General features: G+C 40.1%; 2 protein-coding genes across 4 annotated transcripts in view; one reads left to right on the forward strand and one right to left on the reverse strand.

The window, feature by feature from the left end:
- Nucleotides 1-1,596, forward strand: part of elf1 (E74-like ETS transcription factor 1) — a 37,214-nt gene extending 35,618 nt beyond the window's left edge. For all 3 annotated transcript variants that reach the window (XM_079269097.1, XM_079269096.1, XM_079269098.1), the window contains exon 10: nucleotides 1-1,596. This exon is cut by the window's left edge and continues 1,358 nt beyond it. The gene's annotated coding sequence lies outside the window, so the exon portion shown is untranslated.
- Nucleotides 1,597-5,138: 3,542 nt separating this feature from the next.
- Nucleotides 5,139-47,767, reverse strand: tnmd (tenomodulin). The gene is made up of 7 exons (XM_079269168.1): nucleotides 47,636-47,767; nucleotides 44,420-44,554; nucleotides 24,701-24,841; nucleotides 19,567-19,674; nucleotides 13,164-13,323; nucleotides 10,427-10,521; nucleotides 5,139-6,467 (listed from the first exon to the last, which is right to left on the reverse strand). Exons 1-7 carry the CDS (start codon nucleotides 47,681-47,683, stop codon nucleotides 6,258-6,260), a joined length of 897 nt encoding a protein of 298 aa, XP_079125294.1. The 5' UTR covers nucleotides 47,684-47,767; the 3' UTR covers nucleotides 5,139-6,257.
- Nucleotides 47,768-72,089: the final 24,322 nt, after the last annotated feature.

Raw genomic sequence — 72,089 nt, forward strand, 5'->3', positions numbered from 1 at the left:
AAAGAAAAACAACGCATCTCAGACTTTAATTGAAGAGTGCCTTACAGGAAGTTCAAACAGCTCAAGACTCTTTCGTGGAAACGTCTGGGGGGGGGGAAAAGATGAAAAACGGACGAAATGGCTTTTAAGAACATTACTCATTTATTTTCATAAAAACAAAAACGGTATGCATTCACCCTCTATTACTCCTGGCCATAGAGCACTGTGCTACTACGGAAATGGGCATTTTTCTGTCCACCAAGGACAGTCCAACATCAAAACTGTTTGTATAGAGCTGCAGACTGGAGGCACAAAAGGAGAGAAAGAATACGCAGGATAAAACAGATTTTATCAGCCTCAACTTCAGGGGCTCCAAGATTGATATAAAATGTAATATATATGGAGCTATATATATATATATATATATATATACACACATATATATACATACATATAATATACAATTGAGATTCAATTTTAAGGCCATAGTGAATTTATTTATTTTGTGAATTTCTAAATTCTGTATAAAAAAATGTACATGTAAACATGAGGGAAAATACAAAAGAATATGAACGTTAATACCAGGAAGCTTATTTGGTATTTTTTTAAGACCAACATTTTTCATTTGTATAGCATTCCATATAATCAGCTTTGGTATTTTTCTTGAGTTTTGGACTCGAGTGCTCAGTGCAGCATCATTATTCCCCTGTTATATTCTCTTATTGTAGATATCCTCTGTTGTGTGTCTGATTTAAACATGTACTGAATGTGCTTTGGTTCCTTCTTGTCAGCAGACATACCTCTTTACCTTTGTCAACAGTTAAGCAGTAGGGACGACACATTCCAAAATATTATGTTCTGTGTAGTGCATAAAGTATCAAATGTATCAATCAGTATGTCTTTGAAATCATATTTTCTTTAATGATTTGGTACAAAGACGTACCATTGCTGTTTAAAAGCTCCTCTCCTTTCTTCTCTTCTCTTCCTGCTCTCTCTTCTCGCCTCTTCCTCCTCCTCTCCTGCTCTCGGGTCAGTCCAGTCTGTGCCTTCTTTATTTGCTGTCCCACTTCGTAAAGGACCTCTCGGGCCAGCCATCCGATTGGCCCCCTGGTCCTGCCGGGGATGAAGCCATATTGATCCTGAGTGGTATCGCAGCTAAATTGGTTGTGTTTTCCACCCGGACTGTAGCTGCAGACTGAGGACATTTATACATACTGACCTCCATCTGCACTGGCACCTAAGTACAGGAGTTAAACGCTGCTTTACAACCTCACATCAGCCAAAGGGCTCTGGGTCTGCAGAGACACTCTGAATGTATACTTATTGTTGAAGTACATGCAAATTCTTGACAATCAATAATTACACTGGGTTACTTTTGCATAGAAATCTTTCAGTGGGGATTTGCTGCTTCTTGTTTTTTTCCCGTTGTGTATATATTTCCGTATCTGCCCTGCCTTTTCCCAAAAGCACTGTTGTCTGTGAGATGTTGAGGTATGTCTACTGCTTATGTTTTGTTGCTTCTATTGTCTTGGGGTTGTCAGTTGCCTCAGTCGTGCTGAATATAGAGTAGATTTTTAAGAAAAAGTCAATGTACTAATTAAAATCTTCAACACTGTATATCCTCTTTATTTCTTGTTTTTGTTGGAGGCAAAGTGATGTCACATGAGCAGTCACATTTTTTGAGAAATTAAACGGAAAACCAAATTAAACTTGGGAAACAAATAGCTTGCAAGGGGTTACTATGACAATTAATTGTTAAATAATGAAAATGAAGCATTTCTGCCTCAAAACAGTATTGCTGGGTTGGCTGCAGCTTTGAGGGACATTCGACCACATGGCATTTGAAGAGAAAGCGTGGGGAACTGGATTGGAGCCATTAGCAGGCCAGAGACTGATTGGACTGTACTTAAGAGCACTGCCTCTCCAGTTGCTGTGGGTGGATGAATACATTAGCATGTGACATGCCCAGAACTGAAGACAGCCTAGTCTGTCACCACAGCTTGCAGAGTGAAGAGTGAGTGTGTGCGTGTGTGTGTGTGTGTATGCGTGGCTGGCGAGTGGAGGGGTTACACTGACTTGGATTGATTCTGTTAGAGCATGTGTTATGTTGATGTGTTTGTGAGGAGCGGTGTGTGTGTGTGTGTGTGTGTGTGTGTGTTGGGGTGGGGGGTGCATTGGCATGGATTGAATCCATGCCGTGTGTGTGTTCAGGGTCGGGGAGGAGAGGGTGGGTGGTGGTGTTGAGGAAGCTGTTTGGCAGCAGGGCTTGCCTACTGTGCCTGGCTCTGTCTACACCCACATGCACAGCTGTGTACCACACAATCCAATCTTGCCATAGGGTTAACACACACACACACACACACACACACACACACACACACACACACACACACACACACACACACACATTAACTCACAGCCAGAAGTTCAGTCTCAGCCACCACTAAAACCTGCTTCTCTCCAGCAAACATCTTCCTGAGCCTCTTGCAGGTGGGAATGTAGTTTGAAAGGAGTCTGATGAAAGCAACCAATAACCCTGGATCACATCTAAACAGGCGGTTCATCGATCGGCTGCCATATGGTAAGCGGGAGTTGTTATGGATGACTGAAATATTGAATGAATGCAGCCGTTGCGTCCGTGCTATTCCTTTGGTGAGTAAGTCAGAGCGGATGGAGCGAGAGCCGCGTCCTGGGAGAGGACTATTTCTGCAGCCACTGACACAGCGCGAGTGTGTACTGCTGTGCCATGCTGCCTCTCACAGTGGGAGCAGTTGAAGGATGACGGCTGATTTGTTGTGCCTCCAGCCTGTAGCAGGAACAGTACAGGGAGAGCTTATTTAACCATCAGGTCACCAGACCGACTGCAACATTACAGAGAAAAGGAGTTGATGACTGCAGTCTCATGGCCATTGCAGCCATATGCAGTCTGTTCAACTTGCGGCCAAGGTTCGATTTAAATAGACCGCTTTTAAAATGTGTGGTTTCTAAGAGAAGAGTAAATGTATTGAAGGACAGCAGGTGTGGCATGGTTTTAAAATGTGTGTGTTTTTTTTTTTAAACGCTGCGAACCAGCGCCTGGTTTGATATTGCAGCAGTACACTTCTCTCGACACAAGGTGGCACTGGTAACACACGTGTCCTCAGCGGAGCCTGAGCCTCAGTCTGGATTGGAGAGAGCTATTCCTTCAGGTTACTAATCTAAATACAGACACTCCTCATGCATTGCTTTTCACTCTCCTCGGCCCCGGAATAGCAACTCATTGATCTAAATGAACGAGAGATTATTTGAAATGAAAATAAGCAGCTGTGAGTGAAGTTTCACTGCATTTTTGAGAAGTAACAAAAGGAATTAATTCACTTGTGAGTCTCAATGATAGCGGCCAATCCTCAGGCCAGGTCGGAAAAATCCTTTGAACTGTGCCAACCCGGGAGACGCCTGGCATCTCTGTTTATCCTGCAGAGTAGTCAATCTTGTTTCCTCTCCCCATCAAAACAGTGATAAACAAGTGCTAGAGGGGGGTATTCCTAGACAGTGGATAAAACGCATGAGAAAAATTGTGCATGGCTTCATTTGAAATGATATATTCTCTCATTCTGGTCTACAAGCAAGGTGTTCACTGTCATATACTCACAGATTTGCCTTGTATCTAAAGTAGACTGTTTTGAGCTGCATTAAACACACTAGGAATGCAAACTAACCTTCATTTATAAAGATGTAGGGCTACTAAAAAGCCCTATGCTGATAATCAAAGATCATTTGATTTGGAGTAGCATTTTCAGGGGAAAAACATCCTTTTTCAAGCTGAACTTCACCGACTTTGTTTTCCTTTCCTCCCTCTATATTTGAAGTGGTTTATAAAAGCAATCGCAAAATATCTCGTTAACTGAACCCATTCAATTTACTTACATTGTTTCCATTTTATTTGAAAAGGAAACCATGAACACTGAATGCAAACAGCTTCAAAAGCTGTAGATTTTTGCTGTTTACAACATTCAACTGGCTTCCTCAAGATGCTTTTAATGACCGCCTGAGATTTGTGTATCGCATACCAAGACGTGGATGCACGTTTGGGCATTCAACTGGACCGTGATCTATTTTTTTGTTCTCATAAGTGCAACTGCAGTGTCACCACGATCCAATATTTTCTGGGTCTCATCCATGATTTTTAATTGTGAGACGTTTGTACTTTAAAGTTTGACTTTCATGGTTAATATTGGACTTTTGTCCCATCAGGCACGAGGAGCTCTCAGGGAGCCAGCTGTAATATCTGTATCATCCTCTCCAGTCAGGGCGAGCCGTCCCTTTCAGATCAACTCTCAGGGCTTCCTTGGCAATTTACTCTCACGACTACACAAACGAGTCCTCAAAGTCCGCAGAGACCTCGGCAGATAGACAACTAACAGCATCTTACAAAAAAATAACTTTACACTGTTTCCCAACCTTGTGAAAGCCAAAGCTCTACAACAACAGCAGCAGCAACCAGCATGCTGTATGCATCCGTTTTACACTCGACTATTTGTTGGGATAACGGGGACGTAGCAAGAAATGAATAATATAAACACTGATTTTATGAACTTTTCAGAAATGCCTCGGGGGCTTTGCTGTACACTTGTCAGTTTATTTGAAGTATGTTTGCAATTATTGCATTTGTTAACTCATGCCACAATTTTTTACTTGACACGTTGCTTAGGGCTATTGCCATTATTGATTTAAAAATAACAATACGGTTGCAGTCTTAACTCATTTATGAGCATATCTATAAAACATTTACAAACCGTAATATGTTTCGCCCCCTTTTTCACAAAATCCATTTCGCTGCCAAATATTATTGATATCACTGACATTATTATCACACTGAGCCAACATGAGTCAACATCTAGTTTTACTTAGCAGGCGAGGTGCTTCTTTTATATTACTGTAAACGATGCATTATTATGCATCAGATACACAAGCGAGACTATGGTTGTGAAAGAAACAATAAAAGCATGCACATCTATTTTTTTTCCTGTCAATTTGACGCTAAATGTTTTTGCTAATGAGCAATGGGACTAATGGAGAAGGTCTGCCTTTTGTATGGATTGTGTGACTCACATTCAAACCCACACTGCATCAGCTTTCAAATCATATTGTTTCATATCATAGGACAACTCGGATTATTCATACATACAAATTTTAATTGGAAATAAATCCGTCAAGAGACTGAAACATACAGAAGGCTTCAAAGCAAACAATGACAACATGAGCGCTCCATTTTTGTCTCTGTTCAACTTTTAATATCTCACATCGCTTGAATACTCTTGGGCATTTATGCACCTTGTTATTCTGATGACAGAACATCAATTGCAAATGCCTATCTCGCTTGCTTATCCGTTACTTGCAGAAGAGTTATTTCAGCTCGGCAGATTGAGATGTGGTGTTGCAGATTAAAATCGCCTCAGCAAAGAAGAAACTGTTTGAACAGAAGCACCGTTTAAAGCATTTTGTGGATTGCAACAAGATGGAAAACAATGGAGCATGAGACAACAGTAACTACATCACAAAAGACAGCTGAGGTCTGTGCATCTTCAATTATACTGTACCTCCTTAGTTTAACATGATCTTAAAAACACATAAAGCCAGCAAGGAAAGCTTCCTCTAGTTCTGTTGTAGCTACTTTATATTGTCCCCTAAATGTGTCCTAATTTGAATATGATGCATGTCGTGTTCTGATTGTATGTGAATTTCGGGAATGTTTTTAATCTACTGAAGCAAGAACAACAATCATCACAAACAACTGAGACAAAACATTTATACTTAATCAGCACTCATAGATTGTTGCACATATTGATCTATCGTAAGAAAGCAACATGTTCATACATTGCAGTAGAACAAGTCTTTTAACCTATGAAGTAAAAAATGAATGCATGACAAGGTCAAGACAGACAGTGCTGAAGCAAGCCCCCCCCCCCCCTTTTTTTGGAGCAGATTAGTTTATGGTGACATCCTCCAAACTAAATGGCACCAATTCAACAGAATCAGATAGCAAGGATAATACATGCTTAGATAAGCAAAGAAAATGAGACAGCTGTAAACGAGCAATGCCTTTTAAGAACGCTTCAAATACCATTTGGACTGTTTAAACAGACTAATACTCAGTGGGCCAACCTACAGATTGGATAATAATTGTGTGCAATGGACTGCTGTGGTCTCTTAAGTGGTCTGGGGTATAAAAGCAGAATTTGCACCTACAACTACATAAACAGTTTAAATCCCACATGTACAGACAGCACGCGCCCTCCTCAGATCCTGCCCAGCATGCGGGCGATCCACCAGTTGCACGGCATGACAATCTGGCAGATGACCCGGCCTCCTTGGTAGTAGTAAGGCCACGGGTTGAAGCCACCCAAGGGCTCGTGGTAGCGGCGGCAGTAGCGGTAACCACGGCGACAGTGCTGGCAGCAGTATCCGTGGTCATCCAGGCGGTTATCCAGCTCGATCCCGACGTCTCTCTGCAGAGGACACAGCAGTGGGCAGGGTTACAATCACACACACATGTCAAATGCCAGTCCTCCCGAGGCCAGAGCAGGAAGAGGACGAAGGCAAAGAATAATAAGAATAATAATAGAATAAGAAGAAGAAGAAGACTTTGCAGCAATGCAACATAACGGATGCCAGCTGCCGTTAAACCCCAAAGACGAAAAAAAAAGATGGCGGGAATTGATGAGCCTGCTTTCCTTGTATGTCAGTAGAATATATGTAAACACCAAACCAGTGAAAAGATTAGAATTAATGTCTGTGGAAATCCAAAGTTGTGCCATGCTTGATGACTGACAAAGAGATCAAGATAGCGGGGAGAGGGAGCGAGCTTGATTTAAGCTGCAGGAGCATAAAACGTGATATAACACCCTTGACCTTTCTATTATACCGGAGGTAGCACGACTTGACAACGCCCCATCTCTGGATCCAGCATTCACAGCCTCTCTACCGACGGCATCTTCAATCAAAGGGACTCGTTGGTAGGTACCGGCATAATTACACTATTTCTTTCATCTCTGACCTCTTAACTCCCTCGACCGAAGCCCACTCTCTGCACCAAAATGGCAGCCCCTCCTCCAATAGAGCATTCAAATTACAGCTCCCCACGTCTTGGCGCCCTCCCCCTGACCTTGACTGTAAGTGCACGGCACATTCCTAAAGCAATTAGCAGCGTAATGATCGCCTAACAAGGATTCTTTCATTTGCTCTTGCTGGCTGCCTCTGAATTTATAGAGGGGCCAAATGAAACCCAAACGAAAGGTAAATTGGGTAGAATTAATGGCCCTTGGATTTTTCCATTGTGCCGGTTGGTTCATGCCCCCATAGACTCGTGGGGGGCTGACTGCCATGCCTTTGATCAAGAGCAACTCCAAATGGGGTTCGGAGAAGTGCCACTTAACTCACCTCGCAAGTTGAGGCAGCAACTGCCCTCAGTACGCATTTGACCACATTTCAATGGCTTTCAGTAAATGAATCCTCAGAGACAATCCGGCGCTGTCTCATTAAACTGCTCCGATCCAGGAGTCGATGACTTCACATTCAGAACAAACTGGCATAATTCTTTGCAAGCGCTTCCAGTGACTCAGTATACATGCAGCAGTGCAGAAATAAACACATCCTGTTGGGAATAAAAGGACAGGACCCGCAGGAGCACATGTCCCTTCAGTCCCCTGCTACATTAAGTGTGGGAATCAGGGTGTTTCTTGCATCTACTTTTTAAATCAGTGGGCAGTCAGTCAGAGTGGTTTTACACAATTATTTGTTTTCTTCAGTGTAGTTACGTAACAAGAAATTCACCATGAGCATGATTCATAAGAATCTACACCCTGCTACACTCGTGAGACATACTTAAAACACATAGACGGGGTGCTGCAGATGACGCCTAGGATAGCTGGGTTTGATTTATTACTATGACAAGCGCAGCTAGGCTTTTAATGATTTATTGTTTCAGTCAAGTTTCGGGTCATCGGCTTCCAGGCAACAATCTGTTATGGAAACAACACGAAAGCTGTCAATGGACCAATGATAATCTTATCTGCTGCGCGCAGACCAAACGGGGATTTTGTGAAAATCTGGAGCTCCACGAAGAAAATGAAGAATCTTATTCAAATGATGCAGCGATTAGCAAAACAAACAGCCAATAGGCAGCATTGTACCTTAAAGACAATTAATCAGAGCTATCCTTTTAAAACGGAGGGAACATATTAATCGTTCTGGCTCTGAGTCGCCGTCTCTAGTGGGATGCTCCGGTGATCACAATGGTTCACCTTGGGAAATCTGAGGCAGTCACTCAAAAACAAGCAGCATTAATGAAGAGTAAAAGCCATTACCCCCTTGCTGCATCTGATTTCATCACACACTCCGGTATACACATGCAAACACACACACACACACACGGAGGCACCTCTGTGCATAATATGAGGCGCTGGATATGAATGAGTCTGCGGAGTAGAAAACTGCGTCAGTCATTCAATAAGATGTAATGAATCAAAGCACGGCTCCCCTAATCTCCACACTTGTTGGTGTTATTTCACACACACTGATCACCGCTCTTCATGAGCTTGAAGCACGTGTGGTATTAGATCTCGTAGCAGAGCTCCTCACATTCATTCTGGGATGAAAACAACAGAGATAACATCTGCTTCATACCCTGCTTTGTATTCCAAAAGGATTTTTTTATGTCGAGGCACAGGACAGTCACAACATATAAAACCGCCTCAGCCGCTTGTCCCCGATCTCAGATTCTCATCTCAGTGTGCTCTACAGTGAGGTGGAATCACAATAATATTGGATGTAATTGAATACAGAGATAGTCATGGATTTGAGTAAACACACTGAACCAGAGTGATAATGGGCTTTAGCTTCAGTGTAAAGATTTCTCCGGAGGCACAAACAGCTCCTGCATTCGCGGATCTAAATTCCTTCAGCTTTTTGCACCTCTGTTTTATACATGAACAGCCATGTAGCCTCACACACACACACACACACACACTGCAGGCAGAAACCCACACCAAGCATGTTTACACGTGTGTGTGTTTGAGGTCAATTCATATTGGAAGCCGGTCTTTGCTTTATAGGTCAAGGACAGTGGTACTTGTCAGATGGTAATTATTCAGTTTGAAATTTTCAGGGCCACCTCTGATACACGCCGCACTGTGACATGGCGGCCGCGGCAAAGGTCAGTTTCATATTTCCGTCAACGTCTGTCACAAGGGGTCAAACGATGATTTTACTTTCCAAACGTGAACTGTGAGGAGACGCGCCGCCTCAAATTCAGACTTATGAAACGCAGATGAAGTGAATGCATGTTATCATGTGTCTGCGTGTGCGAGTATGATGAAAGGATCTACATAGAGTGTGAGCAGCAGCCTATGTGTGTGTGTCTGTGTGTGCTTGGTTGTTTTCTGACTGTGTGCACATTTACATGAGTTCTGAACGAAGCAACAAAAGAGAAAAGAAATGAGCGAGAGTTCAGACTCCCGATTACAGACTGCTGCCTGGCCTTTGCTGGGCCACACAGACCCTTTGTTATCACCGGACCCACAAACAGCGCGTGGATGTTGCCGCTGGAATGGAGTGCAGTGGTATACATTACTGCCAGAATGTTTCAAAAGGAGAGCAGAGTTTTTCATCCCCCGGTATGTTTTAATTGCATAGCACTGCATCTCCTGCTGCAGACGGGCTGGGGGGGGGGGGGGGGGGGGGGTATTTCTGTGACGTTCCTGATAAATGTCAACATTATAGGATGTCTCATTTCTCACCATTTCTCACAGCTCTGAGGAGACAGAAACCGACTCATTATCCTTGAATTTAGCTTCATTTCACCATTAAGTGCTGAATGTGTGAGTCGGATGTCTCTGCACCCATTATCTTTAGTGTGCAACGGCTATTTTTTTGTGTCAGTTAGAGTGCATCGTTTCTGTGTAATATCCTGCTTTATTTGGTTTTCCCTCAGAGCCAGGGATGATGAACCGTACAGTACTGAGCGGTTTGCATGCAGTCCACCAAAATATGCCACTTGGCCTTTCCAGTCATTTGATACGCTTCGATAATTAAAGCATTATTAATAAATGTAACTTATCTGTGAAGCTATGAGTGACCTGGAGAGTGCTGCTTTGCAGTGCCTCAGAAAAGAGGAAGTGAGAGAAGGAAGTAACGGGCGCTGTAAGGCACAAGTTTCTGCCTTTGAACGGCTGGATATTCCCCCCAATTAATGGAGAGACATTAAGGGAGTCTTCAATGAACTGGCCTTACTTAAACAGATATATCGAGCAATTGCTATGCCCTCTGGTGCACAAAGTCAGTTTTAACATCAATTAGTGAGCGATTTATATGCAGAAAGAGTCGAGGCAGAGCTGGAGCTGATTGAAGTGGCTCTGCTGCGTCTCGCGGCGTGGTCCCTGGTTGACGCGGTGCAGACGGGCCCACTTACATAGTCGTTTACAGGAGGGTGGTCCAGGACGTCGCGGGCGAAACGCTGACCTGTGACCTCTGCGTCGGGCGCGTCCACATTTCCCACTTCAGCATCTGAGAGAACAGCAAAGAGAAGAGATGTTTTTGTGCTTGTTTGAAGTAAAGCTCAGACGCTGTACTTTCCCAGTGGCTTGACATTCAAGAAAAAAAAATATGCTGGAATTCATTCCAAGCTTTTTCATGCTTCCGTCAAAAACAATGGTGTTGTTGCTGTTGTGATACTGGCACTCAGATGACTTTCCACAGATCCTAATGAGCAAAGCCTAAACATCCTTTTGAGGAAATCCCTGAAAAGCAAATCTGCAGATGACTATCATCAGTGATGGAATGCAACTAAGTACATTTACTTAAGTACAGTTTTGAGATATTTGCACTTTGGAGTATTTCCATTTTTTGCTACTTTATATTTCTATTCCAATACATTTCAGAGGGAATGTGTTTACTAAATCTGTCTAAATGCAGAAGGTACTTTGCAGATTTTATATACTGCATACACTGCATTTAAAAAAATATTGTATTGAGTCCTAAGAATCTAACTGAATTATACTTTGCCATTGTTTTGACTTCAATCTGTTGAATATAATTCAACTGGTTTGTGGAATAAGGTGATTTACTTTTAGAGCAGCAATCCTTTATTGTGCCTTCTTTTGAGATTCATTCATTATTTAGCAATTCTTTTTCATATATTGTACATGCTACAATATATAACAACATAATGGGAATTCAATGATCTATGAGTAGCAAGGAGAAGAAAAATCGTATATAACCTGCCCCCTTCTCAACACAAGTAACATAAATGGTCTACCGTAGATAATACTTTCAGCAACCTTTTATAAGACACAGAGCGCACACATCAAAACACACACATACACAACCAAAAACAGAATATTGTACATCTTTTGGTTCAATTATTTGGTGTCTGTTCATTTTCTTTGGTTAAATGAACAACATCTGATGATATTTAAAAGTTGTATTACCCTTGACTTGATAAACAGTCTGTTGGTATGTTCCATTGAATCCACTGTATGAATAGTGGATCCATAATAGTTGTATATGTGTTGCTCCTCGACACAGTAGCTGAAATATGGTAAGGAGTTCAACATTTTTGGGTATTTTAGTGTCTTATCCACTGTTTGTTCTGAATTGTAATACTTTAGGGCCTAAAGTTTAGGACATCGTTGTCTTTATGAGCTTTCCAAGCCTAATTATGGCCTGTAATTTGATTTTGGGTATCCTGTCAATATTAAATACATCTATTCTTCATTTTGCTTTTTTTTAATGTAAAAAAAACACAAATCCTATAAAACAAATGAATTGCTCAACTCACTTCACTCACGATCTTCCCTGCTCCCTTTTGTTTTATTCATGTTTAGTGTTTCCTGTTATTTTACACTCGCCTCTCCTCTCGTTTTGGATCACTTGACTTCCTGCCTGTGTGTGTTTTCTCGCCAGGACTATTGAGGGACAGGTGAAGCAAATGAGCAGACAATCAAAACTGGCACTCACCTCACCTCCTGCTCACCTGTTCTCTCTTCAGTCATTCACTACATATACCAGCCCAGGTCCCTTGCCAGTTCGTCATTGTTCTTTATACCACAGTGTTCGGTTTTCCAGCTTTTACCCCTTTGTGTTAGTTTTCTCTTTAATGCTTTGTGTTACTGTTTTGGTTACTATGCTTTTGGGATTCCTTGTTGCTCACATGCTACGTGGTACCTGGGTGGTGTTACCTGTTTGCATTTGGACTCTCAGCCTGTAATGCATTTTCACAAAAAAATCATTGAAATCATTCTGCTGCCTTCTCCTCTTTCTGCCTTTGGGTCTAGTTCCTAACAGCTTCTAAAAAGATGGTTTCTCAGGTTGAAATAATCTAACTACCCTGGCAGATTTTGAAAAAGAAAATACTCGGACATTTATATTTGCAGAACAGATCATAATATGTTAAAATCAACTCCATCTCCACCAACTACAACGTTAAAATGCTGTTCTTATGTTGATATGTTGCACTTAAAAACAGCCTGGCATCTAGTGGTGAGGTTGCAGATTGCAATCAACTGAAACTTCTCGCGTCTGCCAAGCGTGTAGAACAACAATGGTGGCCAAAGCTATAATGCACATGGCCCTATCTAGAGCCAGTGTTTGGTTCGTCCACTCTAGGCTGCTGCAAGGCAAGACAAGTTTATTTGTATAGCACATTTCAACAACAAGGTAATTCAAAGTGCTTCACATGAAACCATTAAAAGCATAAAGGCAAAAGTAAAGGAGATTTAAAACATACATTGAAACAATAATCGATGTCTCCCTGAGACATTACGCTGCACGCAATCAACCATACATGCTGTAGCAACATCGTGGACTCTGAAGAGGACCTGCTCTGTATGTCGATATAAATGAAGAATAAATACCTTTTTATATTATATTCCATCTCTGCCAATATATCCCGAAATGCTACACACTGTTTCTGTTAGTTACACTTAATACTTATGGAATGCTTCGACCACCACTGACTGGAATGCTTCGACCACCACTGACCATCAGTCTCTCAACTTTCCAAACACACAGAGAGTAGCCCGGGCTGAATGCTTATGTGGTTGGGAAAAAATGCGGTCCCTACAGACCTGCACATGGCCTGTGGGGATGCCCGGCAGCGAGAGTGTTAATAGTTTGCATTTAGAGGCAGAGATGCCCTCTGCTCTCACCTCTCAGAGGGGAGGGATGAATCCAGTGGATGGGCAGCTCCTGGCAAATCTCCCAGATCTTGGAGTCAAAGAGGAACGCCGGGTTAATGATGGGCTCCTCAACAGGAACCCACACTTGGGAGTCTTCCACCTTCATATCCACGGCCTCTGTCTCATCCACCTGTTAGAAAACACCACACACACACGAACATATATATATAATATAGCATAACAGAGCCTGCAAAAATGTCCAGGCCCCACACAAAGTATAGCCTTACATTTGCACTCTCCTCCCCTGAGCCACGCAGCGGCTCCATCCTCATCGTTTTTATCTATCACCTTTCTGTCTGCCGAGAGGGCGGCAGCTTCCTGACTCCTGACTCCTACTGCCCCGACTCCCTCCTCTTTCTCCCTCACCCTCTTCTCAAGCCTGCGGCATGCTCTGTCTATTATACATCATTGAAATTCAAAGACAGTGATGATCTGACTTTTAAATGACTTTAGAAGTTGTCTTCATTACTCTGAGTGTGGCTGCAATATCGTTTAATGTGACAGATACAATAAAGCCTTGCATTCTCCCCCCCCCCCCTCCCTTCAACACAATGCTTCGCTTGGCACCGAGCACTATCAGTAGGCTTAATTTGTTGATACTGCAGTTCATGAGCTGTAAAGTAAACTATTATTGCTTAATGATAGGGACTACATGTCAGTGTTGTCTAATAGAGACGTATGAAGGGGATTTGGTAATGCTCTCCCCGAACAGTTCAGATATTTATTTTCTTCATGTATATGTAAATATACGCACACACGCACGCACGCACACACACACACACACACACACACACACACACACACACACACACACACAAACAAACCCCTCTTCCCATTCCCTTGTTAATTAGCAACCCAGAACAGAAAAACAGTTCACTTGACAAATGTTTTTACAAGGTGATTTTCTCCCAGTCTAAAGCTGTATTGCACATTAGTTAAGCTTGACGTAGAATCCTGGGGCTATAGCAGGAGCAAGAATAATTTATATTGGGTTGTGCCCCCTCCCTCACGTTCACCCCTGTCACTCTGGCTTGAATTACAGTTTGTCTTTCCATGCCGCTTCTTGTTTGTCATCGAGCGACACAGTTGTGACCTGCAGTGAGGAAACAAACAAACGGAACCGAAGCACATTCTGTCACAATTGTGTTTGGCCGCGGGAAATGTTTAGCCCAAGCTTTTGACACACTGGCCAGTGCTCGGAGGACGGGTGTGCCATGGTTGGGGTGAGGGTGCTCTGGCAATGAGCTGGTGCGCTCACCGTTCCTGTGGCTGCAGAAATTAAAATCCAACTCGGGAAACACAAACAGCCCTCTCTAATTGGACCTCTTAACCACTGAAGCCAAGTGAGTCTTCTCTGGAAAGTAAATGGAGGTCACGACACGGGGCTCACAACATGACTTTGACTTCACAGTTGAGAAACGACTCCAATAACTTGCAGGAGAGGGCCTGGGGGAAGTGAAGGTCAGCATTTTAGCATGGGGCAGAGATTTCTAAATGCCAGTTGACAAGCACGAAGACAACATGATTACAGTCCTCTAGTTTATACACACTTTTGAGGGGCTTTTCCCTTTGCTATTGACAAATGATATATTATTAGGACGCAGGCAACTTTTTATCAAGTGTTGGACCTTGGGAATGATGGTAATTTGTTTTGTGCGGCCTGCTCCATGGTGTTTGTATGTTTTTCCGTCCACAGTGCACAACTTAATTATACACCAGTTGTGCTGTAGTTAATGAATTTACCCTCTCCTGCCACTGTGTACCGAGGGGGGGGAAACACTGTCTACATGACACATTGTTTAAAGTGGTGCTATGTTTTCCAGAGATCAACAAAATATTTTCTCATGATACCCACAAGCTTTCACATATTGTACATAAAACAGGGAGGGGGTTTCATTATGCAAAGTACCAGGTGGTGAATTTTAGTTGACACCCATGTTAAAGCAACTTACAATGAGAGTGCTGGTATCCTACCAACTGGGGTCCCAGCAGACCCCAGAGGTATACCTTTTGTTCATATCTCACAGGCGCTTTATTCTATCATTACACTGTTTCATTACTTTGTCTATCAATTTGTTCCCAATGGCTTGATGTCATTGTTTTCTGTTTGTGCTTTTAATTTGTGCTTTTTAAAATCATTTAAATGTATCAATGTGTTGGGGTCCTGAGGGTCCCATTCAAAAGCACCCAGTTGCAGACACTTACAGATACAGCATCTCCTCATGTGCTCATGTCTATTTTTTGTTCTTATTTTTTGTTTTACGATGGTTTATTCTTCCAGTTGGTGTCCTTCTTTGTTAAATATGTTGGTGGGATGAAGGTTAAGGGCAATAACCGCCACCCTGATTTAAAACAGTGAACTTTCACAGAATAAATCAATTAATCTCAGTGGACTTAAAAGTTAATTTAAAGTAGGGGCAAAGTAAAACTGTATTTTTATCAGTTCAACTTTAGTGAACTTTGACATGTAAATTTTTGCCATTAACAAATAGCAAACTGTCTTGACAGTGCTGACCTTCGAGGGAACAGACGGAGTGAGAGTACAAGGCAAAGGAAACTGTTCGTTTATTAGCTTTGTGGCACCGTCCAGTTTTATTCAACCCTTCCCTGAGGAAGCATAAACTGCTCCGCAAAAGAGACAGATAACAGCCACTGTCCATATAAACCCGACAGGCTGTATGTACAGTATGTAGACATCTTCAACTGTACATACACATAATCATCAAATATTAAATACGTTATTATAGAAGCAAAAAAATGGAGTCACATTTCTTGGGAAGGTATACTTTGCCAATAAAGCTGATTGGGATTCTTAGATAATTATGAGACAGGAGTTGATTGTACAAATACATATTTTGAATGAACTGTGTGGACGTATCTCCCCCGGTAGCTACCATGAAAGTGATCTTCAAGAAAATAGAAATCAGAAGTCTAGAGAGTCATTGTAATCTAGTGCTAGTATGTTCCTGGTTGACTAGCATGTTAGCGATTGACTCAACAGCGTTTCTATTTTCCAATGAGCCCTGTGAGTTGTCATTGCTTTGTAAAAACACTTGGATTAATTTGGTTGTGCGTTAATTGTGCCTCCTTCTGGTGTGACCAGGACTTATGACTGAATGTGTCACCAACTGAAGGAACTGAAGCTTTTTGTTGTTTTTTGTGGCAGAACAATCCCACATGGTCTCTGAATTGAGCTCATATCTTCATGCAGACAAATATTGGACAAAACAAACAACACTGTGTGCTTGCCGGACTTTGGTGTATTCACGTCCTCTGCTGTTTGCAGCTGTTTGCAGCTGTTTGCAGCTGTTGTCTGAGTGGGAGGTTTTGGGTTGCTGGGTGAGCTTTGGTCATCCATATTTAGTGGCTGTTTAATGGACCAAGCAGCATCAGTTGACAATGCTAAGGGGTGTGAGGGAGGTGGATGGCGATTTCCATGGCAGACTGAGGGAACTGGAATGAAGCTCAGGGATTACTCCCTCAGACGTTTCATAGAGGAAGCAAATTGAAAAGGGAGGGAAAAAATCCTGGCAAACAATTCATGTTTGTCACCTGGTTTTCTCTCGCAGGGGCTGCGTTTCCTTATCAGCCGCTTGCAGTTTTGCCGCAATTTTTTCCATTGTCTTTCACCTCGGCTCTAAAGCCTACCGCGGCTGCTCTGAGCCCCATTTCCTAAAAGCCAGCGGCTGGGTTAAGCTAGGAACCATTAGTGCGTGGGTTTAACCCCTGTCAGCTTCATGTGTTTCACCTTCTGAGGAGGAACTTGTGCTGATCTTCTCCAGTGTCACACGGTGGATTCTTACAGAGGACAGATCAGGGGCCGCTGTGGTGGGCAGTGGCGCGTTACATATACTCAGTTACATGTATTCTCGTAATAGGGGCGGCTGTAGCTCAATTTATGGGACAGGTTGTCCTTTAACCTGAGCGATTCAATCCCCGGCTCCTACTGTCCAAAGGTTGAAGTGTCCTTGAGCAAGACTCCAAACCCCAAGTTGCTCTTTGAGCGCTTTACAGCAGTTTAAAAAATCCGAATAAAGTTTTGTATTTTCTTGTACGTTAATTGTACTTCGTAATTGTAAATCCCCCAGGAAGAGCGCCCGGGCTTTGAAGCTAATTTTACATGGGGCCAAACGATCGAGTCAATGTCAGACTAAAGATGGAAACTAACTTCACAATTCTGTCTGATACAAGGATCCTACCTCTTCCTGAGCTTTCTTTCATTTTTCTCCCCTGTGAAGGTTTTTTTTTAGGTAGTTTTCTCTCATCTGAAGTGAGGGTCAAAGGACAGATGGTGTCGTATGCTCTACAGCTTGTAAAGCCACTTGAGGCAAATTTGGGATTTGTGATATTGGGTTTTCTAAATAAAATTGACTTGACGTAGCTATTCCTTCAAAGACTAGACATTTTTTGAGATTGTGATCTCCACTTTCCTCCAAGTAGGAATTTAGTTTATATTACTTTGGAACAACAAATACATAGAATTTTTTTTTTATGAAAATATTTTTCTCAAAGTGTGTCTGCTAAACATTCAGTTGCAATATATATCAATAATTCAGCCAGCTCCTAATATTCATTATGTTGCCTGCTTGGTTTTCTCTGCCATATTCTAAGGGTACATCCCAAGTCTCTTAATTGCATCCCTGTTTCCCTCACTTGCGTCCTTTCCTTGAGTCTTAGTCCCTCCCACCAGGGATGCATGGAGAGATGCAAGGAAACCATGCGAGGAGAGAGGAAACGAGGAAATGACAATTAAGAGACTTGAGATGTACCCTAACTCTGCTGTCATTCTGGATCCAGCTACTCCCTCTGACATCTAGTCACCCCCTTTCCTGCCATTCCCATCACCTGACCATCCCCGCCCCCCTGCACACCTGGTCCACATTTCCCTCATGAGTCTTGCAGTATATATGCCCGCCCATTTCCAGCTCTTTCCCTCCCTGCCTGACTCATGAACCAATTATTCTGTCCCCAACTGTTTCCTGGGTAAGTGTACCTGTTGTGCCTGCCTAATTGTGACCCTTACCTGCTTATTGATGCAAGTAAATGTAAACTTCTATAACCTTTCTGCTTGTGAGTTGTGCTTTTGGATTCAAATTGTGTTGTGTTTCTAAGCCGTTACAACGTATTTCAGTTGTTGACTGTGAATAAAATCCAGGCTGCAATTATGTATTTACAACACATTAGTATTATATAAACCTGGTTTCTAGAAGAGGGGGTGGCATGTTTGGTTGCCTGGTTATGACTTCTTAGCCTGGCAGTTCATTTAAGGCTCCTTGCTAAGTGTACTTCATCGTGGTCTCATTAGGAGAGGCGGTGTATGACTATTCATAGCGCTTGAGTAGAACAACTTAAGGTAAACCAAGGCAACTTTTTATTTTACTAAACATGATGTAGAATAAACAATACTCATGGCAGTCAAAATGGCTGCCGTAACTAATGGTATAAGCCTTACTCACTTTCCTGGCCTTAGATGTTTCACGTTGGAACTGTGAATCAAGCCAATTAGGCTTCACAGGGCACAAAAGAAGACAGAAAAGGCATGGACATATGGTGCTGCCTGGGCAATTAGTATCAGTAAAGTAATGTGGATCAGACATTATGTAGATGAGAGGAAAAACAAAAAGGCGTTTGGTTTTTTGAGTGCAACAGCTTGCGTTTCTTAAAGATAAAACTGAGACTGGGTTTCGCTTGGACTGACTATTGGCTTATTCTGTTTTAAAATGAAGCCATGAGCGAGGAGCGTCAGATATTTGCCAGCTACTTCTTCCCAGCTACAATGTGAAATGTAAATGAGGACATGCAAGCAGTAGAGACATTTGAGAGAGGGATTTTCTCTTTGAACATACGGCCCACTCAGTGAATTGCACTGACACTGAAAAATTGGGAATTTTGATTGATTGAATTTTCTCCATTCCTTTTGGTGAAGTTCATATACAACTAGAATAAACCAGAAAATCACTCTTGGAGAGGGAGCCTTGTGAATTTTACAAAGATAAATCTTTAAAAAAAAAAAAAAAAAACATTTTAATGGCTTACCTCTAAGTCAAGACCTCTCTTACACCCTTTCCCCTTGAGGCTATTTGGGTAGAGGCTTTGGAGGAGATGATTAAAAATTTATATTGGCTCAAGATTGACAGCAAACACCATTTGATGTGAGCCACATAGATGCTTTGGGTTTGTGGGCTGCTTTCTGGCGGTTTCACAGGCACCACAGACCACAGTTTACTCTTCAGTGAGATGGGCGGAGGACATAGGATGAGATCGACAGACGGGAGGACTTGTGTGGTTCTCACAGAGCTCTACTCTGCTTATCTCTCTACAATATGCATGACAGCCTCTGTAGGACTACAGACAGACGGGGGAGGAGGCGTACCAGTTGCTCTGCATCCTCAGCCTCCACCTCTGCCACTGTGGGTAGTTGCCTAGTTTGGGTCCTGATGTAGCACCTCTGATGTTCGGCAAACCGGATCCCAGTGATTCCCTTTGAAAAAAGAAATGAAGGATACTCAGAAATTCAGAACTGTATCTCCCTGTGATGTGGATAACTCTAAAGCACTGGGACTATCATGTTAAAATGCTCAGTCTTTTTGCTGATAATCAAAGCTCTTAAAAAAGACAAAGAAGTTAAAACCTAATGAGTGAGAAGAGGTGTGTTTTGGTCTCTTTTTTTTCCTTTTAGCATGGTACAAAATTGATGACTGCCTGGCCCTTGCAACACAGCTCTTGCTTTCAGGGCTGAATGGAAGTGAAAAGGCGGGGGTTGTTCCTCCGTGGATGTATGCTTCAAAGCAGATAGCGGTATGTATCGCACAGGAGAGCACAGCGACATTGTTGAAAATGAAGTGTTTTCTGCAGAGAGTGACCCCATTGAATTAGGCAGTCATAGGTCCCTGTCACACTCTTAATCTGCGCAGTCAAGTGGAGTCACTCTCTTCAGCTCCACTGATGATCCTCCGCCATGTGGACTGTAGCTCTAGTCATACTGACACATAGAGCCTCAATAGGCAAGAAAGATCTGTTAATTCTCTCTCGCTGCCATTCTTTGTTAATCTAAGATATTCAGATGGAATAAATCTGAAATACTCTCAGTATCTCAGATTGTATCCAATTTATTTTCTGCAGACTAGAGTTGCCCTTTCAGCACACTGTATTAAAACAGACGGCAGGATCCACATCTGCCGTGGCTGCTTTACAATTGTATCAACTGAAAATTGTAAATTGTATGAACTGTATGGAAATGGCCTTGATTCAATCTAAATTGAATTACGGCAACAGTGATTGCTGTGACATCTCCCTTTGAGTCGGTTAACTTGACCATGTGGGGGCTTTTTCTACATTTTCTGTGGCGCTGTCACTCCGAGAGCCAGATACCCACATGACATGATACATTGTGATGCCTGTCATAATCTACCACATGCAATTTCGTCCGTGCGGGGAAAAGGGATGGGGCAATAATGGTCTCAAGCACAAAGGCATAATGTTTATGCCAGGCTTTATTGTGATGGGTCTCTGTTTAATTTGCGTCTTCTGTATTGGCGAGCTGCTGCAGCAGAAGAGGAGAGGGCGATGTTGTGATGAGATACAGCGATTACTGCGGTCGGTCAATCAGACAATGAAGACAGACACATTAACACTGGGATGAAATGGAAAAGTGATGTCATTTAAACACACAATGATAAAATCTGCAAGATGCTTATGAGGGTGGAGAACATGTTACTGCATGCATCATTCAGCTCCTGTGAATAAAGTAGTTCAGAAGATATTGGCTTAGTTTATGTATTGATATTATCAACATATTATTATGTATTTAAAGGACCTTTCTTCATCTTTGAATATCTAACTTACAATCCAAATCGTTGTGCTTTTAAATCAGGGACTTTTTGGGGCCAAGGACCCCTTACATTAGAGACAGTTTCCCCAGGACCCCTCTCAATCGTAACACCAATTAAGCATCAGCTAACTACCATTTCTACTCTTTGGAACAATTTTTATTTTAAAACCTTTCAATCTAAATACTTCAGACCTGTAAACAAAAGCACATTAAAATCTGAATCATGTTAATACAACTCTGAGGGTAATTTTATTCAAATTACATTTGGCCTCAACTTGACACCATTTATAATCTACATTTCAAAGTAATTGATGTTAATAACGTTCAGAAAATGAACAGTAGCCAGACTGGCATAGTCCTAATAAATCCAGACATTTAAGCTTTCGGTAAGTGCTTCATCTTAAAAAGAATGAAGTTATGGCTGCGTGTCACTATTAAATCAGAATCTCTATTGGCCCAAAGCTATCGTGGGTGGGAGTAATGGACACAATACGTTTGTTTTATTGGCGCAAATGATCCCATCTGTAGATATACGCTTTTTAACGATACAGCAATATTTTAGAATTGATTGCGTATTTTTCGTTGACCCCTGACTGAGAGAGACTAAAAATAAAATATTAACAAAATGAAAGCAAATATAAGATTACATACAAGCAGCATGCCTGTTTCTGTTTGTAACCTTATGTTTAGCTACATAAATATTCTTATCAATTGCATGAAGCATTGTTCAATCACTGTATGTTGGCAATAGCCCTTTCTACAATATCAGGACATTGCGGCGGAGCACCAAAATCTAACTATGATGTCGACATATATTACCGTATCCTCAACAGTTTCCTGCGTCATGGATTTTCCAAAAATGTTTCCAAAAATGAGGATTTTTGTTTCTTCTGTGTGATGGATGAGGACTGTATGATTTTGCAGTGCAGTGTACAGCCCGAGAAAGAAAGGTTAGCTTAAAAAAATGAATTCCCCCTGACATGGCTCAGTATTCGTACTTCATATTTCATATCCAGTGAAAATATGTGTTACTGACAAGTAAGCACATTTATATCATCAATTGACTGACAACATTTTGGCTCATATTATTTAGACAGTTTTAAAAACCTTTGCCAATTTAGTGAGCCAAAAGATTTTTTATTTTTAAATGTTTCCGAATTATATATATATATATTGTTTAACCATGTAAAAGTCTGCTACACTAAATTACTTTGAAACCGTAATTTTGTATTATATTTTTAAAACTATTTTACAGATTGGCTGCATTCACCAGCTGCTTCTTCCAACATCTCTGGAGATTTATGGATGTTGGTTCCAGCTTCAAACAAGACGTCATCTGAAGGTAAGCAACTAAAACGAGATGACTGATAACTGCTGCAGCGTGGATTCACCATCACTGAATCTGATATAGCTGGCAATATCTGTGCTGAGAGGCTGGTGGCTCTTATACGTGTGTTGACGCAGACAACTGTTGTAGTAGGACTGGTGGCAAACTACCAACACTTGCAGTGCTGAGATGAAAACATGTTTTATCCACCCTGATCAAAATGCACAGAATTGATTGGCTAAGTAGCATCACATGGTATAATTTACAACTCATGCAATTACTCTGAGTTTCCTGTGGTGGTAAACCGGTGCTGTAAAGGATAAAAAAGCTGTGCGGGTTAAAATATAAAGGCTCGGTATTGGCCATAGCACTCTATTAGTGACCTGTGCTTTACATACAGGGTGGCACACTGGTGCAGAACAGCAAGACTGGTTTCCTCCTATAGTCCAAAAACATGCAGGTTAGTTTAATTGCGACTCTAAAGCTGCCAGTAGGAGTAATTGTGAGTGATGGTGTTCATCTATTTGCCTGTAGTTTTAGCAGTAGCCCTGTGATGTACCCTGCTTCTCGCCTATATTTGAGCAACGGTATAGGCCCTGAGACGCCTGCGATCCTGCTAAGGATAAGCAGGTATAGATATTGGATGGACATATATGAGGGACATAACATTAGAATCACCTGGTAACATAACAGAAACAACTATTCATACATTCATACATTTAAATATGTGTAAAACAAACTTGAAGATGTGTGACTCAGGATTAGTCCACGCGGGCTCATGGCGGTCCCCCACCGACTTCAGTTCTTGAGGGCCATCATGTAGACTTGTTAAACCTTTTCCATTCTTTACAAGTTGAAAATGAGTCGGCCAGATCAAATTTCCATGTAAATATCAGAAAACATAGAGTCCAGTTCTTCAGTAAAGGCATGATGGCAGCATGCCCATTGTGTAGTGGAGAGAAGGAAGCTTCACCTTCGGTGTCCCCGTGTGAAATGTTGTGCTTGAGTCTGAAATAGGCAACTACATGAACAGGCTACCCTTAATGTACAAGCTGAGAGCAATGGCCCATTATGATGATGATGATAATAATAATAAGCTTTACATAGAACATAATCCAATGAAAAAGACATTGGTGATTTTCTCTCCATGTTTTTCCCATTCTCTCCTGTCAAAATGAGTGTAGTATTGATCTAAACGATAGCGAGTGGATTTTGTCTGTGGTCCATGGACCTGGTAGTATAATCCCCTCATTTTCCATTCCTCACGCAGCCCTCAGGCTTGATGGAGATTGTTGTAGAGGTGGCTTTGGTCTGTGTAACAACATGCAGCCGGCCCTTTTTTTTTATACATAAAAAAAAAAACTATTCTAACATCCGCACACAAGCTACCTCTTAGTACAGCCTATTGTTTTTGTGTAGGTTTCCTTCCCTTTAAAAACAAATCACTAAGGTTTGTTTCTTAGTCTTCAATGGTGCAGCACTGAATCAAACAAACCTCCTCGGGGGGGGGGGGGTGCTTTACTAACAGGAAGTGGAACAAGCAACAGGCACGTGCGTTTATGCGCACGTGTGTGTGGTGCTTGGTGAGGGAGAGAGAAGGAAATGGAGATTGATTGCAGAGGTTAAAGTTTTCCGGCGCTGTCGTGAGTTTCCATCATATAGAGCCATTTTAGATTCAGAGACGATTTAAAAAAAAGCAATAACTCAATGTAGGTTTTTGTTTGGGATGAGTAGCGTCCTGTAACATTTCACAGTCAATAATGGTGTGAGAATAAGAAGATTCATTAACCAGTCAAACAGCACGCTCCCTTCTCCGAGGTGCAGAATGCGTAACCTCCTGCACACTCGAAAAAGGATCTAGTCATGAAAGGTAAGTTAATGAGGGCTGCTGGAAACAAAATTGCAGTTGAAGAAGGTGTGAGAAACAAATAGAGAGATGAGCTTTTTAATGGTGTTTGTCTCTGTAGTGCCAAGAAGTTATACAATTAGCAGGAAGGAAACAATTATTTTAGAAAAATACTTTCTTTGCTCTGTGTGTGTGTGTGTGCGCGTGTGTGTTTGCGCACTCAAACACACTGAGTACAGTCACTGATATGTCTGATCCCTGTTTACACCTCACTGAGTATAATTTCCATTATCTTGCTTCTCAAAACCTTTGTCGCACCTGTTTTCACTGTGACAAAAGAGGAGAAAGTATTGTTAGAGAAGAAATGATTTCAACAAAGGATAAATGTTGTCAGCCGCCTCTTTGAAAAGGGCAAAGTGTGAACATCATAATTCTCACAGCGCTGAAGAGTATTCAGCAAAAGAGGAAAAGCTTGCGTGGCCTTGTTTAACCTTTTAACTTACATTCTTGAAGTCGTGCACTTCAACTACCTCGTCGCTGCCGTTTCCCATTCTGAAAATCTCAATGCGCTGACCTGGGTCGATCTCCATCATGCCGTCTCTCTCCACTCCATCCAATACAGCTTTGTACCGGTGGTCGTACACCTGTAATGACACAAAGTACTGTGACTGTGGTGTATTTTTCAACGGCTATATAATTGTATTGTCCCGAAGAATGTTAAAAAAACATTACAAGATGGACAATTTCTTGAGTCAATTTATAGAAACAAAAACCTTGAGATTTAAAATGACTACAACTGGAGCAATATGTCACTTGTTTCTTTTTAAAAGCAGTCAAACAGAAAGCCGCTGACATGAACACAATGACAGACTAAATAATGAAATGCCAATTCAGTCTGATTACCATGCTAACATTAAATAGGATACTGCAAGTTTAACATTTAAAAGTATTTTAATCTCCTAAAACCAATTGTCTTAATGCTTTTTTTCGGCCACTTGGAGGCAGTACAACAAGTGGCCAATAAACATATTGATATACTGTGCTGTATATAAGTTTTTATGGCGAACATGTATTCGGGTGATAATTATCTGTTGGTTTGTCACTATACCAGCGACCCTCATCTCAAATATTAATTAGAGCAGCTTTAAAGTATCAAAGGCTGGATATTTCCTTTAACCTACCCCCATATTACACAAACATCCATCTCAAAACATCACAGCTAGTATTGACTGGATATCCTGAATAGTAACAAACACAACATCTAACTGACATCTAAACGGCTATATTCATAAACTAGCATCAGTGATAACCGTCACTTGTGCAATGAAAATATTTGTGTTGGCGAGCTGTACAGTTAATGAAGAAAATGTATTGATAGAAGGAGCCTGAAGTAAGTAAAATGAAGACCCTCTGAATCTCTGGTACAGTGAAAGCCTTCTCTTCACTGTTGCCTCAAAGCAGTGTTGTTTATCACAACTGCTTGCGTATGTACTGTTCTTGGACACGCATGGATGGCTCTTAAAATTCCCCGTCTGAAAAATGATTCATGCCCTCCAGCTGAAAATATGCTGTTCATATTTATGCGAGTGTTGTGTTATGATGATAAATATATTGCTGAGTTCATTTTCATCTGTCTCAGTGGCAAATCAGAGGCTCACCAATGAGACGCATGGTTAATGAATACACTCGGATGGGAGTCCATCGGGATTTATGCCCCTCATCAGAAACATCTGAATGTCCTCTAACGCTCCAACACATTATTGGCTTTCACTTTTCACTCTTTCACGTGTTCAACATGTTTTTGTGTCTGCTTGCTTCTACGCAGTGCATTTGAATACACTGGATCACACACAGCAATGACTTCGCTTTTTTTTTAAATTATTCTGCTGGAAGAACAGAGTAATAATAATCAAATGGGATATAATTCTGAACAGAAGATTACTGTTAGAATGGCACTGGCCTATAAATCTCCATTAGCATGGGTCACAGTCGCCTTGGCTCTAAAGAGAAGTCGAACTTAAAATCGTCAGGAGAAGCCAAATTAAGATGGGCTTGAAATTGAAGTGTCAATTGAGCAGTTATGGATTAAATTGGGGCGATGAAACAGTCTGGACGTCTGTGTGGTGAATTAAAGTTCTATTTGAGCATTTATTTTATATTAACATAAAGGTGGAATGGCGGAATAGCTTCTGGAGGCTTATTGATTTATACTAAAACAGTGAATTACATTTTTAGCAGGCTATCACTTTTAAAGAAAATCAAACGGTGAGAATCTCCCCACTGCACCAGGTTGAAATAGATAATAATGTAACAGTTTGACTTCAACTGGTTCAATATCCAAAACTGCTGCTGTGCACCATAATTGGTATTCTGAAAATAGAAATGAATCGCCTCTGTACGGCTTATTTTGATACTTCTATGTGCTTTAGTACATTGGGAGACTTGCAGTGTGATTTATGCTGCAATAAGTGGAAGCTTGTTGAATACAACACACTATTTTGCCTCACTGTAATGACGTTCATCGTTGTAATTTGTTTTTCCGCTGACTCATTATTTACGTTGTACGTTTAGGTTTGTATATATGCAATGGGAGATTTAAAGACCGCTTGTTCCACATAATTTACTTGTCTTGTACTATTTCTAAATTGGAAATTCACAGAAACTGTCACTTGGCTGCACAACCTTTGGAAAATAGTGTGAAAGTTAATTTGCTTCCCATATGACAGTGAAAAGGCAGCTAAAAGGCCAGCACATAGGGGAGGCTCCACTTTACGTTATACTCTCAGTACAAAGACTCTTTAAAGGCCGCTGTGAAACTACTCTGGTCAAGTTTAATACGTTGGAAACTCTTGAGGCCGCTGTGACATTAAAGCTGCAGTATGCTAGAGTTATATTTGAATCAACGGGCATACAGTTTTACTAGAAGATCTTAACTCAAAGTCCACATACCAGCTCAATCAGAGGCACTGAAAAAATTGAAACAATGGTTATATTGTTGAATTTGTAATATAATCATATACAATGGCGACACAGTAGGCCAACACCTGAATGGATATGATGGGATGTTTGTCACCTGAAAGCTATGACTGAGCCAGCAATTGTGACACAAGACTGAACCAGCTTCAACTCTACACCACGCTCTTCATGATTTCCATGACAACAGAGCTTAACTCCATTCACAAAGGAAGACCATGACATGCTGCGAAGCACCAAAGAAGAAAGTACTTATTCTGTTAGCTAATGAAGTTTGAAACGTATACAAAAGCTTTGTACCGGTTGTAAATCAATGTCCTCCTGTTATCATTTGCTCTATTAAAATAGCAAATGTATTCAATGTGTGTAACTTATTTTATTTGGGTTACAAAGCTGTATATCGACAAATACAACAGAAATGAACATACAAACACTTTAAGATTCGGGGCCTTTTTGGGGGGGCATTGCAACACGCTATAAACACAACATTATCATATTATCACCCTGTACAGTTGGAATGGCAAATGTGTTCACACATCTGGCAGATATGGATGCACATTTAGTTGGACCGCCTGATGATTGTAAGTCCAATATTCATTCTCCTTTTGACGATGTTGAGGGTTGCGGTCGAATAGCATTTTTTTTTTTCTTGCAGAGTTTCCTAACTGAATTAAATTACCTGGGAGAATTACAGTGGCAGCTGGGTAAGAGCTGGTCAAATTCGCTCAATGCTGAGTGAAGGTATTGCTCCAGATGCTTCTGGAAACGATTCTGCGAGCAGAGAGTTAACGTTTTGGAGGCTGTGAAACAAAAAAAAAATGATCTGAAAGATGCTAAAACGCTCTGTTCTGTTCTGAGGGGAACTGCAGAGTCGGGTGATAATTAGCTGTGGCGTCATCATTTTCCTTTACTGCTAATATGAAAATACTGCAGCTACATGCATTTAAAGCTGTATATGATTAGGACTCAGTTTTTTAAAGGAAGTTGTGGTGTAAATATAAAATATCCTTGCGTATAACATCTCTGCTCTTGGTTTGCCTTTTTTCAAATAAACTGTCTTCGCTCATTAATGTAGTAATTAAAAAAAAAAGACTGCACAGCTCTCTGAAATCACATTTTATGATTTGTGGGATTTGACATCAAAGTGTAAAAGCATTTCCTTTCATCATGTGAAGTTCCTTACTGTGGCTATAAGCAACAAACTGTAATCTGAAGTTGAGCATCCTTGTTGTCCCACCTGAATATAAACTTCTAACATCGAAGTGCAAAAACAACTTGCAAGAATAAGAGCAGTTGTTTATAACTGTTCGTGTGCAGCATGATGGCTTTGGACGTTATTGTTATTTTACAGAACTGAACAATGCATTTTAACACTCAAAGGTTACATAGCAAACATCTGGTACCGTCCTGAAATGCACATTGACTGCCGTGACACATTACTGCAAAGCAATTCTAGTTATTTATTTGAGAAACGGCCTTGTCTGTTATCCCTCTGGAACACCAGCCGATACCCCTCTCATCACAAGACGCCTCAGACTACAGTATGAGATGAAGATTTCTGAAAAGAAAATATTCACGCTAAGGACTGTGCGGCGATCTGTGTGGAAGCCTTCCTCGACAATGCTTGTTTGTTTCCTCTGTTCAAGGTTTCTGTCTGAAATGGTTCTTAACAACCTCCACCTAGATGGTTTCAAACGCAGACTCGCAGCGAAGGGAGTGAATGAGAAGCGGCAGGCGCAGCCAGGGTTGTTTGTGCGAACGGGTTCTGGTGTGGCACCCGAGGACATTGAGCAAAGGTCACGTAGATGTTGTTACAGCTGAGTGGGCCGCAGTTGGCTCCGTGTGTCTGTGTGCATATGTGCATCAATGGAGGAGGCAGCCGCGGAAATGAGAGAGATGACAATATGTCGTCTTAGTTGTCCTTGAGGGTAGGGAGATAGAGGCTCCAGTCATGCGGAACTGGATGCCTGTCACTCACAGCGGGTCGGTGATGGCGGTTGAGGGAGGGTGGGGAGGTGTGTGTGTGTGTGTGGGGGGGGGGGAGGAATGTGGAGCGGGGGTTGCACGGTGCACGGGTCTCCTGGGAGCCATAGGCAGCCCTGTGATAGATCGAAGTGGGCAGCAGCTTATACAGTCCCACTGGAGAACACCGTGTCCTTTTGGTTTTAGGCCTCTTTGAAGTCCTTGCTGGTTTTAAAACACCTTTAGACTTGTGGCTTCAAATTCTGTTTGACAAAACTTGTATAGTGCGTCACCATATTTATCTACAGTATGATAGTTTATCTCAAATATATCATCAAGTACATATTATAGACAGAAAAATCCTCATTCTAAAACAAGGAAGTAGGTTGTGTGTCAGCACCCTCTATAAATGTAATTCATTTTCATTAACCCACCTTACCAGTGCTGCAGAGGAAGCTTTCTCCCTGTGTTTTCCTCGTGTCTACTGCTGGCTCCTCTTTTTCAACCAGCCTGCACCAGACTTATTTTCAGAGCTCAAGTCGCTTCACATGGGCAGTCACATGAGAATAACTAATGTTTCCCAAGTACTTTGCTGCTTTCGCTCTGGTTGGCAATGTTGTAAAAATGGAACATCTCTGTTAGGCACATTGGGAATTGCCACTGCAGAGGTGTAAACCTTTTTACAAATGATAGCAAACGCAGTTACTGCTAGAATAATTAATCCTCCTTTAGAAGAAACGGTTGAAGAGACACACATGTTATCTAGTTTCTCCAGAAACACGAGAAAATTACAGGTCATGAAAACAAACCTTGGAGAATTCTGGGAAGCATATCACATTAAGCTGAGAGAAGAGCAGGAGCAGGTTCCTATGGTGATATTATTTGAAAATGAGGATCCGCAAGGGGAATAATTACAGCTGGTATATAGATTTACCACCCACCAGCAGTGGTGCAGATGGCCTTCACACATATGAACACATGTTCTCGATATTCCCTGTCAGATACTGCGTGGTATGCATATTTGTGGATGTGTTTCTTGCAAGGTGATTTTAACAGATTTTTATGAGAGAAAGAGGTGTAGAGAGATATGTATGGAGAGAGAGATGTATCTGATTGTGTGGCGTCTCAGATCATGGGGATTATGCTTGTGGACACTGATTACCAAGCCTGTCAACTCTCAAGGCCTGGAAAATTGGAATAAATGAAGTAGGAATGTTTTCCGGCTGCCAGACACATGCAGACTGCAGTTTGGTGATGCTTCCTGAATACAGGCAGCTGGTTCTGGACAGGCGCCAGCTCAGAGAATTCAATTTAGGAAATACTGGTCAGTCCTTAATGCGTCATCAACTTAGTTGGTACAGGGTAAAATGAGCCCGCTGGCAGTGCACAGCATCAATCTCACTGAAGACAAAGTGACAGCGAGCAGAATACAACACAATGCAACATGTTGCAAACTCTGGCAATACAGTATACGGCTGTACATCAGCCATTTTATGATGACACTCGTCCTTGTCAATGAGTACATTTACATTTGTGTATATTAAAATTGATTTTGTCCTGTAAATGGTTACACAATCAATTGTAGGTAAAGGAAAGAAACAAAAAAAGGCAGTTTACTCCGAACAGAACAGTAGAAAGCCGCACACTATTGTAAGGATTTTCTACAGACAGAAAAGCTATACAGTTTATTGCTCCTGTTCCTGTTTTTACACGACACAAATGCTTTTTTATTTTTTTAACTTTCAAAGTGTGCTCCACATTTCCAGCTCCCCTCCACAACTATGATGCAATAGATTTACATCTGAACTGAAATTCACCCCTGAAATTCCCTCCGCAATCCTACTCTACGACTTTAACATATTACAAAAATAAACGAAGGGGCATATTTTGTACAATCAAAATATTACATCAAATTACCTCAAAACCACTTTGTATTTCCTCCCACCAGTAAACCTCTTCCGCACTATTCAAAGATTAGCAAGGCCACTACCATCCAAGAAAAGAGCTGAAATGAAAATAGTCTCTATCTTGTTGTCAGAAGCAGAAATTTATTGTCATGAAAAAAACGTTTACATCATATTCTTCAGTTGGAAAAAGTAATTTAAGAACTATGATAAAAACATAATCGAAAGGAAGATAATGAATGTATCTGCAAAATGGTTACTGACTATGTATTCCATTTGTTTTCCCTTCCATTAGCCACTCTTAAAATACAATATCTTGTTATAGTCGGAGAAAGATTGTAGTCTTGTTGTAGTATTAGTGAAAGACTAAAGTTTATATATCCTTAACCAAAGTGTATGTGTTGTCTAACTTAACTTAATGCAGGACTCAGGATGCAAACCATGAGCAAACTCTAAACTTCATATGCCCACTATCCATCCAGCAGCAACTTACTTCTACTTTACTGTCTTTGTACTTCCTTTCTGTTTCTTTGTAGTTTCTATGCTGTGGTACTAAAGGAACACAATGTTGCTCCGCTGTATACTGAGTATTGTAGCCTGAATGTAAAGAGTGACAATAACTTCCACCTCGATCCCGGCCAACTCTCTATGGAATGTATGCATCACTGAAATGTATCACTTACTTCACAAAAAAGTTTGTACCTGAACATTTCTAGAAGACAGGGTTGAAAATACACAACGAATAGCCCAACAGTAAATGAACAGTAACTAGTTGACAGTTACTAGCTATAAGCAACAGATTGTCCATGTGCTGGTGACAGAACAGTTACCGTGTGGTCCAACGCTTGAATGTCATGACAAAAACCTGTGCTTTTTAAAATAAGAACAAGTGTTTATTTCATGTAATTTTTATTTTTAGTCATTTAAAATATATAACCACCATGTCAGGCTTTCCTGGAAGCAAATTCAGAGGAATCTTTCAAATATGAAGCCAAAGCATGTACCGGTAGTCTTTTGTCTGGAAGCTGCATGCATGGGCCCAGTCAGAAGAATTTCTGTGGTTTTGTTATATGTGGAGGTAAATAGCTGCATGCAAGCAATTAAGAAACTGAGCCCTCTTTATATCTGCAGGACGTTTTATCATCAACAGCATCAACAAACACCAATGGATGTTTTAAATCAAGCAGCCAATGAACCTTGAATATTCCCTATCCAGTACACTGGCATAAAAAAAAATTGAACTTATTTTGATCTTGCTGAATTTTATGATCTTGCATACTTGAGCTCTTGCATTTTTGTGGTATCTTAATGTTTTTGGAAGCCATACAAAAATCACAATAAGAGTATGTGGTGTGGCCTATGTAGCATTAAATTGAAAGCTAAATCTAGGCTGGCGTGGGGGTTAAAGTGCTTTTGGGAATTCACCCAACCAATTACTTTATGCATCAATTTGATGTTCAAATGTTTTACAGCTGCCAACGCCAAAGGCCAGTTCAGGAAAATGCTAAGGTCATTAGCCTTTCAAAGAATACGCTAGAACATGTCAAGTTGCAAAATCTTAATGGAGCCATCTTCCTAAAGCACATTAACACTGTTAAACAAACAGCTGCTGGCCATGTACCTCGCATGCGCCTTCCTTCTGAGCCAATTTTGTTGCTTGATGGTTTATTTTTCTAATTTCAGCAGACAACTTGCTAAACACATGGACTGTACGATGCAACTCAGATATTTCTGGCAGAGCTACAGTGGAGTTTAAACACCTAAAACATCAGTGATAAAGGTCCGATTTTGGAGTCTTACAGGAGCAAAGAGCAAAAGCTTCTTTTAAGCCCACTATTTTGCACTGACGTTCAATAAACACACCAATCCACTGTAGAAGACTAAATCCACGCTGAAAGAAATCTCAATGGACCACAACGTAATGCAGCCACACTTTAAAAGAAAGTGCATTTGCCAAAAAGGGAATTAGGACATTTCATCACAAAAACCCACTCCTGAAGTGCATTAAACATCACAAACTGATGATACTTAACAGTGTAAGAGTATCCGAGAGTGGATTTTTCCCTTAATGTGTAGCAGACTGGAAACCATATTACGGTACTGTAAGTCTATCAACAACCATCCCTCCAAAAAAAGCTGTTTATATAGACATAGTGGAGGTGAAAATGCTTGAGCCTCGTGAGGTAATGGGTTTCAGTCTTCTGCCCTTAATCAGATTGGTATCAGAACGGTGTCGGGTAGCGCAAATGGCCGTCGGTCTGGTAAAGAATCACTGAGACATACGAACTCTTCTATTTGAGTTATTTACAGAAATACAGCAGGTTATGTAGACGGTCACTTCTCCCAAGATTTAAAAGATACAACGCAACATTTTGGGAAATACACCTATTTGCTTTCTTGCAGACAGTTGGATATCGATGTGTCGTAGATCTATACTTTCTCTATGTTAAATATTAATCTAGAAGACGATTAGCTTAGCCTGGAAGCAGTGGAAAACAGCTAGCCTGCTTTTCTCGAAAGTTAAAAATATGACTACCACCACCTCTTAAGCGCACCATTTAATAAGTTTGTTTAATTCATATATATAATTAGAGATCTAAAATCAGAGTTGTAGCCTATTTTAGCTAACTAGAAGGATGGATAGGAGTTGTTTATCATGTAAGTCCCGCTAAGTTAATCGCCTCCTAGCTCCAGCTACCTAACGCACAGACATAAGAGTAGTGGTATCAGGCTTCTCATTTGATCAGATATAAAGCAAATAAGTATATTTCTCCAACTGTCCCTTTTTAAAGAGCCTCGGATAAATACCAGAAACTCTAAAAATCATTGCTTGGCTCCTCTCTGTTGGTTCAATGGTAAGCTAGAGGTTCAGCGTAAAAGTGTTTTCTGCATCTTGTTTACAGGTAAAAAAAAAAGTGGAAGAAAGAAATACCTTTTCAAAAAAACAACAAAAAGGAAAAAAGCTGTTATTCAAATGAAAAAGTTCTTCCAAGACCACCTTTCTGTCTGAATAATGCAGCGTGGAGATATCTGAGGCTGTGGGAATATATGGAGCATACGGTATTTGTTCAGTAACTCAAGTGGAATTTTGGCAGAACTCTCAGACTATCATACCGCTACTGTTTTATTTTCCATCGCGGTAATCGATTCATCCCTGAGCCTCTGAATCTCTAACGTAGCCTACCTTTCTCTTCTGTCAGCCTACTCGTAGCTGAAAGGCATGTAATGACCCACTTTCTCTCCCTGTCCCTCGGCGACTCTGCCGCTTACCACGTTTGACCACCTTGCTTTGGTCGACTACAGTTTGCAGCTGCTGTTAATTTACAGGAGCACTGTGCACCCACTTTTTCAGCTCTGACGCATATATGACTAATCACAGCAGTCATTTTAAACAACTTGAGCTCTCTCTGGCAATAAATCACCTTGATACGTGTTACTGTGCCTATAATAGAGCTGCATTCAGGAGGGAGGACTACAGGGGGAACTTTGGGAGCTATTCAGTACTTTTGGTCAACACACTATTGTGAAACAAACTCACGGACTGGGACAAATTGTTGTTCGATGCGTTTGTTTCTATGATCTAAATAAAAATCAAAGCGAAAACAACAAAGGGTTGTATTTTCTTCATATAGCAGCTCAGGGAATAGGATATTTCCCCAGACTTTTTGCTTAAAAAGTAAACATTTTCCTTTTTATCTTTTTTTGTTGTTTTTTGCAGCTATAACTTTACAAGGCACAAACTTATGTGCTCAAGCAAATGTGACATCAACCTGGGATGAAAATGAAAAGCTGCTAACATACATTTAACCAATGTTTGATCCGCTTCCAACAAATGTGTGCACCGTCAAAGATCTGTCTACCTTGTACTTAACACGATTTCGCCAAACCCTAGATAAACAAGAAAGAGGAAATAGTGGCTTTTTACTTCACCTCAATAACATGCTGAAAAAATGGCCAGGAGTATATATGTTTTTTATCTTCACCTGCCAACTGTAAGAGAGAACAGAGGGACTTCACACGGCCTTTAGAGATGGTGTGAAACCACCTTTTTAGGGCTCAACAAATGATGCAACATCCCTCAAATACCACAAGCCAACATGATAGTTTCCACAGTATCAACAACCAGTTGAAAGTAGTGAAGAAAATTAATAAAAGTTAAACGACACAAAGGCCTGGGCTTTGGCTGTGTTGTGCATTTTGTTTTTTCCCTGTCATCATATTGTTCCATGTTGTTTCTTCCCTTTGTGCCTTTCCCTGCCTATAACCCCTGTGCCGAGCTGAAGAACAATCTGCTGTTTATCTGGACAGCTGAATGAATCCTGTTGCTTATTGTTATCTCAGACTTCAACAGACAAAGGACTGCAAGCAGGAACTGCAAGCCTCTGAAGTATGAGGCAGCCAGTCACAAGGTGAATGACCTCCAGTTGATCCGTCTCCTTGTCGCTCTGCTGCTTTTCAGCCACTCCACCTCCTAATAAATCAACAAGAGCACACTCTGGGATCCAGCAGCTAAGTGGCATTTAAGAAACAGCTTGTGTTAGCTGTAAGGCTGCAATTTGGAGCATTTAGACGCAAGGCGAAATTTGGGCAGATGAATGGCACGCACCGCAATCGGAAAGTTGTTAAGCCATTAAAGGGAAAAAGAGTCCAAGAAGCATTTTGTAAAAAGTCAATGAAGGCTGAACTTCTGTTGGTTCAAAAGGGCAAAAATGCTTTCCATTTCCTCGGGTTTACTCAATATTGGGAATGTGACACATTTTAAATTCCCTGGCAATTTACCAACAGATGACAATAGATAGTTGCCTTGCTATTCATCAGCAGTGTGTGAAGTGCATTATTTGCGTGCCAAGATATCCAAAGAAAATGTGCATGGAAAGCAATAAAAGGTGGTCTACATTCAGCTTACTGCAAAAATGCCAAGACGCCATTTCAGCTACAAATAACAATAACGGCTGCTTCTGCAGACTTCCACGGTTTAGTTGTGATGATCAAAGTCTGAATCTCAACACGACAAGAGCGCAAGCGCCTCTTCTTTTATCATAACACGCATGATATCCCGCCACTACTTTGTCTGTGCCTGATAACGTATAGAACAAGCCAGCGATGCCTGTAACAAGGTAGACCGTTAGAACAATTCCTAACAGAGCTTCTGGAAGACATACAGGCTCATAATTGTTCAAACATTGTTTATGCCATGCTTCTGCCTTGAAGACACAATAAAGGAGGGAGTGATAGTCCAATGCAGAGACACTGGGCTATCACACTGGGACTATTGGTCCTGATGAGAAGCTCTTGGTCTCTGCCATGGCCCCTGTGTGGGTTGCATGTCAGTGCTGCTCTTTTTAATAACACTGAAAAATACTTTGAAGACCCAAATGGGAGAATACAACACATTATGCTCCCAATGGTCTGGGTCAGTCTTTACGGCTGAACATTGTCTCATGCAATTAAAACAATTTGACTCTGTTTTTCAGTTATTAGGAAACCTACATGGTCATCACGGTCAGCCACTAATGAAAGACATGCAAATTAAGCACTTTGAAGGAGCTAATTAATGTATTTCAGTATTTCTGCCACTGGTTGGGAGTAAAACATTGAGAGAGGGAGCTGACAATAGCTCTTTTTTTCTCTCTCAGAATGAGGTAAATGAGCAGGTTTTCTCTCAATGTCATGTGAGGCCAAAAGGTCTTTTTAGTTTACACATTTAACACCCTGCTCGATGATTAGCCAATGTCACTTCCATTAACTACCAGTTGTCCAGTTGAGGTCAAGGGTTGGAAACTGAAGACACTTATTGATGATCTACTTGGAGACTAAGTCGTTTTTGCAAAGATTAGAGTTGACAACTTATTAACTACCATGAGATTTACTGTATTTGAGGTGGATGTAGGGTGGACCTTTGACTACATAAGATCTAAGTTTCCCTCATAGATTTATTTTTATACATACACATGATTTCTAAGACAGGTTTTTTGACTAAGGGAGCAATATAATTGCGTTTGTGTCGTCAGCACTCTATGTTACTGATTCAGTGATTCGGTTACATAGCTTTTACGCATCAAAACAGTATTTTCCACAGACTGTATATAAGTCAACTTAGTCACAGTGACGTCACCGATTGATTTGGCGACTACGGCTTTAAATCCCGAGGTGGGAATTTTGGCCTTTTGCCATTTAAATTTTTTGTTAACATTTAGTTGTCAACAGGTGATACAGACTTACAGAGAGAGATTTACAGATGCAAATCAATCTGCATTCATTTTTGCGTTGGGTTTTAAGAGTTACGTAACTTTGTTTGCAAATACTTGGACTGTTTAAACGCCATACATTACAGAAACGATGAGTCAGTGCTACTAATGTTCCTTGCTCATTAGCAGTATTGACACTAATGTACATGATGTGCGTCCATGTTGTTCGTTCAACTTGTTCTCCTTTGTGTCTCTGTGTTTGACACACAGTATGTGGTCATGATTTTTTGATGTCGATAGATGCCTAAAGAGTCACTTCATCTTTAAAATGCCTCATATTTTGTATCGTGATTTTTCTTTTCCATAAAGTGTGGTGGATGTGTAGTTATCCAGCACTTATCACAAGTATGATGGATGACAGCTGCTGCTCGGCTGCTGTGTCTCATTTGCCCAGAATATGTACTTCACCTTGTCATCTGACGGTGATAAAGCTAGTCAAGATCCTTTTCCTGGTATTCATAGTGGCAGCGGGACTGACACACTGACCTGCCTCAGTAGCTACGATGTGAATGGATGAAATGGAAAGGTTCACTTTGTGTTAAATGTAGGAGGAGGATGATGGTTGTTTTTAATTTTTCTGCTCACTGTGAGCGCTGAAGCGCAGCTTTCTTCTAACCAGTTACACAAGGGGTCTCAGACTCCTTAGAGCACAGTGTGTCCTCTGGGCTTTTGTCTCTCGCTGAGATAATGTGGGGCTCATTAGCTGTCTGGTGGGAACAAATAATAGCCTGGGTGAAATGTTGCAGGATTTAATTAACAACAATGCTGTCGTACACTACATATTGATATCAAAATTAATTCTTACTGAGAAATACATTTTTACACCAGGACTGGAGTTTCAACATCCTAACACAAGGTATGTGTGTATCTTTACCAGTTTACACCTCTACAAGTGCATTACATGAATCACTGGATAAGTAAACTGTATGTTAGTTTTTCATTTCTTTATTTATAGATATTTCATTGCTTTGATATTTTATGCATGGTTCTTATTCGTTTCTGTATGAATGAACAATTCCTCTATGCCATAATGGAGAAGTTTTTAGAAAAAAAGACCACCTTCCTATACTGCGATGGCCTGTTGTGCCTTCTGTGCTCGTCCCTCGCACGTACGCGGGGCCGTCCACTTAGGCTACATGGCCCTGTAGAGTTTACCAGCACATTGACAAAAATAACTTTCATGTATGTCAACTATTCATGTATGTCTTCACAAGAAAACTTTTAAATGTTAAAGTCCTATTTTAGAGCCCTCTGATAGTGACACATCCTTTATTTTTGTCGAATTGTCACGGGAAATTGAAGTGATACCATCAGTGCGTCTCAGTAGGTCAGCCCACTTGCTGCATTATCCAGTATGATTAGCTAACAGCTAATCGTTTTTCATTCCTTGACTTATGGATTCCTAACATCTGGAATGAATACATCATCATTAATGAGGTTCATTATAGCTCTAAAAACTAAGCTGTCTGGCTTACTTTGCTCATTTCCTGAGTAAACACTTGAAGTTTCACTGGATGATAGATCTCGCTCTAAAAGTGTGTTATTTCACCAAAAAAAGAGGTTTAATAAGCCTGGCAGGTCTGGATGCTTTCATTAGAATTCGCTAACATTCCAACTTTTAGAGCCGTTACAAGTTCTAATTTTCTTGCATAAAAAAATACGAATCAGCGAATGTTATTCAACATGAAGTGTTAGACTGAGCACCAGACAAACCTGAAGGGATGATGTAGATGCCTCTTCTCTCCTTACATATTGAGCAAGGTGACTAACGCCGCAAAAAGTCAATGCAACCTATTAAATGGTGGCTGGTATATAACCAAGCCGTCTGACATAACTGATTATTTTGGGGGGAATAGAGATTTACAAATTTCTAAAATCATGATCCATCAGAGTATACTGTATACCGTCATAATAGCAAAAAATATCTGATGTATAACTTCAAATACATTGAGAGAGTACAGATGAGCAGAGTATTTCCAGTCTGCTCTTCACTTCTCTGCCTCAGCATTGCGGCAGTGAGGCTATAAGCGCTGCAGACTTACTGGGCGAGTGAAAATGGATGTGAAAGCTCAATCACATTCTAAATTGTACAACAGAGCAGAGGAGTCTTCTTCGCAGTCACAATGGTGAGAGGAGAGAGAAACGAAAAAGGTCTGGGGGAAAAAAAAAAGGCAGGCATTTGTGTGTGTTTACTGTACATACAACATGCTGCACATGAGCTGCTGGTGGATTGGCAAAATTAAGTACAGGCAATTAAGATGCTGATCTTTTCTACACCCACATTATTCTAGCTTCTAAAAAGAGAATCGCAGATGCACTAAAGTGCTGTATGGAACAATAAATAACTCCCGGTGGGCTTTGCAGTGCTGTCACGCTCTCTGTAGCAGTCACCGTCCCAGAAGAAGGCAATGTGCCACAACCGCCATGAAGCCTTTCTACCTCAGGCACTCCACTGGCAACGTTTTAAAACAACTCTCTTTTGTTCTTCTCCGTCTGCATCCCCTCCCTCCCTCCTGCTGACTGCTCCCCGAGTCGACGGCATAATACATCTATTTAGGAGGGAACTCGTAGCGGCCTAATTTAACAGCCAGGGAGAAACACCAGTGAACACTGGCCTGCTAATGAATGAATAGGCCTGATGTGTAAAATCAGAAAATATAACAGACTGAGGGGCAGGCCCCCCGAAAAAAGTTATTGCTAAACCAACTGTTTAGATAAGCCTCCCCAGAATAATAATTCCTCTACACAGGTCTGAGTAAACACAGTGTAAGGAGAAGTCAGCACGGTCTTGTTTGGTTCTTGGAGACAAAGTAAGAAAAAAAAGGACAATGGAATCATATCATGATCAAATCTTGTGTCTCTCTCCCCTGTTGCATGTTGACATCTGGACACTGAGGGGACAGTTGGGTATACACAGCCTACTAGCAATAAATAAACAAAGGGGCGCTCGGCCTTCAAAAGCCATACACCTGTGACCAGCGGAAAGCAGCAGGCGCAGCAGTGTTCATTAAAGAAGCCGGTCCTGACAGTGAGGCATTTAAGAGGCCATCAGGAGCGACAACTCAGCAGCTACCTTGGGCCCGGAGAGGGAAAGGCATCAAGGTGAGCAATGCAATTCCAGCTTGAATAATGGAGCACTTTCCTCAGGTCTGACATTCATGTATTTCACAGGCAGTTTTGCCAAACAGACCAACAACACCTGTGAGCTCTTCAATATTCCACAGGGGAAAAAAATGGTTCACAATGTTTACAGGTTCACATTTACTCTGTTGCCTGGCTGCTGGTTTGCAGATAATCTCGCTCAAAGTGGTTCATGAATTAATAATGGCACCGAATATGTCAAATCTAATAATATGAACATTTAGATTTTGGATTCTGTGCACGACAGACACACACACACAGCAGGCTTCAACGTCTAGATGCTGTTCTTTACCATTTTTAAAAGTAATTTCTTCAAGGCAAACTATTCTCACTTTTCTCTTGGATTCACCAGATTCCATTTTCACAGAGTTGCTGAAGTAAACTGGTAATAACAGAGGATTCATTTACAAGGAGGCAAACTCCCCCAGTGAGACTCGTGGCCCAGAACAATAACGAGCACATAGTAAACAGAAATTTGCCGTAAGCCGAAAGACAATGCAGAGGCACCTAATCTACACACTGGAACACACAATGCACACCCACCCAAGCACAACCACGCCCTCACACACACACACACACACACACACACACACACACACACACACACACTGGCAGAGGAAGTGATGGCAAACCATCTTCCCCAGGCCTGTGTAACAACATATGTTTTCAGGTAATTAAAAGAAGATCCCAAGCGGTTATCGTGTCATATTGAAATACAATGCACGGAGCAAATTACCTTTCTGTGGTTATTTGTAAAAAAAAAGCCGGGTGCATGAGGTCACGTTGCTTCTGTAAACTGTGAGAAGGCATTTGTGTCTGCAGTCGTGCTGCGGTTTCAACTTTCAATTAGAAATGATGAGCTCAAAGCTCTATGTAATGTGTGATATGCAATTTGTGTGTTTATTTTCTTTGAGTGATGGCTAGCAGTAATTGTTTAGTGCAAGTACATGAGTTAAACTGTTGACTGGGCGCAAAAGTAATTTAAGCATTCGTCAATATGCAATTCGCATTTTGAGAGCGCGCAAGAACCGATTTTTAGCAGCAGAATACATTTTGTAATCAATGTTTTTTGTAATTAAATCTAAGTCAGCATTAGGGTTTCGTCTGCTTATCTCCAAAGCTGTTAATTCTCAGATTTGTCGGTTTCGATCCTTCACACAAAGTCTTGGAAGTAAAGCGCCAAACTGATCAACACCACCTTTTTAAGTAACACTGAGTACTTCATAGTGTGCTCCAGTGCCTCTTTCGTTTTTGAACTGTGAAAAGGATGTTTGCGCTTCACAGTCTCAGGTTCACAATGTTCAGAATCTGTCAAAACAGCTGGAGGAAGAGCAGATTTGAAACTGAGCAGTTATACGGTGTGCTTGGGTTGAAACTGAGCAGGGACCACATGAGGAACTTTCTCTATCAACTTGTTTTTCACTTGTGAATCTGTTCCTACACACTCTTCTTTTGCACACATTATCACACCCCAGTTGTGTGCTCACTCTAAAATGTGGGAATTAACACAACACGCTATTTCTTTTTTCTCCGTATTAGGAGTTTAGGAAAGCAAGAGTACAAGTTTTCATCAACTGACTAATTGACAATTAACTTTTGTACTATAATAGTGACTGTGGGTTAACATAATTATGTTACATATGTAACCAAGGCTCTTTGAGGGAAGACACAACCTCTCCACCTTAAATATTCCATATGTTAATGAATGAATTAAAATTCTGGAAAACAGGCTGCAGAAACAGCAAAAGATTATCATCTTATTCGGTTTCGATGGCAATTTAACATTCGTTTGGAGATGCATTTCTGTCCACCTGCGAATATCTGTCCCATGTGCACTCTCATTTTTAGCTCTGCTTCTGTCTACAACTCCTCAGGGAAATACCGAGCTCTTTGGCTGCTAAATGTACCAAAATGTTCACCAGCTAACTTTGTCTGTCGGCCTCTCGGTGATCAGCAGATAGTGTACAGTGAGTTCATCAGAGCTTTTTAATGAAAACAGCTGTCTGCTACAGCTGGAAACGATGCTTTTGAGAGCCAAAACGGTAAAGTTGTGCACCGTAAAACCAAACCAATGAGCTGAAAGACAGTAAAAATTGCTCTGTTGTAGAATTGGATATTTTCAGTGTGTTTGTCACTACAAATGTCTTCCCACTACACATACTCATTTGACATATTGTTCATATAGATAGAAATATCGATTTGTGCAGTTTCAAAGAGTACTGAAGTCAACTAGGGGAGTTGGACTCTATGCGATACATCATGTTTTATAAGGAACATACATACATGGTAAATTATAATCATTATAACCATGGTGACTCTGTATGTCCTTGTTGTAGTTATCCTAATATATTCCGTATGTTCAAGGACTCTAAAGGAAGCACTTTACTTTAATTCATTTTGAATGTGAGTTATCACCAGAATGCTCATCTTTGTGCTCAAATAAAAAAACAACCTCCACTCAACTGTTTCCTAAAATAAATGATTTTGCTCTGCTGGCCAGACTCTATACATTTTGCCAGATGCTGCTCAGGATTAGCTATAGTTAGTAAAGTGTCCTGCTGCATTGCACCCAATACCAGTTTACCAAACAAGCTGCCACGTTGATGCAGGAGAGCGAATCCATCCATCCATCAATCCATCTCTTTGCCTTCGGAGTAGTCTCCAGAAAGCTTTTCTCAGGATACATTGTTGAGTTTTACTGTCCTGCTGTGTGTGCAGGAGCTTCCTTCTCATCTGACAGACAGGTGATTCTCCTTTTGAAGTGGCTCCATCTCACTCACTGATGGGGAGGCCAGAGAATTAGCCTCCCCCTCAAGACCCATTAAAGTAAAACCCAGGGTCTGCAGGTTTGATATTCATCACCTGGGCAACCTCTGCCATCAACATATTTTGTACCACGTGAGAATGATCACAGCTTATTAAAATAGAAATGACTGCTCTACCTCCGGCATGAAATATTTAACAAGGACAAAGGAGATGGCTCAAAGGTGATTCATATCTATGTTGAAAGGAGAGAACATGGACAATACCGGCTACACAGGAAGTGCAGATGAATCTTGGTTAACCTGAGCGTAGAAGAGACTGTCAGTACTTGAAATGTGTATCTTAATGGAAGCAGAATGGTGGAGGGTTTTTGAGTTAATACTTGTTAGATGCATTACAAAGATGTTGGTATAACACAAAGGGACATCCTGTGCAGTACATTTCCCTCTGTTCACCTCATGGCATGAACAGTACACACAAAGCAGAATTATGCATTCAGGTTTGAAATATACAGTACATCCTCAATTTGACCCATCATTCTGTAGTCTTTATTTTCTCTCATTTGGAACTGATAGAGCTTCCAATATCTGGTTGTGAAATTATTGATGCCTTTTTCCCCCTGGCTTGTGTAAATCTTTTTTGTAAATTTTTTATTGTTTTTTGTTGGCCCCTTGGGTAAATCAGGGGAAAGGAGCCAAGCGAAAACGTTCTCCATCAAGTGTGATTGAATTGGATTTCACGAGGTGAATGTCCAGGACAAGTGTTTATCCCAATTACATTGCCAAGAGGTTCCAGTCCTGTGGCAGCCACTCTGGTCAACAGCAATTAAGGTCAGCTTTGAGTTATCAGGATCAGTCATTGTGAGAGGATGTTTACAACTGAGCAGAAAGTAGATAAATGCCACAGGCCAACATTTGCAGCAGTAAAACTCGGTTTGTGGTTTCGTACAAGAATTCATGAAATTACAGATCTGACAGCCAAAACACGAGCAGAGGAAAACACGACTCTTTTCCATAGCCCACACATCTTTTAATCTAGCAGAATACAATAGAGACTTCAGAGACTGTCTTTGGCTCTGTGTGGCTGTCCATTTCCTTACTCGTGCAATTTGTTTTTTCTTTGAGAGAACCTATGATCTGCTGATGTGGCTTTCATCCGAGGAACACACTTACAACAGACAGTGGAAATAAGGCTGATGACTAGAAAACGATTAGGTGATAGTTCGTCTTACCTTCCCCAGACTGGGGCTCCACAGATATCTCAGGCTGAAAACACAGAGAGCCAAAACAAGGAAGACCAGAGCCAGAACCAGAGCCACTCGCTGGTAAGCGTTGTACTTGGTCTTCTTCTCTTTTTCCATCTCAACCTGCAAACAATATCGGTCCAATATTATATATGGTGCATATATACATTGTGTGCTGTATAAATGTCTCAAACTACCATAACAATATACCTCAGACTGTTAAGTATATGTTTAAGTTAATAGAACTAGAATAGATAAACATTTTGGGAAATACGCTTTTTTGCCCTTCTGTCAAGAGTTAGATCGATACCATTCTGTTCCATGTTATCATATCTGCTACATTATGTCTCCTTTGTTTTACAATATGTGGTTGGGTTACCTCACATAATCCCCTGTCAAACCCCATTTTGTTGTTTTTAACTTTGACTTTTGTAGGGCTTGAAGAAACAAGATATACCGTTAATTATTTAGCTTTGCAGATGCTAAACTAAAACAGTTGCGAAGGGAGAGGAGCTCCTGATGGGGGAAAAGTTTTTTTCCCGCTCTGTATTTCCATTTCATCTTTATTTTTTCCAATAACATCTTCAGTATACTATGTTTTGTAAGACTTGGCTATCATAGAAGCCAAGCACTCTCCAGGGTAATATGATAATCATATTGATAGTTGTAATGGTAACCAGTTTTTGTGAATACAACAGTAGTTGCAGAATTCATCCAAAAATGTAATTGATTTAAGCAGAAGATTGCGTAATCTTAAGGTTTCTCCCATTAGCCGAGAGCTTAACACGTTTTTAAGACATGTGATTAAAGGCTTTATGCTGAATTGCACGGTGGGAGTTTAAGTTGACTTCTTCCCCAAAGTTTGTAAGTACCTATAGGTTTGTTCTTTTGAATATTGTTTTTTTTTTCAATCAAAGAAATTCATTTTATGATGTAGTTGTACGTACTGATGATTTTACTGGAGAGTTTCATGTCCATCCAACCTGTACAAGTGCTCCAACTATCATGTATCACCATGGGATCACTTTGGGCTTTTACAATATATTCGGAACAAGAGACGCCGGACTTCACAACTCTATTTAACGAAGATATATGAGAGTGGTATCAATCCTCTAATCTAATTCTCAGCAAGAAAGCTCATACGCTTATTTCCCAAAATGTCCAACTGTTGCTTTAATTTGTCATTTTAAGTCTGGATTTATATGTCCTTTATTTTCCTTTTCTTATTATCAGTTTTGCATTTAATACAAAGATATGCTATTTGAATTGGTCTGTCTTGCAAAATGTATCCACCAATGAGGCTACTAATGACAAAAATATAACCATCCCCATGCCAAGTGCAGGGAAGGACATAAGTGCCACAGAAAGGTTACCTTTATTAAACTTTTCCTCGAATGAAAACTCTGCCCGCTGTAGCTAACTCCCCAGGCTCAAGGCCACAAATTAATAAAGACAGGCTTTTGTTCCCCCGGAGCTCCAGCAGGGAGAAATGAAAGCTTCTCATTCACACTGGACCCTTTTGAAAGTCTCAGAGGACAACAAAAAAGGAGATATGTAAAATAAAAAAAAATGGAACCAACTTCAATTAGCAAAATTGGTGTAGCTTATCTTTGTGTCTTTTTTAAATGATGATAAAGCAGCTTTGGTTGTGGCCGAGGCTGTTACAGTAGATTGGGCTGAACTTTAACAAGTTAGTCTGAAAATAATATGGAGGAATCATTTTAAAATAATAGGTGTATGTTTTTTCTGACCTTTTGAATTGTATAATGTTAAAATAACTATCCCAAATAGTCCTGAAAAATACATTTCACATAGCCTTTTTATAACTTATTTTAGGTGGCGTGATGTCCGTGAGGAAATAGCATACAGCAATAATGACATACAGTTATACTGTGTGCTTGGGTTGAATTTCTGATTGGTAAATCCATTAGCAGCACGTCTTTGGGGAAGGACAGAGGACATATTATTGGAGATAGGCCCCTAAGAACGGAAACTAAACCTTTGCAATTAAAGAATTCTAACATTGTTACCATTCTTTATTTGCCATTTCAGAGACAAACCGAATTCATAATGAAAAACAGAGTCCAACAGGCTGAGGGCCAGTAATTCCTTTACCGGTATTGTGAATTTTTTAGTGTGAAGGAAAAAAAAATAATGGCTGAAATCCTCTGCTCTCCTGTGGCAGGTTGCATAAGCAGTGGAAACTTAACCAGAGGACAAACCTCTCTCCCTGCCTGTGCTTTGAATCTTGAATACTCAGAGGAAGAAGGTGGGATTGAGAGACAGACAGACAGAAATAAAGGCATGGATGGAGACAGAGAGCAGTCTGAGAGCGTAACACTCGCCAACTAGTGTTTAAAGGTTCAGAATCAGCCAGTCAATTCCTCTTGGGCTTTGTGAGGAAGAGTGCCTGGAGCCCCCTGCTGTTATCATGCAGGGAGGAGGCACTTCTTCAAGAGGGAAAAAAAACAGAAGTAGCCTAACCAACAAGCCGAGGCAGTGGTTTATCACACTGGGGTATGCTCATATAAGCATTTAAATTCCTGTGAAAGCTATTATGAGATATGAAGCAACAGGGGATTTCTTAATCATCATCATTGTAGTCAGTGTAATCATAATGGCTATGTAGGAATACTTGCCTTTTCTTTGATGGACGTTAAATGTTATTTCTTTCATATGCAGTACATGTAAAAAGATAAGCTGTGCTGTGGAGGTACTTAACTTGTGTATTTGAATGCTGCTTGCATGTGAGAAGGAAGGATATTCTAGATATAAAGCAAATGCAATGGTGAGACCGAATATAAGAGTGGGAATTAAGACAGGAAGCCAAAGTGAAAAGCCAAAAGGAATTAGATTGAGAAATTACTATTCTGAGAAAACTCAGATCACTGAGCAAGAGATCAAGCAGCAGCAGCAGCTGCTTTTTGATTTCTAAAAAGAGACATTCTAACATTTTACTTCAAGCTTACACTAAAATATCACAGGATCCCCCTCCCCACTTTTAACCACCATTGCTGCCACTTACACATTTATTGAGCTGTAAAAGTTAAAGGGAGCTCCCACTTTCTTGACACTGTAGTGACCTAAACTGCTGCACAATATTCATGAAGACACTAAATGTTAGAATTTATTTTACATATTTTTATTTTGCAATTACAATAAGTGCGATTAATCAAACATAAAAAGAAAAAAAAATGGACTCACATCTTTCCACAGAATCTGTTGACTGCTGGATTTACTGCTGGCCTCCATGATGCAAGCCCACAGGAATCTTTCCGATCCTCTTTGCTGGGGAAAATACCAACCTACTGCTGGGCTAAGAGTCCCCGCGTCATTCCAGTGCTGTAATTTGGGAGTGTGCTGAAGGGGAGGGAAGTTTCAGGTGGAGTGGAATTACTGAAACATTTGCGATACTCATTAAAAGCAAGGCAGATGTCTCCCCCGCCTGCCTGCTCCCATTTCAAAGATGGGAAGCCATGAATGGATTCAGACTGAAAGACAAAGCTGTTGAATCAATTACATACTCTACTTGGATGAAAATATTGTATTGTGTATTGTGATTCAAAAGATTCCTGCTTGGAGGTCACAAAGTTTGCATGTGGGAAAAAAGAAAGAAATGTACAGATACACTTAGTATAGATGCTGATGTTTTTATCTATAGTTTCTGAAGTATCAAAAGCAGTTCAAGAACCTGCTTTCTGCTTTCGTTCCCCAGTCCGTCAGTCTGCACACTCTGCAACAAACGGCTACAGTAAACAAGAGCTGAGATGAATGAATAGCATAACGAAAGATCCAACCTCATAGAATGAAAATGAATTGCAAATGTTCTCATATACGTAAAAGAGAAATGAACCAAAGACTATAATCTGAGGACAGAAGTTTTATAGATCCTCTCCAGTATTTTATAACAAAAAGAAAAGTATGTCGAAAAAAGTCCAAAAAGGTTAGTGTCCCATGTTGGGAAAAAAAATCATAAAGTAAACGTATTTATACAACATATAAAGATGTTTACTATGACTTTTCCTGCCCCAATACTTACATAATGTTGAGGTTTTTTTCCTTTAAAAATATTATTTAATCTACTCAACTAGCTATCACTTGACTAAGAAAGGGAAATTTGACTCTATAGGCCTAAGGAAAATGGATTTTTTTTCTACTTTTTCGGATTTTGTTATTGATTCTATAATATGCTATTTTTTCTGGTTGTTTGGTAACGATGCAAGAGAGGACATTTTACGTGTTTTGACCAATCAAAGATTAGTATGAAAATGGATCACGTTTAATTGACAGATGAGGTCCCACCCGGAGTGAGGACAGCTGGAGTTCATTCTCCTTTGCCCACACACGCCTACAGGTGTTGCTGTTGAAGCATTTAAATCAGAATTTCAATCCTTTTTCCAAAGAAAAGAGAAGAAATATGTTTTAAACATTTATTTCGACAAATAACTTTTGAACTCTTGTCACTCAAAAATAAAGGAGGAGCAACCTCCTCTGTCTTCTCTGGACCAGCCTTCTCCTTCTGGCTACGAGCGTACAGCTCGGGCTCAGCCCACCTGAAAATATTGTTTGAAAAATGTCCTTATTGTTCGCCAGTATTGTGGATTTCTGCAGTTGTTTTTCCGGATTAAACAGCAACGTATGGGCAACACGATCATCTAAGTCACTTATTAGAGCCCCATAGACACGCATGAACTGAGAAAATCCTACAGATGACAGCCAGAAACATGCTCCGACAGGAGCCTTGCTCTCAAAATTAATCCTAAAAGCTGTATTTGAATGTATTGAATAATGAGTGATAAAAAAAGTGAAATATATAGTATATCAAATTAGAATACAGCGATGAGAGAGAAATGAGAATTAGGCTTGAAATTCTGTATTCAGACCTCCTATTATGCTGGCCTGCTTCACTCAATCGAAGTAAAATTAGCTTAGAGAGACCACAAACCTGTTGTGCTATGACACAGGAGTATTTGTAGGCTTCACTCTGCATTATTTAAAAAAAAAAGTTCAATGAAAGTGCTTTTTTTTCAGGCGAACCTGAAACTTTTCAATTTGAGCTGTGTGCCATCTTCATTCACTATAAACCAGTAACATATACACAATAGTTATACAATTGAACACATCTCACAAGTGTTACCTGTATTAGACCATCAAAATGATTAAACTCGACCTTGTAGTTAGAGCTGTTGACTCTCTTGAGTATGGGTATGCAATTTTCGAGCAGAGGCCTAAAAATAGGGCTAGTAGTTAAAAGGTGTTAACAGTTTTTGAAAATGTCGCTGTGACTCAGGGAAGGTGTTATCACACCTTCAGTTATTTTTGCCTTTGGTCAGAGCTGCAGTGGAGATGTTAACCTCGTTACATTTTTTGTTTGGTAAGTTTAGGTTTATATTATTCAGCTTTAGATGAACCATGGCTATTTTTTTTTTGCTTTTTAGTTATATTAACATGTCATTTTGAAAGGTTTGTTTCCAGTCCCTGAACGATACGATTCATCTGGAAGCAAGTTCGACAGAAGAGGCTGCGAGAGAGAGATTCTGATAATGACATATGATGAAGGTCAAGGGCAGGATTCATACCCAGCAGGTGATGCTGGCACGGTACATCACGATGCCCTGCTGCTGTCTGTAATTTACCTTCTCAGGTGTTCAAAACAGTTCCACAACTAAAATCACACCAGTCAGGGTTGTATTTTTTTTAACTCTATCACCGACAAGAACGTAAATATTGGACGGTTCTGGATTTAGTTCAATGCCAACATGTTTCTTCAGAGTTTCAAATATCTGGATTTTGCAGTCCGGGTGAGAGATGGTACAACTAAAGCAAGGGTATGGTAGGGTTAGGCACTAATCAATTGGTTAGGGAATGATTGTGGTTGCATTTGATAATTTCAGGTCTGCCACAGGACTCGAACTCAAGTCTCCCGCTTGAAAGTCTGACGCACTACAGCACACTACTTCCTGCATTGACACTGAGCTTTGGCATTTAAGGTACTGGACTGATGTTTCAATTAATCTTTCTTTTATGTTTGGCTTTTCTGTGAGTTACTGCTGGGTGTCCAATGTCAATAACCATGTAAAACCAGATCTACAGATTTACAGATCCGTTGTGAATCCACATGCAATTGTAAATGGTCCATTACAATAAGAAACAGTGAACTGCTCTCTTTAAATTCTGCTTAAATAAAGGTTGGAAAATGGCAACTAATAGTTCAGCAATAACAAAATAATAGTAGTTTTATATTTGTGATTAGCTGATTCAGAGTTAACTCGTTACTTGGAACCTCAGTATTATGTGTACTTAATTGTGAAGTGTTACCTAATGCAGTGTTTTTCTGACACCCTGCACTGCGTAGCTGACAGTGTCTTTGCAGCACGCCACCTGTTCATTTGTTTCAAGACACACAATGCCTGTTTAATTCTATCTTAACATGTCATGTGACAGGGAGCGAAGGATACAGCATCAAAGCGCACCTGTGTTCAGCCTATTTATACGAACCACCTGCCAGTCTTTTCTTTGTTCCCTCATCGCCTCAGATGGTTTACAAAGCAAAAGCTGATAAAAAAAAAAAAAAAATGATTTGTTGAGAATCAAGATTATTAAAAACACAATTTCACAGCCTAAAAGTTCCACTTCACACCCAATTTACAGAAGTCAATACGATCTGGAGGTGGAGCATTCCGGGTAAAATTGGTCAACCTGGCCTTCAGTGTGGCAGGCAACATTTGAGCACATATTAAGTCTGTCAGATCTGATAGCTGTGGGACCTCGTCAGCTCTTTCCCATTGATATAAATCTTCACAATTACCGTGACATTTTGCTTGGGTAAATCAAGTGGCGGGTCTTTCAGGAAAAGTGTTGTGTCAGCAGCATGGTTCAGCATCCTGGGACCCTCATTCCCCCGATAGCATTCAGCGGCAGGCTGGGGCTTTCACACCCGCAGAATAGAATAAACAGCAATTTAGTTTGGAGTGCATACCAGATACTCACAGATTAGAGCAGAGGTTGATGGGAGCAGCCTTAGCAAACCTGGAAGAATCACAAAATAAACATTTGCTCTATCCTCGTCGTGTTTCAGGCCTGATAGCTTTGATCGGAATGTTTCTCCCTTGTATTTGTCACATTTGCAAACACAGACTGAGCGCTGTGACCAACAGCGAGGCCCATTACAAATCCAACAGACCAAGTTAGATCCTGTGAGTTTTTTCATTTTTTTTATTTTATTCAAATAGACCGTTTTCCATCAGACAATCGCAGTTTTGCTCAAAATGACTTGCTGTACTTCAGGCAGGCGCTGCCTCCACAAACTTGCAGAGTCTATTCTGCTCTATTTTGCATTGGCCATCTGGAAAAAAGCTGTTCCTTGTTTGCTTCCCTTAACTCTTGAGCCAGCCTCCAAAGCCTTGTCGAGCTTCTGTCACTCAGAGAGAGAGATGTGATGGAAACCCACACATTTCCCACGTGCTCATCCGCATTCAGTCCCTTACCACATGAAGGGAGACGGTCACAGCTACAGAAAGAGAAAAAGAAGTGGAAAGAGTGTGTACGGGAGATAGACGTACAAAAAAAACATAGAAAAATTGAGCAGGACTGAGAATTTATTTGTCTCTTTCTTGCTTTCTTTTTCTTTTATTTTCTGCTCCTCCGTGGCTTGAATCACACTTTTGAACTGGATCCATGCAGGTGAAAAGATGACTTGTAATATTGTGTGATTTGATTATCTGACTCCCGGCTCAGTCTGTCATTACAGAGGGTGGAGAGGTGGGGCTAGAATGTGGTCATGATGAAGAGGCAGTCGTGGATCCTAACGTGGTCTGGATGAAAGATCAGACAGCCTCCATCCGTCATCTTTCAAGATCGTGCTTCAGTGACTCTAGGAAGGAAGTCTGCACAGGAAGTTTACACAGTGCTCTGTTTCCCAGGAGTCACTTGGTTCTTCGACCGACTGTAGCGAAGGCCTGACACATTGTGCTGATGTACTACTGCAAATTCCTAAGTGTAAAAATACTCTGAGGCCCAGTAAAGCAGCAATAGTATCTGCTTTTAATGCTCGGCGAAATATGCATCTTCAGTTAAGATTCATTTGCAGTATTTATTGTAAATTGGCCAATTTAAGTCCATCACAAAAGTCTTTGCCTGCTTTCTAGTTTTTTGGGCTTAAAGTTCCCAATTTAGAAATTCTTAACGCCTCCCTCTTGATCTTACAATAGCCAATGTTTTATAGCCACTTTAAGGCTCAACTTCTCTAAATCGCCGTCTCTCTTCGACAAATGACACCTTCTGGATTCTTATTTTCGGCAAGAAATGTGTTTTAATTTTTTAGGAATTTCATTGAAGATCGCACTGATCTGCACCTCATTCTTACAGTAAAAAATTAGCAAATTTTAAACAATTCATCAATAAATAAATCTAGGTGTTCATCGCCAAGATGTAAAGATGATGTTGATTTCATTCATTTATAATCTCTCATTGGCTCCTACTGTCCATGGCTGACATTAAAGTTGATGATTACAAACAAGAGTTTGAGGGATAACTATGCACCATCTCTATAGAGTTCCTTTGCCATACTGAGAAACTAGATGAATAGGAAAGTGGATTACGGCCCCTGCAAATCTTCACCAAGTTTATTCACTCATTTCCCAAATCACACCTTGAGAGTAAAGCTACTTGCTGGGGGATTTTCTCAATTTCTTGCTTCATGGGACAGGTGTATTTACTTACATAATTGTATTCCTCATCCAATTTATAATGCGATTAAATATTAATACAATTCTGAGTTTGAAGAGAGGCAGATCTGTGAAAATTATCGAGACAGCAATATTGTGAAATTGTTCTTCTTGCTTTGCAACTTTTTCAATCACCCATAAATGGAACAGAAGCAGTGAAAGAGAAAATATTCAAATGGTATTTCAACAAATGAAGCACTCTTGAGAAGATAAAAAAAATGCGCAGGTATTTCTCACTGTGGTGATCTTGACTCATCTCTGCTGAGCTTTGTTTAGTTATTAGAGGAGCTCTCTGGGGGAACATTGCGTGATGTAGTCAAAGTGGAACCCTCCTGAATGAGCTTCAACTTCCCAATATCCACACATGTTCGCCGCAGAGTCAGACAATAGAGCCAAACCCAAGTCATAGCCAAATCCTAATTACCTCTGCACCCTGCAGAAGCAGACCAATTGACTCCTCTCGATGGATGACAACAGGTAAAGGGCAGTGATTAGCTGCAGGCCTCAGAAGCTTTGTTTGGTGCAGAGGGAGAGAAAATTCTCTATATAGGGCAGAAGATATGCTTCACTTATTGCACGTTTATTATTCTGTGGACTTATTATGGGCACAATTCTGCTCAGTACTGGAAACTTTGCTTGTCACGGTCGGTCGGTAGTGCACACACACACACACACACACACACACACACGCAGTCTTGTACATCAAGTTGTGTGTGTTGTCTGTTTTAGTCGTAGCATCCTGACCAATTACCCAATGATTTGTTGTTGATTGTGAATACCTAGAATTGATTAATCCTGAATTACTTATCATAATATTTCATTTTCTGGAACCATAGTTTGTCATTAGTAAGTCAAGTAGTCATTCACAATTAATGAGCATTGGACAGCAATTATTTTTTGTTGATGTGGAAGAGAAGATTAAGGATATTTTGTGTGCACACAGTGACATGATAAACAACCTGTGACTGATGTTCCGGTGACAAAAAAAGTCCAAAAAAGGTAAAAGCTGTGAATTCTTTCTGAATTATTCTGACAGACAATATTAAAGATAAACTTTTTACACATTCATGTTGGCAAACTGACCTTTCAAATTCCGTGTTGTAAAAACAAACGCTCTAATTTACTGCTAGTGAGAGACAGCAGCCTAATTACAACCATCTAGGTGATAACAAATTGGCAAAAATGAATCGTGTACAAATGATCCACGCCCATGTAATGGAATACTACCTAAAGTCATTTATTTTGGGAATATTGATGATACGTTCATTAATAAATCAGTAGTTAATTGTTTGGACCCAATGTGTTATTGGAAAGAAAAGAGTAATCAATCTAAATAGAGTTCTACTTCACAGGGAAAACAGCTGTAATTTATTACAAGCTTTGTTTTCATGGCTTTCAAGCATTGTACATACTTATTTTTATAATAGCAATGGATCAAATTTGGATAAAAAAAAAGATAACAATAACCTAAAGTTAAGAGCTAAAGTGAGAGTGAACACACAACTACAGCATGTGTAAATAATGTGATAACATCTCAGTGTTGTGTTTACGGCTTGTTTCCTCTGCCCCTAACTGGCCAAACAATTAGTTATTGCAGCTTTAAACAACCAAAAAAGGAGGAGGAGACCTACCTCTTCTTCTGCTATTACTAAAAAGTTGCAATGCACTTGATGATGAAAATGATTTGTGTAAATTAATTTATGCTTTATTTAATTGAAAAACACATTATGTCTTTAGATTTCTATTTAAAGTACCGGTAGTCTTTCGGACAACAACAATTCATCGAAACGGAGTCCATAGTGTTACATCACAAATGTAAATAGTATTTCTTTCTCAGATTAAGATTAAATACATAATTCTGCGCTATATGTGTCACATTGAAGAACAATAATGGCAGTTGTAGGTTTATCTACAATTAAGCTTAAGCTAAATCAAATCCAATTGCCTATTCAATTAAATTAAATCTACTCCTAAAACAATTCAGCCTCCTAACTCACCATGTTCAGAAAACACATACGAGGATTAGAAGCGCAACAATTTTTATCAATTTAAAAAACACGTAATGTGTGAGATTTGGTCAGAGTGATCTTATTGAAGCATAAAGCAACGCGTCACAGCTGACACAATGTGTGAAAGCGAACGCTGAGCTACTAAAGCGAACAGCGATTAAATGATCTGTGAAAACATCTTCTGCTGAGATATCGCCAGTACACCTGTTGGGCTGTGACAACAGGAACGCACAGCAGCTCTCAAACTGTGATCTCACATCTCATACACAGGCGATGCAGTAATACGATGGGGTTTATCTGAGGTCTAACATGATAATGCACACAATGTAGTGAATGAGAGCAATCCGTTACCAATCTGTTGTCATTCATTTTGAACAAAAGCCTCCACCGTGAGATAATGCAGGCAGAGCGTGTACACAAATGATCTTACAGCATGCATTAATTGGATTATGACATGCAGCTATCACTAGCTGTAATCTTAATCCCCTGCAGAGGACACATCTGGATCTCCAGCGATAAAAGTAAACAACTGTTTGCTAAATGACGCCAATAATTTCCTGGAAACAAAAGTTAAAATAGTAGGAGGTGAGCAGCACACAGAACATTAAACCCTCCAGCGGCACAGCTCCCGTGAAGGGGCTCAATGGGAAGAGGGAACTGGCTCCCAAGCAACTACTGGTGATTCGCTGTGGGGAACTGCAGAGGTCCCATTGAAAACCGGACTATTACAGAAATGAACCCCTCGCAATCTCACAAAGATGCTTTCTTTCTTGTGCAGTAAGTGTGTTAAGTAAACTGTCTGATTTACAGTGTTTTGGATGAAGCTGGATGTTGACTTCAATCTATTATTCTTTTAATTCTCCCTGCTGCACTGCAGGGTGTGCACCTCAAAATACGTCCTCTGTTGCCGGCCAGAGAAGAAGGCAAATACTGCGGCAAAAGTACAGCTTTCAAATAAGAAGTCGGTAAAAGAAATAGGATGGATGTTATTGTTGACGTGACAAGCCCTTTTAATGGGTCTGCCTTCAACAAGTAAAGTCAAAGTTCAATGTTGAATCCGGTCTCTTGAGGTAGAGTGACGTATGCGAGACGAGGCAGAACAGTAAACAACAGTGGTGGAGATTAAGAATGTTTGCTCTGTTGATGAAGCGGTGTTTTCTGCTTCTCCAGAATTCAAGGGTAAACACACGAGGGGAACAAACAACTAAACTCAGAGCATATCTCCTTTGACCTTTCATCTGATCCATCCACCACCTCGGCACCCAGAGAGCAATGGTCGCTGTTGAGTTGACGAGCAGATTATAGATAGGTATTATGTACAGTGTTCACAGAGGTATTCGGATCCTTTAAAGAATAAAGGCACTTTAATGACCCAATATTTATTATACTATATATTCTATTGATCCTTGTCTACTTTTTTAGTTTTTTCTTCCAAATAACCCCCTAATTCTGTCCAGTTGACCCCCATTAAATCTGTGAAAACTCTATGATGTATGCTGGTACACTCCGCCCCCAAATAGTGAGGCATTCGTAGCTCTTGGTCCACCCACAACCCATGGTCTCACTGTCGTGGTCCTAAGGCTCGGGTGGCCAAACTACTATGAGCTCTTTTTTAAATGGGCCGTTGTGGAAGTATAAAAAAAAGTTATTTTCAAATAAATTGCACAATAATTACATTACACGTCAAATGTAGATGTTCACTAAATTAGATGAAATCATCTCCATCTTAAATGCTTGGCACAGAAACCAATATTTGACCATTTCTGCCTGTTTTGTTACATCTTAATATTAGACATTCAGATTTACATTTTATGTTTGCAACTTAATGTTTTAAGTATTCGATTTTATGCATTCATATTAGAGTTTAAATATATTGAATTAATTTAAATTATATTTAAAAGCAGCAGATACAAAAATACCCTTTGTATTATGTAGGTGCATCAATAAACAACTGTAATGTTAAACATTAAACAGTTTTCTATCAAAATAACTTAGTTGTGATAGAATACACATTTTCATGGGGTTTTCTGGAAAAGAAAAACAGATTTCTTGCAATGTAACTTGAAAACTACACGTCTAGAAGTGTCTGGCCCACAATCAAAAAGGTTTGGCAAACCATGTTCTAGTATTTAGTTTGTTTCCTGTTTTATTTTGAAAGTCTTATGTAATGTCTTATTTTATTTCCTGTCTGTCTTTTTCCTTCCTGTTTTCTGCCACATCTGTGTTTCATTCGTTAATTAGTCCCTTGTTAGTCTGTGTGCTTTCCCTCAGGCCGTCTGAGTTTGTGGCCGAGGTCCCTGGTCTGTTTTTCTGTTGCGTTCCTCGTGCCGGTTTGTTCTTACTTAGTTTTTCTATTGATCTTTTGTTCTCAGATTGACCTCGGCCTGCTGCCTCCTTTTTGTTACCTGCCTATTTTTGGTTCCAGCTCGGTTACATTAAAGCATTGCCTTTTGTTCTGTTCAGCCTGCCTGCCTCTTGTCCTGCATTTGGATCCTCTTTGAACTGTGAAATCTTTACATGCACACAATTTGACTGGCTGTTGGTGGCAGTATATCGTGCCAAAGAAAGGGTAGCAATGCGCGCACAAATAAAAGATATAACTATTGTATTTGGTCAAGGTGAAGCACATTTTCACAATCTCATGAAATATTTTGTCCATAAAATCATGAATATAGCTGTCAGACACATGTAGTGGAGGAAAAAGTATGATTGTCGTAGAGACATTAAGATATACTCAAGTACAACTTGAGTGCTACATTCTTCTAAGTGTTTTAATTGTCCAGCTTATGAAGTGATGCAGAACCAAAATGATCAATGAAGAGCTTTTTAAATGCAACTTTTTATTAAATACTATAAAAATTGTAAAAAGGTTTTGGATGATTTGACATTACTTGGCTTTTATAAGGTTTAGCCTCAGAAATGAGAGCACTGCTCATTTGTACTTTGGATCTTGTGCTGTATGAATGTGGCACTGCTTTTGGCAGAAAACTCTGTCTTTCCTGTGACATCTGTTAAAAGATTCCCTATCTGTGATTGAAAGCATCTGCAGAAACTCAGATCTGTCCAGCAAAGAGCTTCCGTAGCAGGCAGAGCTCTGAGGATGTCAGTTTCTATCCATATGAATTCTACATGTAGTAGCGCACCTTCACATGTGGTCTGATCTATGTCTTCATTCTTTTGATGAAAAGAAAATAACCATATTTTATTTGCATTGGTAAAGTTGTTAATCAAATTTGATTAATGTAGGCCATGCTTTTTTTTAAAAAGCTGTAAAGATAAATGAGATGAATAGGCCACAAACCTTCATTATCTTTGTGCTTATAAGCAGGGGAGCAAAATAGACCTATTCATTGTGCATTAATTATCATCTTTTGCCGCTACTGACGAGGTATTTTTTAGACCGTGGACTATATGAATGGACCTTTACTTTCTGAAAACCTTAATTAAAAGAAGGGCTCTAAATTATTTTAATGTAGTCATTTTTCTCTTCCTTTTCATCAGAAGAAGCCAAAGACAGCACACAACTGTATTTTAATTTGCCAGAGGGGAATAATTCCCCTCATCAATTGCTATTCTCGTATCTATGTTCAGCTTTTCCCAACACCAGGGAATTCGCTGAAGGGTGACAAGAAGAAACCTCATCTCATGCTTTCTATATCCAATAGTTATGTTTTCTTTATTTTAACCTGTTTTCACCTAAAACTAAGTATTAATTAGGCACCAAGAAGTTTTGATGTGCAGAGAGTAATTACTCACTTACTTAATCATGGCATTTTGTCAGGTTCTGTATTAGACTATCAAAGTGTTACCTGAACTTTTAATGGACATTGGTTATGAATATTAGATGAAAATGACCTTCGTATAGCTATTACTAGAAGGTAATAAAGTGTCTGGAATGGCAGCAGTGCAGTAGACTTTAGTGATGAAACAGAAAATTCAGTGTTTCTCCAATATCTTGTCTGATGCAACACTGAAGCCAAAAGAACAAGCAAGAAAATGCTGCTAAAACTGACATGAACACTCATCATTTTAAGTCGGAATGATCATAGTCTGCTGTGTGTTCAATGAAAGCAAGACTAAAAGCTTGTGGATCACTGTATTTTAATCATGTTGAATCAAATCTGTAGTATCAAATGATAATTTTAGACCCAGAAAATAAACACAAACATAATTATATATCGTGGTTGTGAGCAGATTCAGGGACATGACGTGACATGTATTAACGGTTTATACACATCCATAAATCATTCTCAGACAGGTTAAAAAAACAGTTTGTAAAGTGTTGAAATCTAATGAAGATATGTTGAGCCTGAAGAGTCATTCTTGCAATTGGAAGTATAGTTTGTCAAAGAAATTCTGAGCTAAAGGTCCAGTTATTAGATTTCTTCCAGAGCTTTCAGCCTCATCTCGTGCACTTCATTGGCGACTGGAATTTGCTCATCATGAAGAGTGAGCGAGTGTTACATAAATAAATTCTACAATAAATGTAATTACTTCAATAACTAAGTCAATATTTTTTTTACACAACTAGAACTGTTATTTTATATTGTCAATCATTCACTGTTAGAGTTGTAGTCATTGACAAAAACAATAATACATCAACAAACACTGACACATTTAATTCAATGTACTATCAATTACATTAGTGTGTTACAAGCAATTTTAGAGTTTGTCAGTTTCATATTATAGCAACTTGAATACCGTCTAAGCTATTTTAAGACATCACCTTCTTCTCTGGGAAATTGTATTTGGTGTTTATATTTCTTATTTTGATAGAAATTTATAGAAATCAAAACTTCAGCTGTATTACGCTGAATTGTTGCCTTGAGGCAGGAAGTATATCGTCTTGCCCTCCTCCTCCTCAGTTGGTAAAGGCTGACAAAGTTGATGAAGGCTGCGGCAGCTTGCTTCTACGAAGCAAGAAAACACTCATGCTGATGTTCAGTATGTTTTTGAATGAGGTCTCTTCTGCTGTATGTCGAGCTCTGATGTGAATTTGTTTCTTCCTGCGCTCCCTTATTGTAGTTGCTTTGACTTCCCTGAAAGCCAGCTGACTGCTCGCTTTGCCTGCAGCTGATTGTACAGGCACATAGACAATGCAGAAATCTCTGAAAAGTCTATTTATTTTGGTCCAGTATGCACAGCATAAAATGATATAGTACATATAATTAACTCCAGCAGGTCGTGCGTTGCTCTTAATGCGGGTAATTTTCCACAGTGACACAAAGACAGAATGGGAACATGCGACAAGAAAAACAATACAGATTAATCCGTGAATGTACTCAAATGGAACTAAACTGATTAAAACTATATTTCGGAGCAAAGTAATTTCCTCATTGAATCACCTCATGTAGAATTTAATCGACTCATATGTATTCTCTCTTTTAGATGTGCTCATTCAGACATAATAGGAGCAGTTGTTGTTTAATTACTTTGTGATATAATTAGACCATGATTAGCACGACACAGGCAATATTTATTGGAGCTCTTATTTTTTTCCGATTTTCAGAGATTTATTTTCTTCACATTACATTTCCTGTACAGAAAGCATTGACCAAGACAACATGAAGCTGTTTTACCTTTTAAATGGCGAGCGATGTCTTCATGGTTTTATACCATCGGCCAGCTACTTCACTTCCATCCATAACCTTGTCAGAAACTTTGGATTGAGATTGACTCGAGTGACTCACAATCCACAATCCATCTAAAATACTCTCATGAGACTCAGTTTTCTACCTGTATGCCTGCCCCTCCTCGTTTGAGTTATTTCCTCTGTGAGCACAAGTAAGCTATCATGCTGGACAACACTGAAAGCAGAACTTCTTACAATGATGAAACAGACACAAACCAAAGAGTCTTGAGGGTGTTTTTGATTGAACACATTTCTTTAAACGTCTCTCGCCATGTCTGAGCCAAGAGACCAGAACAACTTCACCATTTATTATGTTCGCTGGCTGAGAGTTGAAAATCAGAGTTGGTTTAGGTGTAAGATTTGGCAACATTTTGCTGTGTTTCACAGATCTTAGCCAGTTGAAAATGCTCCTGTGTGCTACACGAGTAGGAGAAGTAAACACGAAACGCAAACACGCATGGAGCAACCCAGAGCCAGTTATTTGGATAATGGCAGACCCTGTTTGTGTGTGCATTGGGAAGTGAGTGCTGAAGCAAGATAGTGTGTAAGCGAACAAGTTGGTAGAGGGGCAGAAGAGAGTTAGCTTAGCGGGGAGGATTAGGAATGAACATTGGAAGTTGTAGTTAAAATAAACGCTGCAGCTCCTCAGGACCAACAGAGGTTTCCTGTTTTTTTGTTTTCTGGTAATGGAGACCAAAGGAAGCAAGTGAGTAAAATAATAAACCATGCAAGGGAATTACCTTCATTGAGCATGTTGACATTTCAACAGGCTGGAGATTTTCTTGCCAAAATAGAATTCTAAGTTTACACCCGACAACATGTTTTACTCTGAAGAAAAAAATGCTTTTGATTTTGAGTCATGTCTTAATGTAGGCCAACAACAAAATGATGAAAATGAAGACGAGTATTGAGAAGTGAAAAAATAATCATATTCCAAGAGGTACCATCATTAGCTGGTTTACTCCTCGCTCAATGTTTACTCTGGGGGTACAGCTGAAACGGATAAAAATACAGTAATTGATTCGATGCACGTAGGTGGATTGAGCTTTCCACATTTCTGACTGATCTCCTTGCTATAGCACTTCTCCCTCCTCCCTCTTTCGGTCTCTTGGCTTCACAGAGGCTGTCCTAATGTGTAACCATTGTCTCGAGGTCACTGTGGATGTTCGAGTCATGTGGAGGTAGCTCGTCATGCAGAGCACTGCATGCTTCAGGGAGTAATCACAAACCTCCAGCTTCCACCATCAACAGTCTTTGCTGCCCTTAGGCCAACAAACCAGATTCATCATGTCAGCTGGCATGCACCTTTAACTCATAAGTAGCTGTTTGACTTTCACAAGTCTCACATCATCCGAGGATACACACTCCCAGGCAAGGTTGCCATGTCCTTGATCCATAATCATATGCCAGTTAAGTGTCCACTTGTGCATGCAGATGGGCTGGGCTCCTTAAAATCCAGGTAACAGGTCGAACGTATCCGCACAGACTATTTATCATTCCCTAAGGGGGAGCCCTCACATTGTGATAATGATTTCAAATATGTCTCCTTTCTTTTGTTCTCGGCCCCCTCCACACGCCACAGAGAAGAAAAGTGTAAATAATGACAACTTTTTAATTTATCCTCCATGACTTCCTGGGTTGTTGATTCTGTATTAAATAATCCTGTTACTTCTTCTTTATGTTGACAACACTTCATAAAAAAAATGAAGTCCAACTGTTACAGAAGAGACATTTCATTTGTTGACATTCAGTTCATAAAATAAAACCGGAGGCTTTATTACATGATTTGCTTTTTCTATCGAGTTATTTTATATTTGTTCTGGTGGACAAACGTGATGTTGCCGGATTTCAGAAGGAGAAATAAAAAATGTATGCCAAAATTCGCAGCACAAAACATTTTCACATTGTTCACCATCTTAACCGATAATACCGCCAATTTGAAAAAAAAGCATCATATTAAAGAAAATGAGCCTTCAAAAATCAGTCTGATTGTTTGATTGTAGCTCATTGCAGCCTACTTGGCCGCGACAGGTGACATTCTCAACTGTAGCCGATCACACAGAATCAACAGGTATTCATGAACAGTGGTTACATGCTGGTATGTCAGCGGAAGGTTCTCAAAGGGAGATTGTAATGCACTATAGTTATAAAAATGCACTTTTTAAAAAATGGACTGTACCTAAAGGTTATTACTTCTTGTCCTGTACATGTGGTGCATGCGTGGCTTTGAAAACACGATTAGTCATACATCTGCATTAGCTGCTTTTTTTCATGTAGACAAGCTGTGAATTGTAGAGGCTGGAAGGGGGTCTGGTATGTGTGAGCAGCGACCTTAAATGCTGACAGAGGAGCAGGAAAAAACATCCCCAAATACGTCTGAGAATTTCTACAAGATATTCCAGCTACCACCGTTATTTCTTAGATTTCTAAAACGGCAACACGCCTTGCATATTCATCCTGGCTTTGCCTCGCAGCCACTCGTTCATGCCTCCCACTTTATTCTCCCGTGTCGGGTTTTACATGCTGTAAATGTATTCAGAAAGTGTAAGTAGCAATGATGGTTTGTGATTGACTTTCTGCGTGATGTGAACATCAGAGGACGTGGAGAGAGTGTTGTGTTCGCTTATTACAACCACCAAGGCCCAGCTGCAGAGACAGCTGCGGCGTTCGTCAGCACCTGCCGGAGGAGGGACAGGATATATCACTCGTCAGGCTCGATCTCAGCTTGATCTCAGCTCACCAAACTTCATAAGTGTTCACAGTAAATAAACATGGAAACACCTGCAAATGTCAACAGTTTAGACCAATTTGGAGTCTGTTAATTAAAGGATGCTGATTGTTGATTTTCTCACATTCTGGCGGAATTGATGAATGCACGTGTGTCACACCATGAAAAACCATGAACATCTTAATTGAAAATGTGCTGTGAAGGTGTGATTGGCATCTCTGTTTATGCGTGGGGACACCAGTATTAAGGGAGAGCAGATTGTGGGTCCATGAGGAAATTTCTGTGTCGAGTTGAGATCCAGTCAGAGACTTCTTCCGATAGGCCAGGCCAGCACACGACCCTCACACTCAGTAGCCCGACAAAATAGTCATCACAGAGCTCAGCAGAGTCAGCAGATTTCAGCAGAACTTTGCAGCTCTGTGTTGGCAGCCAACTTGATACTCGGCAGACGTTGACCATTGGCTTCCCCTGCTAACATAAACCTGTGAAGAGTTGTGACCTCTGCTGTTCTGGATACAACATCTTCTATGGGAAATAACTTGCAATACTGTCCTGTCACAGCTGAGGTTGACGCTGAATACGTTTAGGGGGGGAGGGGGAAGAGAGAGAGGGGTATGACGTCCAACAAAAGTCACCAGCCATAATTAAACAGTCCGACTCAAAATAAAACACTATGGCACAGCTATCCGGCTACACGAGCAATACTTATGAGCAGGATCATTTATTTATTCGTATTGTTTTGGGTAATACAAAAACATACGAAAAAGAAGATCACTAGACTCATCCTTTAACCACCAGGCCACCAAGTCTCTTTATAAATAAAAATGCATGTTATCACTGTGACTAATGTAAAGTATAAATACAACGTCCCAATTATCGGTTCAAAAATAATGTGGTTTGTATGTAAGCGTTTGTTTGAATATGGAACAGGTGCCGATGGAATCAATCACGGCCATCCGTTTGGTTTTCTGGGTCAAGCTGGGTGTGACTGGGAAGAAGAAATACTTTCCCCCCTGAGTGCAGCTGTATTTTATAGGAAGAAGAAGTTCTATAGACTGAACTGGAGCAGACTTTGGCCTCTCCTTCAGACGGTTGTCGCACAGGACACACATCATCTCTGCTGCATCCTTCATGTAATATTGACTATCTGAAGGGCAGTTTAAAGCTCAACGCTTGTTATCCGGAGAAGTTTCTTTCTATTTTCATCACTCCTGATCTCACTTCTGAGCACAACCACAGGGCATTCTGTGTTTTGTGGTACTTGCCCCCTTTGACTGTTCGCACCTTTTTCTCTCCTTTTTATAATGAATAGAAGTAAAGCTAGATATATTTGAAATGAGGCTTTGTTCTCTGAAAGTAATTAGGGGATGATGTCCACGGAACTCATAAAAGGTATTGGTACAGTGGTGGTTACCATAGAAACCTTGTGACCGAAGTGGTCTTCAGGGAGATGTGCTTTAATAACAAGCAGAGTAGGCAAATATAACATCACTCTATCGAAATGCCAGTCAGTGATTAGATAGGACTGCATTCTTTTCGAGGGGTTGTGTGTACAGTATGAGGGCACATATGCTGGTAAAATTGAAATGACCACTGGGGTTTGGGAGGAAAATACCTACAGGTGAGATCATATTACCTGCAGCACATTAACTTTAAGATGATGCAAATATGTCATACGTATATGTCTGTCCCAGAAATAAGAATTAAAACGAGAAATTAGAATGGGGAAGACCATGAAAATCCGATTCTCATTAATGTGGCTAGAAACACATCAGTGTTTCTCTGTGTGCAGCAACAGCTGCAGGACATGCAATTGGTATTGCTTGGCAACCGGCAGTATAAGTTGCATATTTTGTATCTCTTTTGCATGCATACCTAACCACGTACAAACTCCTCTTTAACATTTGAATTATTTATCAAATACATATTTAACCCTTTCACAGCTGAGTTCAGAAGAACAGATTCTCAGGCCATTACACTGCAGGGCAATTGACAAACAAATGGAGAGTGTCGGATTTTAGTGAATGATATCTTTCCTGTATCTTCATAGATATTTCAATGCAAATAAGTGTGCACCTTTTGACTGACCACCATTATTGTTTTTAGCCTGATATGCATCTCTTTGTAAATGTTCAGGTGTACCACTGTTCCTGCGCGATGTACAGTCATTGATTTGTTTCAGTAAATGAAAGCAAAAAGCACTAAATTAGAAAATGAGTTGATCTTAAGAGCTCCTACATCAAATTAATGACACTATATATACAGTACAGATGCACTCAAACATCTGCCAAAGCTTCCTCTCACTTGTATGGCTGACATTGTCCTTATGAAGTTGCTGAAGAATTGCCATTTCTTATTTTATGCCACTGTATTTCTCAGTTTATTGTATTGGATTCTGGATGATATACCTCTGAAGTTATATTTTTCCTATTATGTTACTTTTAAATCAAATAATCACTTTTCTTTCCTTTAACACAAATCAGCAGCTATTAAGTGATCTTAGGCACCTCCAGTAAAATGATCCTGTACCTGGGTGTATTAAATGTGTTATCGATACTGTGCCTTTGTGGAATTCATTTGAAAATGTGGGAAAGGGTGATATTATACAAACAATATATCTTGATGAAGGATTCTCATTTGCTCATGCCGTTTTTTAGTAGAACATATAGGGCTCATATGAATGCCGTCAGCCATGGTCTCCTCACTTTGCTTTAGATCAGAAAGCAGCTCCATTTTACTTTGTCACTCTGGAATTGATTGTCATTATGTGTCTTTGTTCAAGGGAACATTCAATTCTCTGCATAACTCTTGGGTGCAGGCACTCCAAAGTTGTAACGCAATTAGCCTTGGAGTAGTTCAATTTTAGCCTGACACTATAAGAAGCACTGAGCCGTGTGAAAAGGCACTCCAATTTGTCCAATCCTACACTTCCATCCAGCTCTAGCCTACTAGCTGATTGGCTCTGAATGACAGCTGGTATTGAATAGACAAGACAGAGCATTCCCTGACATAACCTCACAAAAACAAGACCTATAAAAATCGTAATAAAAGCAACAGCTAATGAGCTAATAAATTGGCAAATAAATACATATTTGAAGATATACAAACTGTGCTTATCTAGGTACAGTGTAAATCAGGTCCACCTTCTATTTGCAGTTGCCTGCTCTGCCGCCACTGAGTTATGGTTGGTGGTTTTGCATCCTTCCAAACAATATTGACCATTGTTTTGTGTTTAAAAGTATACCTCAGATCTGCCTCACATATCTTCATGTATGGAACCTAACATAATTAATAACAGTGCATCTAAAGGGACATGCACTTGTATTATTTTATTAAATTCCATTTTAATACATTTCCAGATCGCTTCATTTATTGGGCAGTCTTAAAGGATAGGTTTTGTGTTCCGTGCTCCGAAGTCAGAGGCGCTAGTGTTGGTTGAATTCGAGTTGCTACAGCCGTGACGTCTCCAAAGCTGGCCCATCGTTCTCCTTTAGAAGTAGGGTCCCAGCAGCGGGGCGTGAGGACGGAGCTGCGGGGTGTAATTATTGTCTCATAAACATAAAATTCTAAATAAATTCAGTGCCCTATGCCATATCGCTATTTTCCATGCTGCTGTAGCTGTCATATTTGTCGATGCTGCTTAAAGGCCCCATGCCCACTTTTGATGATGCAGTGGGTGGACTTAGCCCCCGTCTTGGTGATGAAGTTTAAAGTCTTTGAAATCTTTAAAAAGGCCAATTGCCTCTGCATACATTGCTTTATGCTGACAGTAAGCTGGGATGAAATTAGACATTTGTGATAACTAGGTATGAAAGGTTTTTATTTATTTTTATATATATCTATATATATATATATATATATATATATAGATATATATATTTATATATATATATCTATATATATATATATATATAACATGATTAATATATATATTAATCATTTATAATGTATTCTCATTTTATTTTCCACTATTTGGTGAATGGTAATGGTCTTGTACTTCCCCGGGGCGACTGTGGCTGAGAGGTAAAGCGGGATCCGTGTCTGAATGGGTGTGAATGATTATCTAGCCCTGGTGGATGGTGGCACCTTGCATGGTAGCCTGTGATCCCTGTATGAATGAGTGTGAATGACATGTACTGTACAAGCGCTTTGAGCGGTCGGAAGTCTATTTATCATTAGCGTTTACTTGTATAACAGCTTTCTGGTCTTCTAACTGCTGTCCATCAGAACTAACTTACACCACCACACATACAAAATATAATGAGGAAAGTGTTAGAAAACTGCTCTGAAAGCAAGGTAGCCTTTCAACCACTACAACCTTGGTTCTATTCCTTTGCTGCATGTCAACCCCTCTCATGTCTCCTCAAGCTGTGACTATCCAATAAAGCAGAAAAAAAGTGAATGAGCATATTGCTTCAGGTTCCTGACCTAGCGAGCACAAAATAGAGGAAATAGGAAAATCTACAGAATAAATAACACCTATTATTGAAATATCTCAGACCAAAAAACTCTCCTTTGGGCCCTCCCGCAGTCCATGTAATAATGAGTTACTGCTGCCACAACTGCGCCATCACAAGTCACAATCATTTCTCTATTCAGAGCGTTTGAGGATAAAATTTTAATAAATGAATTATTGTATATGGCTTCAGCATATTTCTAATATATTGCACTGTATACATTGCACATCCTTAAAAGCTATAGATGTTGATTTAAATGAGTGAAATCATCTCTTTCTTGACTTCCTTGCACAAAAACCAATAGTTTATCATTTCTGCCTGTTCTGTTTGTGACATATTCATATTAGACTTACAGATTTACATCTTACATATACATCATTATCTTTTAAGTGGGCTTTTAGAGAGAAACCACACTGTGATTTCTTGCAGAGTAACTGGTTAAAAACTTCACATTCACTGTTGTTGAACCCGTGATAGACAGTCTGTCTGTATATGGCGCACAATCACCAGAGAGTCAATGTATAAAATACATAGAGCTAATTGATGCTGTCGAAGCCTTTTTATTGGTCTTTAAAGAGTGAATGGGGGAGCTTTGGCTTCATCCCATTGAAGTGCCCCTCTTTTAAATGAGTAATTGTTGCGCCAAAGCTCCTTCATCTCAGTCAGCCATGTTTACTCTGAAACAAGCCCAGCGTGTCTTAAGGCAATTGCCAAAAAACAAAAAGAGATAACAGAGACCTGAGACACATAATAAGAAAGTGAGAATATGTATTCTTTATCAGTGAGTCAGTGTTCAGCCCAAAGTTACATCATTAAAACTCAAGACATACACATCTTCTGTCAGAAAAATAATTACCAATTAGTGAAGTCAGGTTGGCCCCAATGGGCTTCAATGGCACACGGACAAAACCCATTGAGACGCAGCATCTTTAAAAGTGCAAAAGTGTCAACAAATGATAGTTTAGAGAACCTGACAGACACAGATGTTCTGGTTGCAGACAGATTGAAACAGGAACAACTGCAAGATCGAGCTCAGTGATAACACCATCAAGAAGACAAGTGACTGAAATCCACTGTGCTTTCTGTTTGAGCAGTGATCCGATGTTGTCAACTTTATTGGAAGAAGGATCTCTTGCATGATCCTACTGCCAGTATTGAGTTTGTTCATCTTCTCAGTGTCTACAGAGATCACATTGGTCCTGATAACTTCAGTCCCTTCCGCTTGCTTCTCAGAATCTCTGAATTGAAATTGACCAGACTCATAGCTCCCGATGGGTGCCTGAATCACTCTCCAACTATTCTTACTTTCTGTCTATGTTACTTATCAGTCTGACTCAAGCTGTCAATTTTTTTTTGACACACTTGGTAATAGTTTTTTAAATAAAAATTTGACCATGGAAAAATGCACTAAAATTGTTAATTCCTTTGTAATATATGTCTGAACAGAAACTGCATCCGAATAATATTAAAGGATGAGGTTGACAACATTTTAACAAGGTCTATCCTACAATATGTTCCAACCGTCAGCTTTACAGTGTCTCTCAGCCCTTTGCTTCCTATTGAAGATCTATATAATGTGAATATATTTGTCATATATATCAGTCATTTTCTAAAAGCTCAAATCGGAGTAAATAGTTCTTTCAATGGCAGATTAATAAGCAGTTGGTGCTCTAGTAAGTATTTCTGGCAGTCACGACTCAAAATAAACTACAGTGGCCATGTTCAGTGTAATAACGGAACATGTCACCCAGTGCAACAATGTGGCTCATTGAGGCATTTTTAATAGTTTATGAACAACAATGGAGCTCTATGGCACAGAGGAATAATCTGTGTCAGGATTTGGCTGCACAGACAATACTCGTTATAGGATCAACTCATTGGTTTGGGACTGACAATAAGAAAAGTAAAGAATATCCCTTTACCTCTCCTGACACTGTATTTATAGAGAAACGCTTGTATAAAAGCCTTGATAGGAACCAAAACAGTGCATTTTTTTGCCTTGTATCTGTGCTAGTTGTTTGTTTCTTTAATTTAAGCTTACATACTAAGATTGTCAATTGAGTACTGTAGCATCCCGGCTGAATAATGGTCTGTAGTCTTGAACTGATGGTCCATACGTCTTCAATGAATCACACCTTGAACACACCTTGAACACACCGTAACAACTTGTGCCTATATCGGCCAGGTGCTAAAACAATAAAACCGTATCCATCTTCCTTGTTAAATCACTTTTTCCGTCCCTTCAGTGACTTTTTTAACGGCTTCCTAGCCTCTGGCCTCTTACTTCCGGTTTTTATACCTTCAGAATAAAAGCGCAACAGGAAATGCACCGACTGCAGTGACAAAACGTCCAAAATAAAAGACATAAAAAAGGAACAATTATTTAAATACACTACACATTCTCAGAGGTCCTTTACACTTAGTGGCAATTTCACTGTTACATACAGGACAGGTGTAAAAAAAAAGAAATAGCATGATGGAAAATAGAGTTGCAAGAAACAAGTTAGTTTCCCCACAGCACAAGATGAGCTCTTCAGGAGACAATTTCAGCTCAATTTGTCTCTCAGTCAGTCAAACAGTGATCTTACTTTGCAATGACAGAGTCTCAGTCGTATTGAGCTCTGCAGCTGCAGAGGCTCATTATAGATATACAGGAGACCACGAATAGAAGCTAAATCTATGTCTGTATGTCCGTCTGTATTTATTATGATGAAGTGGTTACATCAGAGCCATACAGTTGTCTGAAAAACAAAACATCTTTAAACTGAACTTATTATGAGTATTCGCCATGGCCATATAAGACAGATATAGAATGAAAGCATTACAAATAAAACTGTTGCAGTCCCCAGACTGATAGATAAAGTAATGCAGTGGTATCAATGGAGTATAAAGATACATCAACAACAGTAAAAAGCAAATTGCAAAGGTGAAAAATAGGCTCACAAATTGCTCCAGTTAAAGCTTTAATATGTATTTCAGAGTGGATATTACTTGTTTCATTCTAGTGTTATTGTTGCTTGTTGTTTGACAAATTTTGTCAAACTGTTGCTTGAACTCGCACTGTCAGCGAAGTCAATGAACCTTGCGCCACTAGAGAGTCAAAATTGCCCCAGTGCAGAAAAGCCTGTTTTTAAAGCAGACAGTGAAAGGAATATTTATATCATAACCCAATTCATTTTCCTCATAGAGACATCTGATTAGACCCATTAGACCCCATTTGGATGTGTTTTCATGAGCTTTACCCTAACACTGATACTGTAGATTATATACTGTCATGCATGATTTTTGATGTTTTGGAGCCAAATTTCCCAAGGTTAAGATGCTCATACAGTATATCTGGTGATTGCAGGCTACAATTTCTGTATCATATAGAGTACCAGCATTGCTTTGAAGAGCCAGACAATTTATATGAAAGATCGATAAAGGCTCTATGAACATTTAGCTTCTCCGTGTAAAAGCAGCATGTCTGTTGTGCTTAATAGAACGGAGTCTAATTGTGGAATCACAAATCGGTTTTCAAAAAACAGACACAACGCCTTTTTTTAATGAGACTGAAGCGGTTCCTGTGGTAAAAAATCTGAAACTGAGTTTTAGAAAGCTCTGCAGTAGGAACTTGTGCGGGACTGGAAACGGATGGAGTCTGTATGGTACTTCAACCCAGAGAGAGAGACACACACACACACACACACACACACACACACACACACACACACACACAATGATTGGTTTGAACCAGATTTGTTACTTAACATTAGTGTTCATGAAACATGCCCTCAACAATGCCCTGCCATGCCAAAGTGATGGGGCAGTTGTTGGAGAGGCCTTTATAACTGACATTTTGCTGCTTAGGGGCTGTAAATATGGAGCCTGTTTCAAAACTGATAAACTCTGTCCACTGGTAGTGTTTCCACCAGGCTTAAGCCTTGACATATGTTTTGGAAATGAGCATCTGCCGAGGCTAGTGATAATCCTATAGGCAGCCCATTAAACACCCGGGGTTCACAGATATACTGTATCCCTATATTCCCTCCCGGCCCCTATCATCTTGAAACTAATTTCCAATAACATGCATGGGTCTGAATCTTTTAAGCTGTATCAGGCTAATG

This window comes from Melanostigma gelatinosum (genome assembly GCF_949748355.1).
Source record: "Melanostigma gelatinosum genome assembly, chromosome: 5".
NCBI classification, from domain to species: Eukaryota; Metazoa; Chordata; class Actinopteri; order Perciformes; family Zoarcidae; genus Melanostigma; species Melanostigma gelatinosum.

Coding starts and splice junctions, on each gene's coding strand:
- tnmd (XM_079269168.1), bottom strand. CDS start 47,683: ATGGAGGCCAGCAGTAAATCCAGCAGTCAACAGATTCTGTGGAAAGAT. Junction 13,324..19,566: donor CTGAGGATGCAGAGCAACTG/GTACGCCTCCTC, acceptor GTTTTCTAACAG/GTGGATGAGACAGAGGCCGT. Junction 10,522..13,163: donor TCATCCCTCCCCTCTGAGAG/GTGAGAGCAGAG, acceptor CTGTTCTCTCAG/ATGCTGAAGTGGGAAATGTG.